General features: G+C 51.3%; 3 protein-coding genes and 1 non-coding gene across 4 annotated transcripts in view; 1 reads left to right on the top strand and 3 right to left on the bottom strand.

The window, feature by feature from the left end:
• PDGFB (platelet derived growth factor subunit B) overlaps window positions 1-4,508 on the bottom strand; it is a 13,373-nt gene extending 8,865 nt beyond the window's left edge. The window contains exon 1 of the mRNA XM_054386980.1: window positions 4,353-4,508. Coding sequence (XP_054242955.1) covers window positions 4,353-4,508 — 156 coding nt within the window. The remainder of the gene's footprint in view (window positions 1-4,352) is intronic.
• Window positions 4,509-41,537: 37,029 nt separating this feature from the next.
• On the bottom strand, window positions 41,538-49,011 carry RPL3 (ribosomal protein L3). The gene is made up of 10 exons (XM_054386455.1): window positions 48,977-49,011; window positions 47,217-47,409; window positions 46,543-46,711; window positions 45,523-45,658; window positions 44,163-44,349; window positions 43,613-43,773; window positions 43,253-43,354; window positions 42,715-42,810; window positions 42,246-42,365; window positions 41,538-41,637 (listed from the first exon to the last, which is right to left on the bottom strand). The coding sequence occupies exons 1-10, from the start codon at window positions 48,977-48,979 to the stop codon at window positions 41,593-41,595; spliced, it is 1,212 nt and encodes a 403-aa protein (XP_054242430.1). The 5' UTR covers window positions 48,980-49,011; the 3' UTR covers window positions 41,538-41,592.
• Window positions 43,953-44,045, bottom strand: LOC128971557 (small nucleolar RNA U83B). The gene has a single exon (XR_008489238.1). It is a non-coding gene; the product is annotated as a small nucleolar RNA U83B (small nucleolar RNA).
• A 4,505-nt stretch (window positions 49,012-53,516) lies between the features above and the next one.
• On the top strand, window positions 53,517-69,295 carry SYNGR1 (synaptogyrin 1). The gene is made up of 4 exons (XM_054386419.1): window positions 53,517-53,615; window positions 64,774-65,011; window positions 66,402-66,547; window positions 68,925-69,295. Exons 1-4 carry the CDS (start codon window positions 53,517-53,519, stop codon window positions 69,141-69,143), a joined length of 702 nt encoding a protein of 233 aa, XP_054242394.1. The 3' UTR covers window positions 69,144-69,295.
• The last annotated feature ends 486 nt before the right edge of the window (window positions 69,296-69,781 follow it).

Genomic DNA, 69,781 nt, shown 5'->3' with positions numbered 1-69,781 from the left:
GCAGTAGTTTTTAGGTGCCAAATTTTCCTTGTTGCAGATACTACCAGCATGGCTACGGCGTATCACCAGCCCACATGGCTCATAATCTTGTCCTCCTCCCCGAGGTTTTTGAGGCAGCTCTGCCAATGACAATCAAAAGCCTGTGAAGCTCCTTACTTTCCTCTAGCAGTGCAGAACTGTGCCCAAGGCTGCACTAAGAGCAATTATACAGACCTGATCTGCACAGTTTGTCCTTGCTCCCTTTGTGCTCTGTGATTTGGAACAGCCATGCCTCTGGCCCTCCATGCCAGCCCCATGCACGGAGGGCTCTGATATTGGGGCAACACACACCCAGGTTCTGGGCATTGGTGGTGATGGAACACAGAGAAGCAGAGGTCCATCAGTCACCTTATTCCAAGCCCATGGGGTCAGAAGGTGGAGGAGCATTGCAGGAGGTGAGATGCCCAACAGACCAGCTCAAGCAGCTGGTGCTTTTCCTGCCTACCAGCTCCTCTGGAGTTATTTGTCTAATACAGGTTAACAATCTCCTTTTTAACTGTGCAGCAGATCAAAGAAGACTTTTGTCTCAATGGACTCCTGGCTGGCTGTCAAGTGCCCCAAGGCCTGGCCTCATATTCCTGTGAGGCCCTGAATTCCTAGAAGAAAGTAAGTTTGCTCTTCCCTCCCTTCCTCTGCCCGCAGTGTCTGGCTCTCCCCCGAACCTCAGGGGCATCCCCCACTCTGCCAGGAGACTGTCAGGGACATCTCCTCCCCTTCTCTCATCTGGTGGTGCTTGGGGAACAAGAGGCAGGGCACACCTGAAACAAGGCAGTAGATCACCTGGGCAGAGGCCTCACCTGCCCAGCAGCTGCTCTGCGCTGCAGCTGTGACGCCAGCTTTGCCTCCCTCCTCCCAGACGTCAGCAGAGTTGTTTGGCCACTGCAAACCAATTCAGGGCCTTGCTGCACACGCAAACAGGACATTCCCTGCTCCTAGCGCCCCACGTACACTGTTTCCCACGAGCAGCCTCCTCCCTAACCCCTCCAAACTCTGCTTCTGGAACTTTCTGACAACGTCTGCTTCTGAGCATCAGGGATGCTGAAAAGTCTCCTTGCTATCAGCCACTGCTGAGGTGGTGCAGGGAATATGCAGGGCTGTGCTCCAGTCCTCCCTCCAGCTATTCACAATCAAGGGTTTCAGAGTCTTGCCCAAAGGTGTCTCTCTCTTGGTAGCACAGCAGATACAGAGGAGGAAAGAGGAGGAAAGAGAAAAGACTGTGCAGCTGGCAGGGAAGATAGACCCTCAGGGCTCAAAGAAACCAGCCAAGGATATTTCCAAGGTGATGACTCCTCCAGTCCTCTTTCTTGAGGTAGTGTATCTACATATCCATGTGTGACTGCACACAGGACAGCAGCAGCACAAGTCCGGGGCAAAGAACCACTCAGCTACTCATTCTGCACAAGAGAGGAGGACTTTCCAGACCACCTCCACACTGACCATGGCAGAGGATTTTCCCATCAGGGTCTCAAGTGATCAGCCAGGCAAAAAATCCCAAACAAATAGCATTTTTTAATTCCCTTTGAAGCTGACATGAGGACCCTGAGGGGAGACTCCACCACATTCCCTGTCAGAGACCAAGACCAGCAGCACCTGCCAGCAGCCCACTGAACCCCAGAGGCTCTTGTTCCCCTGGCACAGGGCTTCCATCCTTTCAGCACCACTCCTGGCATTGCCTGTCCTCCGTGCCTCTCCCTGCAGCAGGCACAACCCTCCTCACACATGCCCCTTCCACAGAGGACAACAGTTTATATATTTTCCTCCCTTAAAAGAATCAAACGTAACGTTTGATCTATCCCACGTTCCTAAAATACAGCCACACCTACCCACCCTTTTCCCATTTCAAGGGGGACTCCACTGCTCTACCCAGCTCCCCCACGCTCCCCTGACACCTCTCCTTCTAGGGCTGAAGGCATTTCCATCCCTCAGGCCAGCTGTGTGCCAGCAGCACTGGAAGCGGCATAGGAACCACTGTCATTCTCTCCTGCTGCAGCACATCAGCTGATGGTGAGAGGGAGGCAGGGACAACTCGCCTGGTTCCTTGCACAAGCTCACCCCAGACATGTCATCCATCCCAGCTTCCACTGCTTTGTCCTTGTCACAGCCTCACACTGGGAAGACTTAGGAAGAACCCCAGAGCCCTGCACCAGCAAAAAGCGACAGGGAGCTGGGCTGAGGTTATAAGCAAGCGCCCAGCCGCGCCCCATTCCTCAGGAATTCCAGAAAGCCCTGCCAGTGGGGCTTCACCCCAGCACAACCACACTGGGCTCAGCCCAGCTCTGTAAATGTTGCAAGGCAACTTATTACAGCCCGTTGGGCAAATGCAAATTGGTTTACCATCCTCACTTCCCAACTGGCAAATACCTTCCCGCTGAGGCTCCTGCTCCCTCTGGGTGGAAGAACTCCAGGGCTTTCCAGCTTCAGATGGGTGTGATCGAAGAGGGAAAGGAACTCAGGAGGCTCCATCTCCCAACTTGGACCTCCACTGATCAGGGACAGCTACTGTTCCCCATGCACTTTCTCTGGGCAGGGCTGGAAAGGCGGTGCCAGCCCCATTCAGAGGATGGCTATGGTTCAGCAGTCTGGTAGCACATGTATTGAATGCGCCTGGTGCAGAGGGTGCAACACAACTGCCCTCAAAGTAGATGCGAGCATTGGATGCCAGCAGAAGCACCTACCAAAGCAGAACCCTTCTTGGTTCTCTGGTCATAAAATGGTAACATCACGGTTCCTCCCAAAAAACCCTGAGCCAGAATTGCCAAACTCTACTAAGCTGTCATACAGTCTTTTAATGCAATTACAGGTGAAGAATAACAGCCCCCTGGGACCACATACTTCTGTCTTCATCCTTCCCCACCGCCAACCAAAGCTGATGGTTCACATTGCATGGGAGAAAGAGATCTGTGCCACCCACAGAGGAAATACCATCCTCTGCCCAAAACAAACACTGGGCAGCCCACAGCTCTAACTGCTTCCCTTTGTGGCTTCGGCAAGGTCAAAACAGGCCCTCAAAGGCGGTGATGTGATGCTTTGTACCCAACCCCTTCCTTGCCACCCACAAAGAGAGGCTGCCCAAAAATGAAGGAAGAGAAAGAAATGATGCAACAGAAGGGAAGTTTTGGTGGAAGGATATTTCCTGCCCTTGACAACCCCTAAACTGCAGCTCCAACCTGTGGTTTTGCCACCTTGGGTAGAGCTAAAGTAGAAACTGACTGCCATGTGTAAATGTTTTAGAGGCTTTCTGACCCCCTCAATCTGCATGCCATCAGACCAGCAAATGTGACAGTAGATGCCAAAGGATTTGGGGTCTTGGGGCTGCTTTTCCTCAACCACCACTTGGGATCGGGCTTTGATTTCTACACACAGAGACACCGAAGAAGCATTAGGGTAAATGTTCATCAGCCAAATCCACCACCTGGCTACTGCCGTGAGCCTGGCTTCCTCCTGAGCAGAGCAGAGCATGCAGGAGGGCTGCAGGACAAGATGCTTGCGTGACTGTGCAAGTGCACTAGAGACACCTATCTCCTGCCTCTTCACATGGCCCCAGACAGTCACACACCTTACTGAGTGGCCATGCCACCCCAGTGTCACTGTCTCTAGCTGCACTTCCCCTCTCCTCACCCTTTTCAAAGCCCCCTGCCCTTTCTCCATCATCCCCTTGGTGATGCCAGGATGGGTTTCACACTGTGCATTATTCTGGAGGTAGGAACCGGGCCTTGGTCCCTGTCTCATAAATGCTGCTGCCGCGGTGCCAAAATAGCCAGAGGGAGTGAGAGACTCGGCAGAGCCAGTGGCTGGATGACAGCCGCTGGGTGAAGCTGCCAGCCGGGCTGGGAGCTGCAAGCCCCAGCTGCACCCCGGCCCCCTCATCGACCAGCGACCGCTTACAAACCCAGTCTCCCGTTCTCCACCAGCCTGCCGCTGACTCCAGCCGGGGACATACACGGGAATGGGTTTATTTCCACGCGAAACCTCCCCGGCGGGGCCAGTCCTGAAGGGAGGCGCCCCGTCCTGACAGGGGGCGAGGCGGGAAACCGGCCCCAACGGTCGCTACCCCACAGGGCCGGGGGCGGCCGGCTCTACCCGCCATTAGCACGCCCGCGCCACTGCTCGGCCCTTCCCTCAGAAAGAGGAAGGGACGCCGCCGCCCGCCGGGGCTCCTGGCACTCGCCGTGCAGCTCCGCTGCTTTTCGCGGCCACCCGGGGCTTCACCCCGCCGCACCTGCGGGGCGGCTGGCGTCGCCGCCGGTCTCCCGCCCCACACTCCGAAGCTCGCTGCTCGGCAGCACCGCCCGCTGCCGGCGACGGAAACTCACCTCCAGGCGGGCCAGGGGCAGGGAGAGGATGAACGCGAAGACTACGCCGAAATTCATCCCGACTTCAGGCCCCGCCGGCTGCGGGCACATGGACGGCGAGCCCCGAGAGGGAAACGCTTCCCGCAAACAGCTCCGCGGCCCCCCGACCTCAGGCATCGAAGGCGCCCCGCGTTCCCATTTCCCCTCCGAGCCGGGCTGGTGGTGGGAGAGTTGCAGGAGCCCTTGGAAGAGGAGGTGGTGATGGTGGTGAAGGGAGACAGAAGCAATTCTCGGTGACTCGCCTGCCTCTGCGCTATCTCATAAGTCCGGTGGAAAGAAAATGCAGTCCCTCGAAATTATACGCATCCAGAGTCTGTGTCCCCCTCACCACAAGGGATGCTTCAGGATTCCTTTCTGCTAGGTGGTCCACATGCTATTTTTTCCTCTTGATTGTCTTCCTTTTCAATATATATGTATTAAAAAGATTTTACATACAGGCAACAGTGACTCAATGTTCTTAGAAAAAGATGCACAAAGTAATAATTAAAAAGCCCACAACTTTTCCCAAGTTTGGTACAAAAAAAGAAAATCTTCTTTAAGGTGTCCTTTTCTTAAAATGCTCCTTTCGTTCCTTACACCCTCTTGCTTTATAGCAAGAAGTTGCTAAGTGTACATTTAAATTCTTCCCCTTACATTCTGGCTTGGGTGCCTTCTCGTTCGGAGTGTTGGCAGTTTGCTTGGATATGAGGCTTGCTTTGGGTTTGGAGACAGGTGAGAGCAAATGTTTTCACTCCGGGTTGCGTGTGTGTGTGTGTGTGTGCGTGCTGAGCCTTGACAAGCCTCGGAGCAGAGCTGCTGCTGCTACTGCCGCCTCCTGTGCTCTGTTGCAACAAGAAGGAAAAAAAAATGGAGAGAAAAGAAAAAAAGGTAAAAAAGGTGAAAATTGAAGGGGAGGCAAGCGAGCCGATGGGTCTTTATTTCAGGCTGCGAGCTGCAAGAGAGACTAAACTGGCACTCGGGGCTGCTCCTTTTATACAGGAGAGGAGATGGGTGGAGCATAACTTGCCATTCTCCTCTTGGCTGGGTATCAAGGCGAAAAAAATCTAGTGAAGGAGTAGCAGTCCATTGCTGACAAAATAAAAAGTGTGTTAATTTAAATGATAAATTAATTTAAAATGACTAATGCTGTAATAACCTGTGTAATGTGGCTTTAATATCGCGTGAGGAACAGGGACAGAAATTCCTTCCTCCTCGGCAAGAGATAAGAAAAGAGGAGTTCTCGGCACAGTAGTTTGTTATTTTTTTGGCCCCAGGTTCTCGCTGTTGCAGTCTGGAGCCCGTTTCTTTAAGCTTCACTCATCTTCTTCCCTGCCCTGCTACACCACTAGCTCCGGGGAGAGAGACAGAGACGGCTTTAATATCTTACATCTCTTTGTGTGCAGGGGAAAAAAAATAAAAAAGCCAGTGGAATTTAAACGTTGCTACAAGACAATCTGGTGTTGCTCGTGGCACCAGGAGGTATTTTGCTGCATGATTATCTCCGCAATGTAATAAACATCTGAAGGGAAATTAAGCAAGCAGATATTTGTTGAGGGGAGGAGGGGGTAAGAAAGGAGGGGGGGAAGGAGAGGGATGGGGAGGGGAAGGCTGCTAACAGGTGAGTTCAAGAAAGAGTCATATCCTATTGAAAAACCAGCCGCATGCACGCCCTCTCATGTGCGTACGAGCGATCTCCCGCTGCGGGCTTGCACACTCGTGGAGCGCACTCCAGGCACGACCAGGAGGGGTTTCTGCACCATCTTTGTGCAGGCTCATATCCACCGATACATTCCTGCACCGTCATGCACCGCAGGCGCTCAGCAGCCGTTTGCTCTGAATCCCAAGCATCTTCCTTGCTTTTTCTATGCTGCGCACACACTTCTTGTTGAGCTGCTCGCATGCACAGCTACGTGCAAATTTTGTCTCATTCACACGTCCTTGGGCATCCATGTGTTCTCCTTCACTCTCCCTCTCTCTTCCTTTCTCACATACATACACCCACCAGCATACCAGTGGCCTCATCTCACAGCCTCACACATGCTTCCATAGACTATCTAGGTGCCTGTGAGTGTCACGCAGCCAACCCGCTCCAAAACACAGGGTTTCGTGCCAGCACTCATGTATGCACTGTCCAAAATGTCCATGTATGAGGAGCAGCTACCAGAACTCAGCAACAGGCAGCCCACCAGATGCTCTTCTGTAGTAGGCATCTGACAACAACTCCCAGCTTGGCTCTGAACCTGACTTTGGTCTCATGGATGTGGATGTCAGTCAGGAAGCACAGGGACACAGGACTCTATAGCTTTCTTTAAATAGCATAGGTCCTCTGCACCTCCCATCACAGAGACAGGTAACTCGAACACAATGTGAAAGGTTCTATGGTAGGGCATCATGACACGATGCTCTTAGGTCCCAAGGGACCATTGCACTTGACCCTGACCCTGGAATAAGAGTGACCAGATTTCCACACAGGTGGGCAGTTTATCAGAGTCCTGCCAGCTCCAAAGCTGGGGTCATATGAGGTACGTGAGTTCAGAGATAAGGAGTGTCCTGGGAGTCCCTCAAACCAAGTCTGAAGTGGCTTAGTACCAAATTTTGGAGCTCAAGTGGGAAGAAGTGGGAATGCAACACATACCTTTTCTCATTTGCACCGCCAGAGACCTTAACAGGACTTTACCTTAGATGTTCCAGCCATGCTAGCTCTGTCCCACCCCAGATTCCTCAGGACACTCTTAGAATTCCCCTCATTCTCCATCTTGGCCTGACAGCAGTGTACTAGCCATTTCACGTGATGACAATTTGGCTCTGACCCCCCAGCCAGCTGGAGCTACTACCCTACCATCTACCTGAGTGCTAAAACTCCTGAAATCTGTAGGAAGCTCTAAAAAAAAAGGTTTTAAAAGGGCCTAGGTCCCATCTCATGTCCTTCAAGATGGCACTAACCAGTGATGTGCCATAGCAGAGCTACTTGGCAATCAGCAGGAGGAAAGCCAAGGGTAGATTCAGATTGAACGTTAGGAAAATGTTCTTTACCATGATGGTGGTGAGACACTGGAACAGGTTGCCCAGGGAGGTGGTGGAAGACCCATCCCTGAAAATTTTTAAGGCCAGGCTGGATGGGACTCTGAGTAACCTGATATAGTGTGAGGTATCCCTGCCCATGGCAGGGGCGTTGGAACTGGATGATCCTTGAGGTCCCTTCCAACCCTGACAATTATGTGATTTGGGAAGGTCAAACCAGCTTCTGGAAGTCATTCTGTGTAGAAGGAGCTGAGGGCCTCTAGGTCCTAAATGTCCATGACCGCTTATGTGTTTAAAGGGATAAATGGAGGCTTAGATACCCTTCGAGGATCTCTGCCCTCAAATAACCTGATGTGGCTCCATCACCTTAACACCACCTTATGCAAGCTGTGTAGGGGGTCCCCCATGCCATAGTAGCTGCCTGGCCAGGACAGAACAGCCTGCATGTGGGAGGGTTGATTAAACTCCTCAGCAGGGAGAGATATCACTGCCGGAGAGGAGAAGGGCTCACCGTAAGCTAGCAAGCACTGCTGCAAATTTCTTGCTTGGTAGCAACAAGAGCTGCTGCAGGGTCTGGTTTTGTGGGGGGGCTCTGTATGGTGTGCCTTTCCTTTTTTTTTTTTTTTTTTTTTTAATATCCGGCTACATTACATGTGAGCTGGGATAGAAATAGAGTTATTTATTTTCATGTGGATGATGCCAGGCAGTTTTCAGACACTCGACATCAGAAACGAAAAAGCTAATCCCTGTTGAACCTCCAGACAGCAAGGAAGAGGATGTTTGGAATTTGTCTAATCATCTACCTATGACCCTGCCTGGAAATAGAGCAAAATGATATTCAAGCCTCTCAGGCTTCAGTCGCTTTTCCTTACTCTTTCTGCTTTTAAGACAGAGATAAATTTTTCTCTATTGAGGTCTTCAGACTCACTAAAGACTGGGCAAGTTTCACTGGTGTGGGGTAAAACAGGAGTTGTGTGCACTTAAAACCACCTGTGAGCCAGGTGGAAGCTCATTTGATTCTCCTGCTTTTGCAAAATTGCTTATAATTTATCCCACAAACCCCTAAATCTAATGAGGATGACTTTGTCTTCCCCTCACCTGGCCTGTGGGTGTGGAGGCCTGTGGTGCTATCCATGTCCCAGATGTCCCAGAAGAAGAGTTTGAAACCACCATTGCATATGGTGGGAAGATATTTTGAGACTACACGAAGCAGCTGGATCATAAAAATATTCTGTTAGAGCATGGTGACTTGACAAGGTCTGGTCACAACTGTGCTAGCAGGCAATAGCCCTGCAAAGAAACCACAACAAACCCATAGGTTTCATAAGAACCTATAGCAGGGTTCCTTACTCAAACCCTTGCACCACCAGCTCTCCAACCTGCCAACAGCTGAACTCATCTCCATTTTTTTATCACTAGGGAGGAGGGCAATACGTGTCTGAGGACAATAGGCAGTTCCTTGCTGCAAGGCTGCTCTCCCCTCATTTCATACTGCTGGAAAAAATGACCTACTAGCCACCATCCACAGAGGCACGATGTGAAGGGTGATATCTTCTTCTTTTTTATTTTCTTTTTTTAAACTTTTTTTTTTTTTTTTTTTTTTTTTTTTTTTTTTTTTTTTTTTAAGAAGGGGAAGAGAATTGTGAAAGAGCAGGAAGAAAAACAGGGCTTACAATGGAAAGCAAGACTCAATCGGAACAGCTGAGATGTCTCAGCCTCTCCATGATGAATCCCATTTTGAAAAACAATCAATGGAAAGAAATTAGGAGGTGTTGACAGCCAACGTGTAGTCAGCCCGCCCACTCAAGGTATCTAACTTAGGTGTTGCTCCCGCTCCGGTCTCTAAGTTCAGGAGAAGGATGAGCAATCCCTACGCCCCCCCTGCCGGGCTGCCACTGCCGTCAATGGAGGGGAGCAGCCGTGACACTGATGAAGCACCTAGAGTAAGTTTTTACACCTAGTTTTTACACCTGGAGGCTCATTCCGTGGGTACATCTGTTCGTTGCGTGGTTGTATGAGGTTTGCCCTAACCCGAGTGATAAGAACAGAGTCACCGCACGTAGTTTATGCCGCAGTTTACACCCTTTGCCCCAGAGGTTACTGCGGTGGGAGCTGCCTCAACTTCCTAGCGACCGAGCTCAGTCTAAACAGAGGAAGAAAAGAGGAAAGGAGAAAAGAGACAAAAGGAAGGAGACAGAGACAGGCAGGGAGCCTGGTGTTTACAGCTGGTGCTGGAGAAAGGCAGAACCTCGGGATGCCCAAGGCTTGCATAATTCGCCTTCTTGCCCCAGGCATCGGCAGGGAAAATGCTTTCCAAAGATGAGTAAAGCCCTCACAGAACAGCTAGCTCCAGGGGAAAGGGAAGGTGTCACCTAACAAGCAGGCGTTGGATGGGACCTGCCAGGCTTCCTCCGGGAACCTCCCTCTGCCTGTCTCTCCTCAGTGGAGGGATTCCCCCAGCCCCTCACCACCTCCTTCATCTCACCCGTTCCTGGCAGAAACTTGGCAGAGAGGAGAGGATGGGGAAGGGAGATGAGCACACAGCTGCGTGCAGAGGGCAGATCATGGCTCCTGACAACGACAGAGATGGAGAGGGCTTGTGCCAGCCACAGCTCGCTGCCCTGTGCTTTGGGGTGAAGGAGAAGGCAAATGCATTTCACATCTCTGAGGATGTGCAGCTCAAGCAGGATTCAAAGAGCAAAGGCTAAGCTGGAGGGACTGATTTCCCAGCACTTTCCCATGTGCATGCATGTTCCTACGCCAGGTGGGGAGGAGGGTTTGCAGCCTTCCCTGCTCACACTACCATATATTCCTTTCCCCCCACCCAACCCCCAAGTTTAGGGTAGAAGGGAACAATTTCCTTACTCTGGCAACCATCCATTATGTCTATGGATCTGCTCCCCACCCCATTCCCCCTCTCTTTCCTGTTTTGATGAAAGGAAAAAATGTTCTGCTTTCCTTCTTTATTTTTCCAGACTGGTGAATAGCACTCGAAAGGAATTTCTCTCCCTCCCCCCTTCCCCTCTCCCAGTATAATAAATACATACGTATGTGAGTGTGAATACACCACACATCGCAGGTCATCTGTTGTTTTTCAAGGGCCATGTGCTATTTTTGTTTCCAAATTGATTAGGCGGGCAGTGGTCCCCCTTTCCACTGACACCACCCCAAACACCGCTTCCCCTGCCCTCAGCCTCTGCCACTCACCATCTCCCCATCCTTTGCCCCTGGGTCCACAGTGAGCGGTGGTGGTGGTGGCAGCAACGAGAAGGAAGCTTGCTGAGCAGGATTAAAAATAGCCTCAGCAGTTACTCAGCTCAGAACGTAACATGACTCATGATGTGAAATGGAGATGAGGGTCGAAAACCAAAAGCAAGCAGCTCTCCCTCCCCCCACCCCCCACTTGCTGTCAATGCTCATGTCACAGAGCAAAAACCACTCAAAATATTATTCGCCAAAGATCAGGGCACCAGCTGAGGCAAAATGTCCCATGTGCACTACCCAGGACAGCTGGTCCTCCCGTCCGTGCTGGTTCGGTTGCACTGACACCACCAGTGGGCAGATTAGGTGATGCTCTGCTCAACCCTCAGCTCTTTTACCTCCCATAAGCCATGGGCCCTGAGTAAAGTTGGCATCCCATTGATGCATGGGATGAAACACCCTGTGGCACCCTTGCGCCAGCTTAGTCGACCGCTGGTTTGCCACAGCAGAAGTGCAGCTGGCGCTTCTGAACCCAGCACAGCTTTAGCCTGTGACAGGGCAGCTGAGTGGCTTCATGCCCAAAGCCCATCCTTTCCCCCATCCCTGTCTCTGGACAGGGTGTCCTTTGCATGGTGTGGAAAAGACGCTGCTCCCCAGGTGCTGCAGGGGAAAGCAGCACCTGTGGCATGGCAGGAGGCAGGCCATCGCTATCTGCTGCTCTGTGTAATAAAGGAGGGAGTTTAAAAATAGACTTTGAGCTGCAGTGCCGGAAAAGCAGCGAGATGTATGGAGCGGGTGTGTATTTATCCTACACGCCCTGCGTCTGATACCCCACTGGCATGGGGACCTGCCCCAGGCAAAAGCACCCCTTGCTGCTCACAGGTGCTTGCCAAGGGGCCCTTGTGCCACTTCTCACTGCCGCAATGACCATGAGTAGCAGTGAGTGTGCAGGGCTGAGGGGAGCCCCAGGCTCAGGGCTGCTCAGAGATGCTCACCCACTACTCTGTCCCAAGGCCATTGGGAGCACTGGGACACACACCTCTCCCCTCTGCCAGAACCGACCTGATCTGTGACTCCTCCACCCCTGTATATCCAGACAAAGTGGCATCTCTTAGGACAAAGCCTCTCAATAGATTCCCTGCCCTCTGCCCTCTCCTGAACAATGAGAAATCAAGGAATATTGTCTGAGCTGAATAAAAAAGATCTAAATTTAGAGTGTCTGATGTATTCTTGGTTTCCTGCCATGATGCCCCTCCTCCTCCCTAGCCTCCCTCTTCATTGCTTGCTAACCTTGTGCACAGAATGGTTTCTGATGGAGTGAGATCACCAGCAAGACCCTGTCTCCCGAGTGATGAGACAGAGGGGAATTCCAAGTTTGACTCTAGTCTCTATTTTTGTAGGGCAGGGAGGGGAGCACACCATTTTTTGCTTTACTGGCTTAGATGTGCAGAGAGGAGAGGGAAGCTTAAGGTCAGCACACATGGAGCTTTCTCACCCACTTCAGCCTCCTCATCTCCTGGCCCTGATGTGCCCCAAACACTTTGCACTACATTGCCACCTGCTTGCAGCATCCTTTCCTCCAGCCTTGCCACGGCAACTCCTTGGAGCAGCGCTGCCCCTGTACTGTTCCAGCTTAGAAGCTCTGCCTTGTAGGACCCTCTCTGTCCTCCCATTTTCCCCAAGAAACACTGAGAAGAAGCAAGAATCCCAGAAAGAGCAAATAGAGGCAGAAAACAGCCTGAGCCAACCAAGAGAAAGCCAAGAAGGGAGGGAGAGGAGGGGTGTTATCCAGCAATGTACTCCTGATGTTTAAACAAGGGACTCCCTTGGGTCTGTGCCTGATAAAGCTGGGTGTCAGGGGAATCTATTCATTTGCTTTCCTCTTTAAACAAAAAGGCCTTCCCACAACCACAGCGAGGAGGGAGCCAACACCTCTTGATGAACAGACTTGTCTCGAGTGCACATGTGGAGAGCCTTTCTGTCTTGCTCCTAGAAAGGAAAAAAAAAAAAAATCCTGGAATGAGTATTGACCACACTGCTCAGTGTCAGTGAAAAGGGGAGCTTGGGCCAGCAGTATTTTCTACATCAGGATGGACACCAGGAGCTAATTCAACCTTGCCAGCATGTCTCTGTGGTGTCTGGAGGTGCAGGGGTCCTTTCCAGTAGTGGGATCCAGGCAGATGGTCTTGGGGATTGCCTCAAAAGCAAGGAAAACTCCTCCCACACTCCTTTGGCTTTGAACAGTGTCTCCCAAGAGCCTCCTCCGACCTTTCCCAGCTTAGTGGCTGAGTCGGTGAGCAGGCGGAGCAGGGCTTTGAGGCCAGCCAGGCTCTCCCACGCTTTGCTCTCTTTCTCTGGCTAAGTAATTGGGGGTGGTGAAATTATCAGCCTTTTTTAAATGGTTATTTTTAGTTTCCCTTTTGCTAGAGTTTGGGGACAGGCTTTTTGGAATGGCACTTGAGTGTGCAAAGGACATGCCAAGTGTGACAGAGCCTCCAGCAGGACAGGAGTAGGAAAGGAGCAGCTTTAGGTGTTGAAAGGGAGACAGAGAAGCACCCCAGCTGCAGCTGACATTGTGTGAGCAGGTAGAGAAACCAAGTGGGGCTGGATTCACCAGGGCAGAGTGGAATGCTCCCCTTCCTTCCTTCTCAGCCAGGGTGAACTGGCATGTGGGGCTCAAGAAAAAAAAGAGAGAGACAGGAGCCATTTGTTAGTGGAGAGCAAGTTTAATGCCCATTCCCATCTCAAAGGGATTTGCAGTGCCAGAGGCTGGGGAATGGAAAAGTTCAGGCCTCCTGTTCCACGTGCAGCTGCTGCCAGAAAGCATCAGGCTAATGGATGCAGCAGGGTGGGAAGGGAAAAAACAGCATGAAGGCCACTGGAGATGAAGCCTCCTACCATGGTATGGTTTGTCAGCAGTGTGAGTGAGAAGCAAGAACAGGGCTACTCTATAAGAGAGGACAAGGCAGAAGTTAGGAGTGATCCCAGCTGTGCTAACCCAGGTACAGTCCCTCAGTACCTGAGCAGAGACAGAGATGGAACCAGAGATGAAGCAACTTAAGAAGTGGGTGTAGAGTCCATCTAGGAAAACCAGTCAGAAAGCCAAGACAGCTGGAGACAGGAACAGGCATGAGCACACCTACAGCATGGTTCCAGCTAAATGGAGCTCCTGGTTCATGAGGATGTCTGGGTGCAGGTTCCAGGTGCAGCTGGCCAGGACACATAAGGCCAAATAGTGCCTTCTGGATTCTGACAACCATGGAAGTCTGAGCTGAATGGATGGCTCCTTGTGAAATGCCTTGGTTGCTGTTTGTTGGGTGACATGTAGCTAGAGCAGGGACATGGAGCTGGGTCAGGATAGTGGCAGAGTCAGGGCAAGGTCACACTGTGGGGAGGTTTGGGGCTGGGTCCTGTACAGTCCAAGGACTACCCTCTGTCATGCATAAAGACTGGAGAGACCTCAGCTCATGGCCAAGGGGCAGAAGTGGAACTGCCCCACACAGAGAACTGGCCCAGGGCCAAGCATGAGCCCAGTACAGTCCCACAGGCAATCAGTGTTGCCAGGGTGGTGATGGGGACAGATTCCAGCCACAGCCCTAGACGAGGCAAGGTCTGGTCAGGAGCAGCAGGAGACAGGACTGGAGACAAGGCTAAATCACAGGTCCAAGGTGCATCCTGGAGACAAAGCTACCACCAGCTAAGGTGGCTAAGTCCATCTGGAGCAACTAGTCAGGAAACTAGGACGGTTGAGTTCAAAGCCAGGCACAGTTATACCTACAAGGTAGCTCATCCCAGAAGCAGGTACCCAGACCTGAGAGTAAATGGAGACCCTGGGCAAAGGGGAGGTGGTCCCAGGTGAGCCTGGTTGGGGCTATTAAGCCCCATCAATGTGCTCAGGGCATTGCCAAGCATTAGCCATCCCCATGGCAGGACATTTCCAGTTCTTCAGGGTGTAGATCCCAAAAAATCTGTCCCTGGTGAGGCTCACCATTGGGGCAGGATGTTGATTAACTAAATTAGCCAGAGGGAAAAGAGGCTTGAAAGCCAAGACACACCTGAGTAACACGTAGCCAAGCTGAACTATCCTTGCATGGCCTCATCCTTCTTTCACTTGCTCTCCCTTTCCAGCTGCTGGAATGACAACACTAGATATTGCCTCCATCTCTGAAATCTATGCCAAGAAACTTTTATTTTTAAATTCACAAACAATGACCTAGCAGCTGCTCCAATGCTTTTTTTTTTCTTTTCTTTTTTTTCCCCCTTGCTAACAGAGTGGAAATTATATATATATTTAATTAGCTCATCGGAGCTAAATTTCCCTTCCCACTATTCTTCATTAAAGGCAGATGTAAAATGACCCCCGACTCCAATCTCTATTGAAGGGGGTGTGACCCCTCTCCATCTAATAGAAGTTTCCAGAAAGCCAGTTTCTCCCATCCTGCCTCTTTGCTTTGTCCAATTGTTGGTAGAGGGAGCCAAGAGTTTAAAATGCCATTTTGGCTGCCTCTCCATTATCTTGGGCAGAGGGAGGGTTGAGATACCTCAGAGAATGGAAAAACTCTGATAAAGGAGGGGAGTGTGGTATAGATATACCCTTACCTCTTGCAGGCACCAGGATCCAGCTGGGATCCAAGGATGCTTTATTGTTGTGAAAAAAAAAACCAAACAACCCACACCACCAAACACTATTTTTTAAAATATCAGCAATCTCGAATTCTTGCTGGACTTAAAGTCAAGCCCAGCCTGCACCCAAAGACAAGCCCTTCCCCATTCATTGGCCGTGTGCCACTCCAGGACAACTCTCCTGACCTCATACAGGGCCAGTGGGGCCCAGGAGCTCCCCACAGCCTTGCTCTGCCTGGCTGGGTCTGCCTGCAGCACTCATGCACGCTGCATGCTCATTGTCCTGGGCCAGGACACTGGGGATGCACTCATTGTGCTGAGGCTTGACCAGGGGATACAGTCTCCTGTTCACACCTCTGAGGAAAAGTTGATTAAAATACACAAACCCTGCTGTTTTATCTGCATTTCCCCAGAAGGGATTCCCTGAAGGCATTACTTTTCTTCTTCTCTCCCATTTTTTTTTTTTTTAGGAAAGGTGCTGCTCTGCCTGTTCTGGTCCCTAAGGTCCAGAAGTGATCAAGGAGGACACATCCCCCTTTTCTTCCCCCTTCTTTTCCCCCCCTCTGTCAACCTGCCAAGAGGTTTGTGTGGGCAGCAGGAGACAGAGCTCATCACACACATGTTCTGTACAACCACCACTACCCAGTTTGAGAAGGACCAGGTCCTCCAAGGTGCAACACCACCTCATTCTTTCCACAGAAACAGCAAACCAGGAATAGTTGAAACATGGGCTTTGGTATCTTTCCCACATCTCAATCTTTCTTCAAGCCTTCTCATTCTCCTATCCTCTCCAGTTTTATTTATGGCCTGAATCTGGATTTGTCTTAACTAAGCAGAAAATAATAGCATGCTAGATGCTTCTGGCATGCTGTCTGCCATGGTGACTTGAACTTGACACTGACATTGATCTAGGTGGCTGGTTCTTGCTTTGAGAAGTCTCCTGCAGGATGGCTGAGATTATCAGTCACTGAATGCATGTGCTGTGAATTAGACCCCTCTGAACAACCCAGCCTCCCAGGTCAATCTGCCTGGCACAGGTCCAAGGCAGGACATGCCAGCATGGCTTTTTTGGACCTGGCAGTTGTTGGCAAGACTGGGTTTCTCAACATCACCCCAGTCCCATGCCACATATGCCCCTAAATTTGGGAGTTGTGTGATTACTGCCTTAATCTCCTCCAGTGTCTAAGCCACAATAGAAGGTCAAGTCATACGTAAAAGCCAGCCCCTGCCACTGCTCCAGAGTGACTGCGAATAGGTCAGACTTATCTCAAGAAAACACAGCTCCAGAAATGGTGCAGCCCCTCTTGTCAACCTGTCTGATTGTCTTTCTTTTTCTTCCTCACTTGCTCCCAGCAGAAACTCTCTGCAGGGCAGCTAGGACCACTGGAATCTCAGCAATGCTGGTTGCACAAAGCCCTGTCCAATGACAATAGCTCCTTCCTTCCTTCTCCCATTCCTCCTTCCACCTCTGCAGCTCTCACAGGTTCCCAGAGCTGCTCCCAGTGTCTTTCAGAAGGTCACAGTATCACAATACATTACAAGTTGGAAGGGACCTCAAGAGATCATTGAGTTCAACCCCCTACCAAAGCAGGATCACTTAGGATAGTCTGCACAGGAATGAATCCAGGTGGGTTTTGAATGTCTTCACAGAAGGAGACTCCACAGCCTGTCTGGGCAGCCTGTGGCAGTGCTCCATCACCCTTGCTGTAAAGAAGTTCCTCCTCATGTTGAGGTGAAATCTTCTATGCTCAAGTTTGAACCCATTGTTCCTTGTCTTATCACTGTGAACCACTGAAAAGAGCCTGGCCCCCTCCACTTGACACCCACCCCTCAGATATTTATACACATTGATGAGATCCCCTCTCAGTCTTCTCTTCTCAAGACTAAATAGCCCCAGGGATCTCAGTTTCTCTTCACAGGGGAGATGCTCAAGTCCCCTAATCATCCTCATGGCTCTCTGTTGGATTCTCTCCAGGTCCTGAGCAAAACCCCTCTTCCACCCTGCTCCTCCAGCCTGGCTGGCTGGGTCCCTGCAGGACAGCCAAGCTGGTGCTTGAGGAGAGGTGTCCCCACAATGCTGCTCTGCTTGGGAGCAGACATACTGACCTCTCTCTGTCTGTGACTCAGGGTGTGGTTCAAAACTGGCACAACTTGCTTGGAAAAAAGCTTCTGGAGAAAGCAGCTGTCCTGCCTTCTCCCCTCTCCCTCCAGCTGTGCATTCTCTCTCTTTTCTTTTCCCTGGTTTGCTAATTTTCCTGGGATCATTCTCATCCTGATCATCTCCAGCTTGCCACCTGCTCTCTTGTGCTGACAGAGGACACTGGAGTAGGCACAGCCAGGATGGAGGCATCAGCCCTTTTGCTGGCAGCAGAAGCTCCACACATCTCCAGAAGGCCACATACCATGAGCATGGTTGAACACTGGAACAGGTTTCCTGGGGAGGTGGTTGGGGTCCTGGAGGTGTTCAAGGTGAGGCTCGACATGGCTCTGGACAACCTGATCTAATGAAGAATGTCCCTGCTTACTGCAGAGGGTGTTGGACTAGATGACCCTTAGAGGTCCCTTCCAACCCAAACCATTCTATGATTCTGTGATTCTAAGATCAGGGAATGCCAGGAGGTTTGTGCTGTGGAATTTCTTGCATGGGAATGGATGCAATGCAAATTGCCTGGAGGTTCTCTATGCATGCATGAGTGTCCTGGTATCTATGCCTGTGGGATAGTTTCTTATGTGAGGTGGCCATGTGCCAAGGCACAGCTTTGCCTTTTCCTTGCCCACATGGAGTTTGACAAGCCTCGAGCTGGGAGCCAAGCCCACATGACCCACTCTGTTCTTCTGGATCTCAGCTGAGGGAAGTGAGGCTGGAAGAAGCAGCAAGGTTGCTGTAGCCACTGTCTTCTCCCCCTCCTCCTCCGCCTATTTCCTGACACAATTCATATATAGGACAAGTTTCTGTTGCAATCAACTGTTAGGTTAATGAAACCCTGAATTAACCCCCCTTTTCTCCCCCTTCTCCAGGGAAACCATCCCAAGAGGCAAAGCAAGTCCCAGGTATCCGTTCTCCACTCTGAGGGAGGCACATTCCCAAGGACATGTTTGGGAACTTGGGCTGCAGTGGCCTGTGTGGAGAGAAAGGGTTGGTTGATACAGACCTTTAAATGTCCCTGCACTCATGTGTGCAAGGACAACCACCATGCTCACTGAGAATGCTAGGAAGAGGGGGAGGGAAAAGTAGAATTGTGCAATTGGGATTTCTCTTACCCAACAGACAGCAACCTCCCCAGGGCACCAACAGATAAGGGAGCAGTGGATGGTACAGGCGTGAGAACTTTCAGGCATTGCCTGGCAAGGTGTTTGCTGGCCCCAGACAGGCTGGTTTGCTGGTGGTCTGGAGGGTGACCTGGATTTTTGGCTCAGAAGAAGTCATTGTATTTGGGTAGAAGCTGCTCCCTTTGGGAACTTTTCTACCCAGGAACAGAGCTAGTGCAGGGCCACTCTAACTGCTGGCTTAGCCAGGGGTGGGGAGCACTTTTTAAAGCCTGCTGATGCTGCTGCTGGACTAATCAGTGTGTTTTTTTCTAATGCGGTGCCTTTTCTCATCCAAAGTTTGCCCTGAGGCTCCTGCCTGACTCTATATGTTTTAAGAGATGTTTTTTTGCCTTTAGCACTGATGGAAATTCTCAGTCTAAAGACTTCAGTAATACTGTGTACTTCTTTTCCTGCCCCTTCCAGACTGAGGGCTTGCACCTTAGGTCACAGTGGGGCTAGAAGAGTCTTTCTCTCTGCCTTTTATGTTCAAGCTGGCATGCAAAAGGAGCAGCCCTCCACTTCATTTGCACCTTTACTGCATCCCAGATCTGGAGTGGCAGTGACCTCCTTCTGCTGAAGGACTGGGCTCAATCAAGGCCACAGGCAGCAGGTTATTCTCTGGTCCTGCTCTAACTCTGGGCAGGGATGCAGCAATGGACTCAAAAGCATGTACACCTGTGGTTTTTGCTGAGAAGTGATGCTGGCTAGAAATGCCAAACTCAGCATTTCTGTAAAAATGCAGGCAAGCTGGAGGGGGCTGGGTGGAGGGAGCATGAGTTATACAGAACAGATCCTTTAGTCCTGTCTGGCACTAGCAATGACAGCAACAATAGTAATATTCATTATCATCACAGCATTCAGATATCAATTTCCATCTTGCAGTTTCTGTGTGTGCACTGACTCATTTATTTTCCCTAGTGAGACAGGGAGGAATTGTTATCCCATAGCAGATGTGGGGAAGCAGACATCCCAGGCCCTGCAGAGAGGACCACTAGTGGAATCCAGTCAATAAATTGGTCTCTTCCTTCTAGATCCACATCCACAATACTCTGTGCAATCAGTGCCTACTAAAAGATGACTACCTTGCCGTGGTACCCCACCCCTGAAGGACTCAGAGAATCAAAGCAACCATCTCTCCAAAGCTCTTTGAGATTATTTTTCCCTAGCAAAGCCGTTACAGTGTGTGGGCACATGGGAAGGTATTTACCCCCACTGCAAGCTTCTGAAGTCGGGTAACGGCCTTTAATTTTCAGTGCTGAGGCTCTGGCACCTCGCAGTGGGACTAAAGGAGCTAAGAAGCGTATCTAACCATGGAGCCATCCCTGTGACGCATGAGCCACCGACTGCATGAAACACAGGCTCATTGCTGAAGCCCTGTTCCCAGGCCAGCCTCCCCCGCTCCCAGCTGTGCTGGGCAGGACCCTCCTTGCAGCCACAGGACCGCTGCGTCTGCAGCTCCATGTCACTGCTGGTTGTGCCTGCCCAGATTCAATAGCAGCCATTGTCCTGGGGAAAGGTCACCCAAGCCAGGCGCGCAGACGGCAGCGAGCAAGGAGGCTGCTGCTGGAAAGACTGAGCACAGGGAAGGGAAACAGGGGCAAAGGGCAGAGGGGACCGAGGGGATCACAGTATCACAGTGTCACAGTATATTAGAGGGTGGAAGGGACCTCAAGAGATCATCGAGTCCAACACCCCTGCCAAAGACTTAGCGTAGTCCACACAGGAATGCATCCAGGTGGGTTTTGAAAGTCTCCAGAGAAGGAGACTCCACAACCTCTCTGGGCAGCCTGCTCCAGTGCTTCATCACCCTCACTGGAAAGAAGTTTCTCCTCATGTTGAGGTGAAATTTTCTATGTTCAACCTTGAACCTGTTGTTTCTTGTCTTATTAGTGCACACCACCAAAAAGAGCCTGGCCTCCTCCACTTGACACCCATCCCTCAGATATTTATGCACATTGATCAGATCCCCTCTCAGTCTTCTCTTCTCAAGACTAAACAGCCCCAGGGCTCTCAGTCTCTCTTCACAGGGGAGATGCTCAAGTCCCCTAATCATCCCTGTGGGACGTTGGAGGAGTTCTGGGTTGCCTCCTGCTTCGGGGCGGTTTTGGGTCCTCATATGTCAAGGAATCTGCCTATTTCCACAAGGTAAAGCTTGTGTTTGTGTGAGCAGCACTTGGGCCCTGGTTGGGAAATGTCTAACACCAGAAAGCTCAAGGCTTTTGTGGGCAATCTGCTTTTCCCATAACTGGCTGTGCTTTCCCTTTCTTCCTTCTTGAATGCAGTCCTTGTAGGGTTTTAATGGCTTTAGCACCACACCTACAACCGGCATCACCCTTACACGTCTCAGACCCCAGACAAGTGCTGTGATTTAGTATGTCTGACCTTGTGCTGTGTGACATAATGAAGGAATGTCTTCTGCACGGGATCCCCTTGCCTTTGTTGTCCAAACAAGGTGCTGCCTTCACAGAGCTGGAGATTTTTGTTCCTGTTCAGTGAGACTTTCACCCCCCAGCCTGTTAGCGTTAGGTCATTTTGTGCTTCACAAAGAAGCGGGGCTGGAGTCCTTCTGGCAGTCATTTCCTTTCCCCTCATCCCCTCTCTCTGGAAAATACACTGGAATTTCAGTATCAAATATTCCTCCAATTTCACAATCAGATGTCTGGGTTGTGAGTCCCACCCTGGTTTCTGCAGCACAGCTTCTACCAGCCCAGGGTGGCTGTCTGCCTCCATCAATTCCTGCCTGTGAGGATATCCATGAAACCGCTCACAAGGTTAAAGCAATTGCCAGCATTTTTTCCTAACCTATTCATAGTTCTGTAGGGCTTTAGTCAATGCTCCCAAAGCATGGTGATCGTCTTGCATTTGAACAGCTGCTAATCTCTGCAAATTCACATTCACTTGGGTTCTTAGCCCCCTTGTTAATCTCAGGGCATTTGGTTTTGAGGTTTGTGTAACAAGGATTTTTTCAATTTTCAAAAGCAGTTCTCATTATTGGAGGGATCACCCTGGGACAATCATTCTCCAGGGAGAATAGAATGGAGATAAATTAGAGATGCACTTAATTTTAATTCACTTAACATGCCCAGAATGAGCTGCAGGGTGGGCAGGGCAGCAGGGGAGAAAGAAAAGTGAGAGCAGTTTGCCCCTGGGTACCTATTGAGAGAGGCCTGGCTCATTACATTATGAACCATCCTCATTTAGGAAAGATCACAGACCTGGGTTTTGCCTCAGAGCCTCTGGAACCTCACTGTATCCCTGGATATGTCTGCAAACCTCCCTCCTCCATTTTGGGATCCTTCTTCCCAAACTATTGACTCCAAACCTTCTCCATGTCTTTTCTCTGCAAGTCAGGGGAAGGCAGGCAAAGCTACTTTTCCAAACTCTGCCTGCGAAAGAAGGTCCAGCAATGCATGCTGCCAGCAAGAGACCCCAGAAAGGCAAACTGTGCAGTGCTGCTTGTACTAAGCTGGTAAAGCCTACAGAGCTTGACTTCCCCTGGCTGAACCTGCTTGAACCTGCCCTTGCATTCTGCCAGGCTTCTTCACATTGGCACCGGCTCCTCTTCAACGAAAAAAATAAGGGGACTTTCCCAGGCGTCCTCCTTTAACAGTACCAAAAGGAGACAGATCTGAGAATGGACTGTTCTTAGCTATTAATATCCCTCCGGTTTTGCCAGACTTGACTCTGCAAGATTTGGTGGCTGTTGTTGTTTGGGCCGGAGTTCCTCTCTTTGGCCAGTTTCTTCTTCAGCCTGCAGTTATGATTTCTGGTCAGCATTACTTCAAGTCTTCTTCTACAGGCACTTCTAAATTCTCAAGACCTTCAGAGATGTGCTGCTGTGAGTGACCACAGTTACCACGAGAAGAGTCCTTGCACCTCCAGCATCAGAAAAGAGAATGGAAAAGTTTGTACTTTTTAAACTGTAGCTCTATAGAGCTAGAGTTTTGTCCCCCATGCCTATGCTGAGCAAACCCTTTTATTGTGATCACCTTATGACCACTTCTTCCAAGGTTTGCCAATGCTGTCTAGAATCCCCAAAGCACTATCAGAAAAGGGCCAAGCAGCAAAATTGTTTTCTTCATTATATCCATAATCCTGGAATCCAGTGGCCAAAATGGGGTGGTTTAGAGCAATTTGAGATGTTTTAGGGTATCAGAGACACACGAAGGGGGCTGGCAGATCTTTCACAGGACTTACTGGAGACCAACACCCGTCTGGAGTAGCAGCTGGAGGCCAGGCAGGATACGCTTCTGCATCTAAAATGACACTGGAGGCCAGTGTTTGGTAAAGTGAATCAAACCATGGCTGAGCAAGCTGTGAGTGCATCCTTGACTTGAGCGAGACCACCTGAGGATGAATAAAAATCCAAGAGCTGAATAAATGCAGCACCACCAAGCCTTGCAAGCACCCTGTCTTCCCTGCCAAATCAAATCCGGTTCTTGCACTAACACTGAATCGAGCTGCTTGTCAGTTCTGCAACAAAATAATTTCATCCCCACTCAGGCTGGCCATCTGTTCCCTCTTTGGATTCACATGGTTTTATGCTGGAGCTCTGTAACCTGATGATCAATAGCTTCACCATTTCTGGCAGCTGACATGTTCCGTAAAATCTTTCCCAAGTGCTCTTCTTACAGGGATGAGTGGAAGGAGGCTTGAGCTTTCACAAGGATGTTGACCACCAGTTTCTTCCTGCTGTTGCCTGAATGGAGAGTGGATCTCTACCATCTCTGTCTCTCCCACATATGGTGGCACAGACTATTTCAGCTCTTCTGCCGGCCCTCGAGGAACCTTGCTGCTTTAGGGTCATCCGATCACCTGCAGCTACCTTCTCCCAACCTCAGCCAGGGATTTAATTAACGTTGGTCACTGTGAAGCATGCTGCAACTCACTGGAGGGCTGATAAGAGCCCAAGTTTTATTTCTTGGCCTCAATTACATGATGCTGATCAAGGTTGTGGTCAGTTATGTCACCATCACATGGCTGGGGCCATCCTGCACTGCCTGTGTTGGCTACCCAGCTGAGTGTGTGAAACTGTAGTACCCCCCAAAGCAAAGGGCTCTCTGTTCCCTGGGGGCTCTCTGGTGTGTTTGATGAGGCATGTAAAACCCAAAGGCACTGTGGTGGATGCTCAGGGGAGGACAGAGATGCAGCCAGCGCCTGTAGGTCAGCATGGTGGGGAGCCTGGCATGCCGTGGGGCAGGGAGTACCATGGTGGGAGCCAACCATCACATCCCCATGCAGCCAGGGCTGGGGGAGGAGAGGCCCCCTGAGGAACAACAGAGCATTGAGCTGCCATATCTCTCTGGGGTGAGGGAAGCGGAAAGGTGATAAGAGCCCTCTTGGATGAGGAATTCCTTCTCACTTTCCCCTTTCTGTTTGCCTTTCATCAGAGATAACACAAGTCTCAGGCAGCATGCTGGGAAGCTGAGCTGCCAGCACAAGAAGGGACAGCCACAGTCACCCCTGCATCTGTCCCTCTGAGCACACGCCCATGCCTGCCACATGCTCTGGTGGGTTCCCACAGCAGCATCCTGGCCACAGCCCCCTCTCCTTCCTCACCTGACCCATGTCCACAGGTCCCCTTGCACAACATCCCAGAATTACTGATTAGTGTCAGGAGCTGTAACCTGAGGAGCGATTCGGAAAAGGGGAGTGAGATTAGGGGTGGTGAAGCCAAGGCTGATAAAGGTGGCAGATTATTTGGGTAGGGTTTCACTGTACCTACCGGGGAGGGAGAAGGGAGCAGGGAGCATCTGAATCCCTGCCTGTGCTGTCTTGAGCCTGGGCTGTGCACACCACCAGAAGAGTTGGTCTCTTCTGTCTCTGAAAATCTTTGAGCACTCCAGCTGCATTGCATGTTGGTCATCTTTCCAGCTACTCTTTGTTTGTTGGCCCCTCCAGACCTCCCAGCCTACTGCTGGGGCACTGCGAGGCCACCTGATACCTTCCCAAAATGGTGATGGGCCACTTTCACAGTCATGGTATCAACCATGGACCTGCAACAGAGCCAGGCTGCAGAATACCATGAACAACTCAGAGCACCCATGATAACCTAAACCTGGCAGTGCACGGAGGTGAAGGAGAGCAGGCACAGAGCAGTACCTCTGATGGTGCCAGCTAGAGGACTCCAGCACAGGATTATGCAGACTTTGCTTAGTGAGGTCACATTCTTAATTCTCAGAGGCCCCGAGTCCATCTCCTGCCTCCACAGAGGTGGTGGGTTTGAAATGAGCAGAATTCTGGGAAGAAAGTCCCAGAAGAGCAGTCCTACCAAACCATGAGTTCCTTTTGTAACTACCTGAATCACCTCCAGAAGAAGAAGAAGCTGGTTTCCAGTTGCCTTTTCTAATAAAAGGCAAACTCTAACTGCTTAGTCTGATCCCCCCTTTTCCCTGCCCTGCATGACACAGTCCAGAAAATCTTGCTTGCCAAGCCTCTTCCCCAGCCCATGTTAATGTGGTCAGTCCTAGCGATGTGCCAGTGAGGTACAGGCACATTATGGGCTCAGTGGAAGCTCTCTGGGAAACAGGAAGAAGAGAAGAGTTGCAAGTACTTAGACCCAGTGAGGCTGAGCCTGTTGCCAATTTTCTGAAGAGAGGCTCAGCTGCACTGCATTTGGGAATCCCTGAGCATGACTGGGCTTGCAGGTTGCCTCCTCAGCAGGAGTGACTGACAAACATTTCAGTTGGAGACTGGGTTGTGGTGGTGCCCCAGATCCACACCTTCCTGCCTACCCCCCCTTGCCAACAGTGGGGAGATTGGTCATTTGCTCTGGCATTTCAAGAGGAATAACGTGCCAGCTCTTCAAGGAGAACAGAGGCATTCAAGCCAGGATCTACCCACTGGTGTGAAGAAGGAAATGAGAGGAACAAACAAGTAGAAAAGGCTGGATGATGGAGTAAGGATGCCAAAGCATGGAGCTGGTGTTTTACCCTTCACCTAGGCTTAAACTGTTAGAATGGGAAAGGGACCCTTGCTATGGCCAGAGCAGGATCTTGGAACATTCTCTTGGTGCTGGAAATCCAGCTCTTTTAGGGAGGGATTCTTGAGCCCAGCTTCCAGTGAGATTACTCAGAGATTTCTCTGTTCCCTGGAGTCACCAGCCCATGTCACTCAGCAACAGCCAGTGCCCAGTCCTTTGTGGTGCTGTGGCTGGGACATGCATGCTGGGATGCCAGGGGGTGGGATGCTGGTCCCTCAGCCTTGGCCTCTGATTCATTCCTGCTGTTTGTTGCCAGTCCTTGCCAAAGGGAAGGTCGAGGAGAGCTCTGGAAGAGGGGATGATTCATCCTCGAAGCCCAGGTGGCTGCCCTAGCTAAGGGACACCTGAGGGGTCCCAGAGTGGCAGGAAAGCAGTAGGAAGGGCAAACATTCCCAGAGGGGCCATGAGGAATAACCACAGGAGAACAAGGGTTTCCCTGCTGCATTGTGTGCCTTTACATCTGAGAATCTCATCAAGCCCACACAGCAGAGTGAGCTCACAGCCAGGGTGGGAAGGCAAGCTCAGAGGCTTTGTCTACCCTGAGGTCCCCTCCAGTCTTTGCTTTGGCTCCCTGTTGTGCTGATGGTGCTGGTAGCTGAGTTACCTTGTGGCATCACCTTGACCCTTGAGGTTGATGGTCCTCAGCAAGCATGCCCTTGAAGGTACAGGCATCAAAGCCATCTCCCTGACACTGCACACCCCTGTGCCAATACCTCCTGAGACCAAATGGCGTGGGGAAAAGGGGAAGAGCAGCAAGAAGGGTAGCAGGAGAAGAAGGTATGGATGGGATCGGTGGAGATGGTGGTGTAGAGGAGGGAAGCTGGAACCAGCCAGGGAAAGCTCGGGGCTGGGGTTCTGGAGTAGTAGGTGAGATAGAGGTGGAATTGCTGGTAACGAATACTGTATGTGACCTGGCAATCGAGATAGATCGTACAGCAAGATTAGAGGTCACGGAAAGTGTATTACAAGCCCTGCGTTGCTTTTATTCACTGGAGACTGTTGGAAAAACAGGCAGGAAGGCAGCACAATGGGTCTCCCAGCTACGGACATCTCAGCACACATTTGAAAGACAATGGAGAAAACGATTAACTCCAAGAGTCCTCTATCCTGTCTCCAGTAAGATGCATGCCTTGTTTTGCCTGGCTAGGAACTAGGGCTCAAACCGGCAATGCCAATTAAAGAATAAAATCTCTTCGAAATTTCTTCAGGGGAAGATGGGGGTGGGGAGAGGGGAAGAGTGACGCAGCCGCAGGGATTGAGCCCAGTCTGAGTAAGCTGAGCCTTCATCAGAGGGTGACTTGCAAGGCAAAGCAGGTCTGCCACAGCCTGTCCTGTTGCTGTGGGTCCTAGGTAAGGGGTGCATGGTTTTGAGAATGTGGTCTGGCTACTGGTTCACACAATCCTCAGGTGCTGATGACCAGCCAGGCCTGCAGAGGTGTCCCACTCGGCCACTGACAGCTGCAATCCGCAACTTAGTCTGCAAACACATCTCCATCCCAGGAGAAGGGACACTAGAAATCCAAGTGCTGCAGAAGAGAAGGTACTTAGAGGAAGCAAGGGCTGCAGGAGCTGAGAAGTGCTCCTCTTCTGCAGGGCCACAGCCAGCTGCCCACACTGAGGGGCCATGCCTCACCTGGTGTCCCGCAGCCAGGCGAGTGGCTGGTGGGGTGAGGAACTGGGGTGCAGCGAGGAGGGTATTGGGGACCTGCAGCCCCTCTTCCTGCTCTAGCACTTGGCCTTGGCTGAAAGGACAAGGTCAGGAGCATCCTTGCTTGAGATCTATCCAAAGGTCTCTCCAGGAGGGAAATTTGCAGCCTGTCACCTGTCTTAATTAGATAGATTATCTAATTAAATCGTCTTCCATGGGTATTCTTCTTTCTGATAACAGATGGTGGCTTCCTTTCCCAGGAACCAGGAAAGCTGTGCATCTCTCCTCGTGTTCTGCCACATCCCTGCTCATCACCGCATCCCCCGCTCTCCCTGGATAACCGTCGGCAGTTCACAGGGCTCTGCTGAGGATTTTAAAGTTCACTCATATTTGTCTGACAGATGAGTGGATGGACCCTGAGGGACTGTACCACCTTCCCCTCACGAGGTGACCTGAGTCCTTCAGCAGTGATTTGCCTACAAGACAGAAGCAGGTCAAGATGTGTGGGCATAGCCCCTCAGGGCTTCTGACCCTTCTGCTAGCAGGGCTTCCCTGCACCTTACTGGGAAAACAGTGCTGGGGTTCACAGCTGACTTGAGCAAGGGCAAACTCCTGCTCAGATGGGCAGTGGAACTGGACAGGCTAATGTGCTTGTAAGGTCACTCAAATATCAGAAGGGCCTGGCATGATGCTCAGGCTGGCCTCTTGATTCTCCTGCTGCCACAATACCCACCTGTTTGCTCTTCCAAACCTCCCAAAGTCCATTGCAACCTCACCATGGCCTCTCCTGGGTCAGCAGTCTCGCTCCTTTGCCACTGTGCTGCTCCTCAAGTCACTCCTGACCCATGTGTATCCTGTTTGCTTGGGCTTGGAAAGTTTCTGTTGTCATTTCTCATGTCAAAAGGAAAAACAGAGGGCAGGGGGAAGCAAGCACTATAGACAGAGGCAGGCTAGGAGAAATGGCAGAGGTGGGAAGAGGTGCAGGGCAACCCCTCCTGGGAGCACCTGCTGCAAGTGACCCCCCCTTACCAGTGCTCTCTATAGAGCCCCAGGAAGGTAGTATCACATCTTGGATCTGGAGGAGAGGGGATATCCTTAACATAACTTCTTAAAGGTATTTTGGATGAGCATCCGGTCCCCTCTTCCTCTCCCTGAGTTCCTGCCCTCTGCAGTGAGCAGTGATCTCAGCTCGTTCAATGGGTTGTTGAATTCAGAGATTGAGACCTTACCATGGTCCCTTCTGGGCCAGCAGGCCACTTGGTTCATTTCCTAAGTCTAGAAATAACCTGTTATTTCAGAAGATCCTTCCCAGTCTTGAAATTACCCTCCTTGAGGATGCTGTTTGCTGCTTTGACTCACATAACCCCTTCCTCCTTCTGCCACAACCTGAAAGGGTCTTCAGCTGCTAATCTAACCATGAGTTGATGGGATGCTATGAGTCTGAAAAGAATTGAAGAATCTCCAGTTGAAAAGGTCTTCCCTAGAGGAAAACAAAGCTTTACGCAGGGTGGGGAGGTTTTGCCACTCCCAGTGTTCTCAGCTCTCTCTGGTGCACCTCAGCAATCCATTTCCACTGCTCTCTATCCTTCTAGCTTGCTTTTGAGGGCACCTCTGTCCCTGGAGGTACTCTAAGCATCCACTCCCTTCCCAGCACAGTCTCTGAAAGGAAAGCCTTCCCTGACTGAAAGACATCCCTGCTCTAACCCCATTCAGCACACATCATTGTCAATCTCCTCTTCCTCTGCATGCCCTTCCATGCTTCCTTTCCCAGCCCTGCTTCTGGACATGTGTGACAGCCTCCAGGTCTGCTCTGCAGCAGAATATGCCTCCGTCCCTGACTCCAAGATCCATCAGCCCCTGTCTGTATCCTGCTTCTCAGGAGCATCTTAATTATGTGATTTCCAGCCCTCCTATCCTCAGCAGGCTCTCCCCACTTAGTGCTAGATCCTGCTTCCCATTTGGAATTTATCTCATGCCAGGCTCCATCCTGCAGTACCCAACTTAATGCTTAAACCTTTTGTATTCCATATGAACACCTTTGCTTAGATCTTCTAAAGGAAGGGCCAGGCAAGAGAGGAAGTAATAACCTACAAAGAGCATGAAACTTTTGTATTTGGTCTCCTTCACTTGTCCTTCACAGATGCTAACAAGACCCTACATGGCACAGTATGAGGCAGGGAACAAATTGAGATATGTAGGATGTGAATATTCTATGACAGGCCAATGTGTGTCAGTGATAGACACTGAGCACTGATTTTCTTCCTGAGTCTCCCATCTCACGCTGAGTCCCATAGAGCATCCCACAAGCCACCTCGCACCTGCAGCACCCTCCCTGTAACTGGCAGCCCCAGAGCCATCCCATGAACCGTGGCTTTCCCTGCCAGGCAGAGCAGAGCTCCTGGATGGGGAGGGAACATGATCCATCCAGGAGGAAGAGCAGGTGCTGATAAATTTGGAGCACAGGGAGGTGGAAGAGGAGTCACAGCCTGGCGGAAACCAGCTGCTGGTGACAGGGTAGCTCAGAGGAGAGGCAGCAGCAGCAGTGCAGAGCAGTGCAGGAGCTGGGGGGAGGTTTGAACAAGGAAAGGGAGGTGAAGAGCCTCTGGAGATGTAAGTGAGGTCAGGTAATTCCTCATATAGCAGTTCCGGCGCCACTCTGGGAACGGACAAACAAGGCCTTCCTTCCTCCCCAGCTTCCTCCTCCTTGGCAGCTCTCCTTTTCAGGAGAGGTGGCCAGCTGGACTGCTCCTCCCACATCACTGGCTGTATCCCTCAGGGTGACTCACCTGGCCCTCACTGTGCTTCACACCTCCCTGTCCCACTGTGGACAACATGGCACCTACACAGTGGTACCCTGGGGTGGCTCAGAGTGGCTGGGTGGCAGCCAGCAGTGCTTTGGGCAAAGGCTGCAAAGCATCTGTGCACCTCCAGCACGGTGAGGTCATGGCTGCTATTTTAGTGTGGGAAAGTGCAGGAGAATAGACCTGAAATCTCCCTGCAAAGCCATGGTGGGCACTTGACCAGGTGTCAGCTCCAGCGCTGGCGAGCCTGGGTGGCACTGCTATTTTTGGGCTGTATTCTTTCCCTCTGCTGGGGCTATTTTTGGAGGCTGAGTGGGCACCAAAAGGACCCGGATATGCTGCAGATAAGGGACTGATGACATTTTGGCACTCGTGTTTCAGCCACAAACAGTGCTCGTGAAGGCAGGCCCTGGGAATAGCAGCACTCCTGGCAGCAGCAGCAGCCTGGCTGTGCTGCCCTTGCCACAGGCAGCAAGCTATGGGTGCTGGGAGCTTCCCTGCCAAGAGTGCCACCCCACACAGCTCCGCAGTCCCTGGTGCTCTCTCAGATATCAAAGGAGCCCCATGGCATCACTGAGCCTCATTGCATCGCTGATGGGAGATCCTGCTCCTTGGCTCTGGAGCAGCCATTAGGGAATGGGGTTACGGACCAAGGAAGTCTACATTGGATAGAGATGGAACAAGATCTTGCTCCTCAGCCACAGAAGGGAAGGACATGTGAGTGCTTCCACTTGTAATACAGAAAAGAGAAGTCTTTGTCACAAGCAGCTGCAGTGCATGTCCTTTACTTGGAGCTAGGAGTATGTGAATGGGAGGAGTTCCCTTGACACAAGTGTGTCAAGGAGGAATCACAGAATCATAAAATGTTAGGGGTTGGAAGGGACTTTTGGAGATCATTGAGTCCAACCCCCCTGCCAAAGCAGGATCACCCAGGGCAGATCACAGAGGAATACATCCAGGTGAGTCCTGAAAGTCTCCAGAGATGGAGACTCCACAGCCTCTCTGGACAGCCTGCTCCAGTGCTCCCTCACCCTTACAGTAAAGAAATTTTTCCTCATGTTGAGGTAGAACTTCCTGTGTTCCACTTTGTATCCATTGCCCCTTGTGCTATCACAGGACACCATTGAAATCAGCACCTTCTTGACATCTACCCTTCAGATTATATATAAACATGAATAAGATCTCTTTTCAGCCTTCTCTTTTTCAGGTTAAACAGCCCCAGGTCTCTCAGCCTTTCCTCATAGAGAGATGCTCCAGTCCCTTAATCATCCTCATAGCCCTCCATAGGAGGAGGCAATGTCCACTGTCATTGATCTCCACTGCTATGCACAAAGCAGTGCTTTGTGAACTCCCTAGCCTAGCCTGGCTACAACCTGCAGAGTCAGAATCTGGGAGACACAGAGCTTTGCCCTGTGTCAGGAGAGTGGGCTTCTTGCCCTAGAGCCAAGAAGAGGAGCCCTTGGCACTTGGATGTGGCATAGTTGAGCTTCACCTTCAGCAGAGGAAGTGCACAAGGGCTTCCTTGGGACCTGAAAGGTGCCAGGGATGGAGGCGTGGACAGGCATGGCTCATGATTCTGCAAAGGCAGAGCCATGCACACTCCTCCCAGCCCTGGATGAGACTGATGGCCAAGACCTCTGCCCTTTTTACTCAAAGTTTCCGTCTGTGGCTATAGGACAGAGAGCTCGTTGTGTGTGGGGGTGGGGGGGGGCGTGGGGATAGCCTTCACAGCTTTTCAGTGTGGCAGAGAGGAGAGCTTTGAGACAGTGCTGAGGCTGGCACCCACACTGTCACTGTGTGCCACTCTGTTCCCACAGCTGCCCTTGCTCCATCATGCCAGCCAAATCTCTCACAGCAGCTGAGGCCAGTACACAGAACATACTAGTACATAAAGGGTGACTACCAAGCGGATGGAGACTCCCTTTTTACAAGCAGTTCCTTGGAAAAGACAGGGGGTAATGGGTACAAGTTATTCCTGGGGAGTTTCTGATTGGACTGCAGAAGAAAATTTTTCACCATGAGAGCAGTTAGACACAGGGATAGTCTCCCAAGGGAAGTCTTGGTTTCCTCTACACTGGACAGTCTTAAGACTCAGCTTGACAGGGTGCTGGGCCATCTCATTTAAACAGTACTATTACCTAGAAAGGCTGGACCAGATGATCCTTGGAGTCCCTTCCAACCTGGCATTCTGTGACATCTCCCTGGCTCACCCTCCCCAGAGCTTCACCACCTGTGTTGGCTTACAGCTGCCTCCTCTCACCTCCCTGGTCCCCCAGAGATCTCCTTGCACCCTAGAACTTGGCTCGAGAGGCTCAGGCTGGGGGAGGCAAAGGTGCAGCGTGCCAAAGGGGCGGGAGGTGCGCCGCAAGCTGGGACTGAGACAACTTGTCCGGGCTCTGTGCACTGCAAGGCTGTGTGTAAGCCCTTCTGAATCTCTGTCTTTGTTCCTCTCAGTGGCGTCAGCAGCTCTTCGCTCCCTCCAGGAGATGATTCTGCTTCCGTTGCTGCCGTTTCCTGTGTTTCTCTCTCCCCCCTCGCCCCTGTAGAGCCAGGCAACACCGGCACAAAAACAGGATTCGAGCTGCTGAAGAATTACCCTGATAACAATGACCAAGGAGACAGTTCACTGGATGGGACCCTCCCTGGAGCCAGACCGAGCAGGGCCCTGGTTCAGCTCATGCCAACTTTTGGCACCCCCTCTTCCCTGTCCCCTCGGGCTGCTGGTACAGGAGGGATTTTAGGCAGGAGAGTGAGTAGCCAGAAGGCAGAAATCCTGGGTAACCTAGTGCTCACCAGCAGGTCCTTCCATCCCCACACCTTGGCCGTGGTGACTGGGTAAAGCAGCTATGATGCCACCCCTGTGACAGCTCCCATCCCCACCAGCAGAGCAGCAGGGTCCATGCTGTTCTCTTCCTTGCCAAGCCAGCTCCACGTCCCAGGGGACAGAGTGTTTCCAGAGAGCAGCCATGGGCTACTGCAATCCAGCTTCATCTGTGAGCAGAGCTGAAGGCAGCTGTGACTTGCAGGCAGAACCAAGGGATCCAATGCCTGCAGACTTACTCCCCTGCAGCATCAGGCTTCTGTGTCCACCCCTCTACCCTGGGCATGCCAGAAGGAGAGCTGGGCTTGTTTAAGCAAATCTCATCCCCGGCTGCTGTCCACCTCTCTCCCTGCCGAGGAGCTGCTGCCGAAGCCAGGGGGGGGAGGCATTGTCAACTTGTCTTCGTGCAAGGCTGGCTGGTGCAGCCGAGGCAAGGGAAGAAGGGGCCTGAGCGAGCCCAGCTGATGGTGCCTGAAGCAAGCTAGGAAGCACAAGCACAGACGGATCTGCTGGAAGGTCTGGAGGCAGCGACGAGTGCTGGGAAGAAGCTGCAGAGCAGGAGCACAGCTGGAGCCCCAAGAAGACATGTTTATAGCCTTGCTACAGCTTGTTCAACAAGCCAGGCCCATGCACAGGCTGTGTCTGCACCACCCTCCCCCTCACAGGTGCTTGCTCACCCCTAACCAAGTGCTCCCTTCACCTCACACAGCAGGGACATGCAGCTTGAGGGCCAGAAAAAAAATTACTCTGGATGACAAAAACCAGTCAACTGACATCCCCCTGGCTTTATGGCCTGGAAACCACACCACTGTGCTCCACTTCGACAGGGCACCTGCTTCCCACTTTTGCTGTGGGGGTTTTGGATGTGATACCATACAAGAGATGACCTGGAGGTGGAGGAACTTGAAGTCCTGTCTGCTGCAACACTCAGCAAATGCCAGCCTTGCAGGAAAAAGCTGGAGCAGGATGCTCTCTTCAGTCTTACTGATATCTGCAACCTTAGCCTTGACCTTGCTGCTCCAAGGGTAGGTGACCACTGCCCTACCCTACCCGACCAGCAGATGCATGGGACCTTGCAGCAACTGGTGGGACCAAGGCCAAGTGTAGGCATGAGTTCATCCTGCCAAGGCCATGAGGTTGTAATCCCCTGGTTACCAGTGGTGCTGCTGATCCATAAATTCCCATCAAGGGAGGAAAAGCTGACTTTTGGCCAACACAGGAGGTCTCTGACCAACAGAAGCAGGAAATAGCTACGGTGAGCGAATAAATAAATGGTGCAACTGCAACTCTGCCTTACATGGTCTTTGTGGGGAGTTTTCCTTTGTTTTTCAGGTTGGCTATTTATACCATGGGGTGTGAAAATGATGTCAGTGAAGCCTCTGCTCTTCACCACAAAGAAAAAGCAGCCCCAAGAATTTTTGCAGGGCCGAAAGACCTCGTTAAGCAGCAAGACTCAGAGGCTGTTCACATGGCTGGTGGAGCTGGCAGGAAACCCCAGCTGCTTTACAGCTCCTGAGGTGTCACCTCCATTTCCATGCACCCAGCTCAGGGGACCAGTTGTCCCAAAGTCATCTAGGATGTGGTTTTGCCCTTGTAAAAGCCCCTTTTGCCTAAGGTGGACACATAATACCCTCCCAGGACATCTCCAACCCCTTCCCAGCCTCCCCTTTCTCACTTTCTCTTTTGCCCATTTTTCTCTATCCTGTCCTCCATCACAGTCTTCAAGACTTTCAGTTCCAGCCTGCTCAGCCCCATGTTGTTGTCCCAGTTCTGACCTGGAGGACAGAGGAAGAGAGGGTGAGGCATCCTTCTCTATGTGGGGCTTTGCTGCTACCCCAGGAAAGCCCAGAAGGCATTCTGAAGAGCCAAGCTCCCATCCAGGCTTTGTCCATCCTCACATGAGGTGGGAGAGCACAGAGTCAGTGCAGAGGAAGGTGGTCTACCAAGTTCCAGCTGAGCCTGCTCAGCTAGTGATGGATGGTGGGCAGCAATAGCTACTCTTTGAGAAAGGAGAGAAGGAATACACCCTTCCACCCCATTGTCTTTGTCCCCTGCAATTAGGAGAGAACAAGAAGCCCACAGGAGCTTCTCAGCAGCCAGCAAAGCCTCAGCCATTGGTTCCAGTGCCCGCGGGCAGGGGCAGTCGGCGGTGGGGTGGGAAAGGAAAAGCCAGTGTGAGTTCAAGGGTTGCCGGTGTACTTGAGACGAGAAAAACTCTTGCTGGTGACACATGCATCAGGTGTTTCCAGACGATAACAAAACCTGCCTGAGGTCATCGATATTTAAGTAGCAATAGGCTGGGTTAAACATTATCCCGGGGGCAGGAGGGAGGGGAGAAGTGCTGAGCTGAAGAGAAAGATTTAACTCTTTGCAGAGAAGGGGGAGGAAGAGAGAAGGTTGTATGCAAGGAGAAAGGGTCTCCATGGGGGCACCCAATCAGACTCTGACATCATCCCTTTCTGGAGGGAAAGAAAACCTTTGGGGAGCTAAAATTGGAAACTCAGCACTCCTGCACCCTATAAACCTTGGGTTGGCCAAGTGTGGCTGCTGCAGCAAAATGCTGGTGGGCAGCAAGGACAGTGGCCTGTCTGGTTTCTCTGCCAGAGCCCTCCTGGCCATGGTCATACTGGTGGCTGAGGCACTGTGGTATGGCTGAGTCACGGCCCTGCTACCTGCACAGGTTTGCACCTGGGTCCCTGCCTCACCACTGTCTCTCCTGCTTCCTCTGGCGGCTGAGCCATTGGCACCCATCCCATGCCCCCACCCCTGAGAGACCTGGCTCAGCTTCCCAGGGCTAGGAGGAGAGAGGTATGAGAGGTCTTACCTAGGGTTTCCTTTTGGGAGGAAGGCTCACACTGAAGAAGAAGTGGCACTGAAGGCTTGAATTGGGGTGAATGTGTGCATTTTGGCCCTCCAAGTACACCCCAGCTTGCTCCAGGAGGAGATGCTGTGAAGGTCCATCCTACTCTGGGGTGTAAGAAGCAAAGCAGTATGTGATGGAGGGTGGAAAGAATTTTGTACTCTCATGTTCCCTCCCCAGTCCTGGTCAGTGCAGGGCAGTAGCTGTGTGTATGCAGAAAAGGAGTGAGCCAGGCTGCATGCAAGGGGCCAAGATCGACAGAGCTGGACAGTCGCAGTCTATGCAGGCACTGCAGGGGGAAGATGCAGACCCCAAAATGGGGAGGCAGCACTGAACTGCAAGGGGCAAAGGGCTGCTGCAGCACCTAGACATGGAGCAGGGCAGGATCCAGGTGAAATGGTGCTAAAGTCCCACTAGCACCTACCCCACTTTGCCCTTCCCCAGCCCTCACTGTCCCCCTGCTGCTTTCTGCCATCTCCCCCCCTCCAAATTTCCCTCTTGGCTGCCCCAAACCTGACATCCATAATTATCCTCGAGATCAGAGGGATCTGCTGAAAGAGCAAGTGTGAGCCAGGCTGGGGAGGGAGGACATGAAAAGCAGCTGCAGACCCTGCCTGCAGCCAGGCCTCCCCCCGCACCAGCAGCCCCCCGGCACCAGGGACACCTGGGGAAGGTGCTTGCTGGGAGGCAGGAGCTGGAACGTGCTAGGGAGACAGACAGGACAGCACAGCACAGCTTCAGACACAGCCAGCTGCAGGTTCTGCTGACCACTTGGCATGCCAGGGGTCTGTCCCCCAGGGAAGCCTCTCACTGGTCAGTGGCTGGGTGTTGGGAGAATGTTTCTGCTCTGCCCCAAGCAAACCTGGGGGACAGTCAGCCTTTGCCAGTGCTTGGGATCATCTACCTAGGGATGCTGCACACTGTTCCTCCAGCATCTCTGGCAGCAGTGGCTGTGGTCTCCCATTGATCCTGAGAGAGATCCTGAGAGCAAAATAGCTTTGTGGAAAGAGGGATCCCTGACATAGCAGTATGGCAAGGACCCTTGGCTGGGATGGGGTCAGAAGCAGCAGGTTTCCACAGCAGGGATGTCATCCTCCACTTTGCATCACTGGTGGTACAGACAACCTGGACAACATAGCCATACCTCACTCCTGGACCTCACCCTCCCCTTATCCCTACTCATCACCAGGGATAGGCACAGAGGAAGTGGATGCAAGTGTGGGACAGAGAAATAAACTTCTGGCAGCACCTTCCCCTCACCAGGAGCAGGCATATTCCTGGTTTCTTACCTCCAGTCACAGTGACATCCATGGGGACAGGAACTGTCAGATCTGTCATGGACCCTCACTGAGGTCCCTCAGAAATGGGACTGGGGATGAAGCCAAAGGGTGAAGGTGCCACAGTTCCAGTCCCCCTGCATCCCTCCCCCATGAGCTCTGAAAGTGGAGGGGAGAGGGGAAAAGAAAGAAATCCCCCATTTCAGGACAGTAGCAGCAACAGCCCAAAACTCTCAGGGAAGGAAGAGGCTGAAGCCCCAGGCAGGGCAGAGCAGGGCAGCAGATGCAGGGATTTCATCTGTGAGGAGTGAGGAAATGTCCCAGAGCTGTTTGATCTCATTGTATGGAGGGAAGCGGGAGTAGGCGTCCAGCCCTGCTGGAACCAAACAAAGATTATAAATACCTCCTGCCATCAACAGCTCCTCACCGCCTGGCCAGCCAGGGCCCCGGCTGCTGGCTGATTCCCAAGGGGAAAAATGAACTTTGGTTTCTATCCAGCCCTTGAACATGGAGGTGGATAGGAGCAGAGCACACAGCAGACAGCTCCAGCCATAAAGCTGGTGGGAGGGGGATTCAACTCTGTGGGAGGCTGCACCTGGGGGGAGCCTCTCTTACCGGCCACACACACAGCCACATGCAGCAGGCAGGGATGGCCCTTTCTGGCTGAATTCAGTCTCTGCCATCACTGGTGTCAATAAAGAAATGTAAAAATTCATATTTTAAAAACCCTGTGATGTGGTGGCTGAGCATGAAGTGATGTTTGAGCCAGGTGACAGCCTCAGGAGGTGCCCCCATGTCTCTTAGGGCACTGGACTGGATGCAGGCATATGCCTTCTCCCACTTCAATCCTTCATTTTGGATTCAGTGCTGCACATGCTACCAAGAGTGCTGCTGAGCACTGGGGCTAAACCCAGGCACTACCTCCTGAATAGCACCTGGGCCCCCCCAGCACAGCAGCTGTCCCCTCTGGGAAAGGAGAGCAGCCCTATGGCATGTTTTGAGGAAGCTGGGAGGTGGTAGGAGATAAATTTAGTCTTCCCTGCTGTGCCTGATGGCTGCTGCAGAAACAAGTGATTCCCCAGTGCCACACTGCAGGGGGATGAGGAGGCTTCCCAAAACTTGGTGGGCTCCCATAAGCTCTGTGCCTGGCTGGGGAGCAGCACTGCCCCATCGCCACTGACAGTGAGGCCACAGCAGCTATGGAGATGGTGAAGCTTTGACTTTGGCTTTGCCTTGGCATGAGGAGCTTGGGGTCCCCCCAGGGCTCTGGTCCTGGAGCAGGGATGCCTATCACTCCCTTGAGCCTCAACAGGGAGGACCTGACCTCTGTGGGAACCCATCTCCTCGCTGCATCCACCCCCCAGGTCCTGAAAGCACTTCTAAGGGTTGATGAGAAGCCAGAGAGTTGTCAGGTTGGGAAACAGTCCTCGGGCTGGGGAGGCTGCAAATCAAACACAGGCTGCACTTGAAGAAGCTCAGCAGAGCTCCTGCAGAAAAGCCACCAGGCGGTGCATGAACTCAGCCACAGCTCCCCCGGGGCAATTTCGTCAGCCCTTCTTTCCAGTCAAGCATGCTTGAAGCTCCCTGCCTGTCACTGGGATCAAAGGCAGGGGCTGGGGCGGGAGACAGGAGTGTCAGCTGGGCCACTTGTGAAGCTGATTGTGGGAGCCAAGACCTCCGACTTGAACCTGCTTTTTTTTCACCCCCCCGGGCGTCCTCACACGCTTCTAACGTCTCTGCTCCAGCGTCGCAGCTGCGTCTCGTTTCATCTCTGGCAAGGGAAAGAAGCAGTGCTGGAGCCAGATGCGACCCCGGGAACACTGGAAAAGTGGCCCTCCCACTGGGAGCACTGGGTCCCAGCCCCTGTGCTGCTGGCAGCTGGGGAGCACCGGGTGCTGGGGGGTGAAACCCAGCTCCTCTTCCCAGCCATGGCCCTCTCAGCACCAGCTGGGACAGGGCACATTCCCACGGTGCCTTGTGCTATTTCAGTGGGGTCGGGGCCGTGACTGTCCTCCCACAGGGTTAGTGTGAGCATCACCAAGGCACAGAATCTTTTCTGAGCACACAAGGTTGTTGTTGGTCATTTTGGAGCAGGGAAGATGCACTCAAGCAGTGCCACCAGGGGTCTGTGGCAGGGGAAGGCAGGGTGAGACGACCCTGCCAAAGAGAAAGAGCTCAATATGAAGAGAAGGAGGTTTAAACAAATAATAATTTAAAAGTCCACTCTAAAAATCAGTTTCTGCGCTCTTGGGATTCTTGAACCGATAGGTGACCTGCATTGATTGCTGTCTATCACACTGGGCACTGTGGCTGAAACAGAGGACAGATGCTCTGCAGGAGAAGGAAGGCTTGGAGGGGATGAGGGCTGCTGGGCAGATGCAGCCATCGGAAGCAGGAAGCTTTGCCAAAGCCAGCTTGGCATCCCCTGGCTTCCCCTCCCATCCACAGAGCTTGGTGGGGATATCCCAAACCTAGATCCTCGGAGCTCCCCAGCAAAGTGCCCGAGTGGCACCACAAGGCTACAGTGGAGCCCTCCAAGAGGCCAAGAGGGACCCCATAGCTCGAGTGACCTGGCTTCAGCGAAGCACAGCTTTTCTTCAGGTCAGTCCCACCAATAACCCTTGGGGACAAGTGTCCCACACACCATCTACAGAGGGAGGAGCGCCACCTCCTGACGTTGGGTGTCCTTTGGTCACCAGGATGGAAGAGTAAAAAACATTTTTTGTAGGTCTTTCCCCCCACAGCTAGTGTTCTATCTCTCGGCAACTACCGCTTCAAGAATAAACAAAGCCGGGGATGGCACTGGATCTGAAGTCAAAGCAGCTCCTGCTAGACGTGAGCTGAGCATCTTCCATGAGGATGGCATCTCTTCAGGACTACTTCCTTCTAATTCAGTGCTAATTTGACTAAGAACTGGCTTCACTACCATTGCTGCTTCAAAATACACTCAGAGCAGAACTCTCACCACAAGGCATGCCTTGGTAAAACGAAGCACTTGCTACAGAACTTCATCAAAGCAGCACATGGCTTGTCAGGGATGCTCATCCAACACAGCCCAGTTTATCCTGATAATCCCAGTTCCCTTGGATGCATCTGACTGGTTGGATCAGCAGTAGCAAATAGGGCTGGCTTAGAGCCATGCACTGACTAGCCAGCTAGCTCATACATGCTTTGAAAACAGCCAACTCACTGCCAAGTGAAAAGACCACCTAAGGCTTACTAACAGGCAGGAAAATCTCTCTCCAACAATGCTCATAAAAGTGCAGCCTCTACAGGCAGAGGTTGGGAATTCCACCTTCCTGCAGGAGGGGAATATTGATTTAAGGCTCTTCTCCATCTACCTGCTGGTTTAAGACTTGAGGAGAAAAAACAATAAATAGAATTCACGGGTGAGACCTCTCTTGTTACATTTGGCTGAAGTGAGCCAGCAGGTTCATGTATTAAATGAAGCTGACAGGGAGGCAGCCAGCTTGTGCAGTCATACAGTCTGGTTTCTAGGGAAACAAGGTAAATGTTTTTCCTCCTTCTTGCCACCTTTTAACTCTTAGAAGGCCCTCCTGTATCACCACAGGAAATATTCTCTACATCCACCTTTCCACACGAGACCAAACAGCATCAAAGTGGCTCCATCTCAGAGCAGTGCTGCACTCCTGTGTGTAGATCTAGACAGTTACAGCCTCAGTTGCTCCCACCTCTCCAATTATGGGCAGTGAAGGATCTGCCAGCAGTTATCTAAATTTACACCAACCTTTGGTCAGGCCACAGCCTGAAGCACAAGTGATCTCACTTTCACGGCTGCAGGCAGACAAGCACTCAGGGCCACTGCTGCCTTTCTTGGTATAAGACCCCACCAGCTCCTGGCACCAGGATGCCTGTCAGGACTGGTACAGTACAGAGCTAGACCCTACACAGGTGCTACTTCTCCCCTGCTCTTCTTCTGACCAGCTGGGACCTGCCAGTCTCTCCAAGAGCTGGCCAAGTATTTTGAGCCTATGGTAACAAGACAAGCAGCACTCACTGCCTCCTCAGGTGCAGAAGTCACCCTCCTCCCCTCCCAGCTGGGCCTGCTTTCTGTCACCAAGCAGAGCCATTCAGCAGGCATGGGAAATTGATTCAGCAATACCAAGCTCCTGTGAATTCAGGAGAATTTGTCACATCACCTATTACCTTCTGCTCTCAAGAACACCATCAACCTGCTTTTGCAGACAGCCTGCAGGTTACTTCTCCTCTGTCCTACAGGAACTGGGGGGTACCCAAGTCAGTGCGGATCATCAGCCACCTACCCCAGTACAATGGTTCAACTGTCTAGAGCAGTTTTGATTCAAAACCCATCTGACTCCAAGGAGCTCTCTCCCCACCCAGCAGAGGACAGATTGCAAACACATTCAGGGCCTGCTTTACTATTTCACACAACTAACCAGCAAAACCTTGCTCTACACCAAATCTTTGCTCTCCAAAACCAGCAACAGCAGCTTCTCATTACAGGAGCCCTACAGTCACAGTTGAGTACTCATGAATTCCACCTTTACTGGCTTCTTTGGTTTGGTTGGTCCTATGCACAGGGCCTGCAGTAAGAGTACCAGACATGACAGCAATGTACAAACCAAGAGGCAAAGAATTTTGTCAAAATGTTTATTTTTTGGTCTGAGAGCACACAGGCCACAGGACTGCTCCACACATTAAGCTGTCTCCTCTTTTGCAATACGATCTTTCTTGAGTGGTCCCTGAAAGAAAACAAACTCTGTAAGCAGCAGTCTGCACCAAAGACTTCATCATAGCCCTATTACAACACTGTAAATCTCTTCTTGCTGCAAATAAACTAAGGCAAAACCCCAACCCAAACACCCTCATTGTTGCAGCCTGTTGGAAATCCCAAGCCCCATCCCCACAGCTAGAGGTTCTAGGTCTAGAGAGCTGATACAGCTCCACACTGCACCAAATCAGTGCTTTCACGTGTACAAAACTGCTGGTGCCACCTTGTGGGGAACTTCCCATGCAGCCTGCAGGCTCTGACCTGGCAAGGGCTTTCTCCAGCAAGTGACAAATTGAGAATGCCACCACCCAGAGCCCACCATGAGCCACCACAGCCAAGAGTAGCCCACAGCAGGAACACAATTACAGAGCCATCTGCCACCGGTGACAAGATACTGTTCAGTGGTTGTCCCACACCTCATCTCTGCCCTCATCTGGGCAACTTGTGCCCCAACATAGCAACACCTCTCAGGTACCAATGCTACAGGGGAAGCAAGATCCCAAGCCCCTCAACAGTTTTAACCACTGGTTGGGGCAGGATGAGCCCCTTAAAGCTGCCACTTGGAGAAAGTGTCCTTACCATGAAAGCTTTCTTCTCCTCAGCTGTCTGGAAGCGGCCATGACCAAATTTGGAGGTTGTGTCAATGAACTTCAAGTCAATCTTCTCCAGGGCCCGACGCTTGGTCTGCACAAGCAGAGACTGCAAGAGATGCCAAGTGAGTATGCTGCAGCACCTTTCCGTCTAATTCTTATCACCTAAGCCACTGTGACCTGACACTTCAGTTGCTACTGCACAGAAGAATGAGCCCAGCAAGCCCAAGTCTACCTGCTCCTGTCCTTATGGTCTGTAGGAACACTGAACGCTAGAGCATGCCCTTCACTACAAACAGTCCTGGACCAAATTAACCATTGAGAGGACCTTAGGCTATACCCAGGGTCTTAGTATGAGGTGACTTCATGTGCATTTTTATTAGCTGGCAACATGAACGCCAAGACAGCACGGCTAACTTAGCTGTTCCACCCATTTGACAGCAAGTTGCACTACTCACCTTGCGCAGGGTTAGGACCCTCTTCTTGGTCCCAACAACACAGCCTTTCAGCATAATGAAGTCATTGGTCACTTCACCATAATGGACAAAGCCTCCCTGAGCAAGGAGACAACAGTTAGTGCTCTGTATAACCAGGACCAGTGGTAACATCTGCCTACAGCTTAACGTTCTCACGCTGCTTCTGGGCCTGTGGCGCCCAAGGTCACTGAAATTCCATTTCCAGCATGACCTTTCAGTGGTTAAATTTGATACAGCAATTTACTCACTGCTGTAAGGCTCTTTCTGAGAAACAGCAGCAAGAGCTGCTCCCCCTGCTCTTCCTTATTTAGAAATATCATTTTGAGGTTTGTTAACATCTCCATACTATCGGCACACATCAAACACAAGTCAATGCTGAGGAGTAAGCAACATCACCCAACAGCAGCCCGGTTTTTATCTTGAGAGCTCTTCACTCATGCTGCAATTTATACCAGGCCTTGTATTTGCCTCAGACTGCAGCTTACAAGAGTACTCTCCCCATAGAGCTGCAAAAACTCACCAGAGGGTTGATGCTCTTGTCAGACAAGTCATAATCAGTTGATGCATTGTTTTTGATCAGCTTTCCATCCTTGATTTGGTAACCCTGGCCAATCTTGTAGATCTAAAAACATATAAGGGTTTCTGGCTTAGCACAAGGTAGGAGAACAGGCCTGTCATCAGCCAAAATGCATAGGCTTGGAGAGAAACATCTGTTGCACTTCAAAAAACATACAAGAATTTTATGGTTATCCAACAGAGTATGGTTACTGTCCCCAAGACAACATTCAAACAAACAGAAATATCCAAAGCAAAAGTCTCCACTCTGTTCACTGTCACGCAGCAAGTGACCTCCTTTCCTCCCAGGTGTTTGGACACAAACCTTCTTGTTGATTTCAGTCCGATGGTGGTAGCCCTTCTGACCAGCACGGGCCACAGAGAAAGCCACCCGAGCAGGGTGCCAGGCTCCAATACAGGCCACTTTGCGCAGGCCCCTGTGAGTCTTGCGGGGCAGTTTCTTGGTGTGCCAGCGGCTGGTGACACCTGAAAGATACCAAAGCAGTCTTGCTAAGGACTGTCAAGCTGAGATGTCACCAAGTTGTTGAACTATAGAGTTCAAGCCACATTTCAAGCTGCTGTCCCCAGGTAACAGAAGGAAAGCCCAGAGCTGGCATCCCAGAATGACCGTTTCCTGGTGAAGCACCCTGCCCATGTCCAAGGGTTGTGTTCTCAGAAGGAAGGCAGCATGGAATGACTCCTCATGGGTGTCAGGCGCTGTGCCCAGCGCTCATTCCATGGTCTCATCATTGAACTGTGACAGCAGTGTGGATTTACCTCCCCAGCTCTTAGCCCACACACTTGTGAAAACTCCAGGCTAGCATTTCATTAAAAACTATTTCCAATCACAAAGAAGAGAACTTCCATGCACTTACCCTTATATCCCTTGCCCTTGGTGACTCCAATGACATCTATCATCTCATCCTGACCAAAGACAGATGACACAGGCACCTGCTGTTCCAGCTTCTCCCGGGCCCAATCCACTTTTTCAGCAACAGTGCCACCATTCACCTGGATTTCCATCAGGTGAGACTTCTTCTGTCTCAGGGGAAGCAAGCGCATCTGGAAAACAGAGAGGATGAAGTTTAGTTCCTGGGCTTCCAAGATGGACCTTACATTAACCAGTCCAGTACCCTTCTAGTCCTGGTCTCATCATCATTCTCCAACATATATAACTAAAACTTACTTTAGGTCCTACAGCAAGAAGAAAAGCTGTTTTGTGGCTGAAATGATGTATCACAGTATTTGGTAGTTCTATGCTACCTATAGAATTCTGACTCCACAGCCACCAGCCAAAGTCCATCCTGGAAGGGCAGGAGGTAACACAAGGCAATGGTTTTAAACTGAAGAGGGTAATTCACATGGAGCATAAGGTAGAATTTATTTTATGAGGGCAGTGAGACAGACTATAGCACAGGCTGCCTACAGAAGCTGTGGATGCTCTATCACTGGCTATCAGGTTTGATGGGGCTTTGAGCAACTTTATCTAGTGGAAGAATTCCCTGCCTGTGGCAAGAGGGTTGGAATAGATGATCTTTAAAGGTCCTCTCCAGCCAGAGGCATTCTGTGAGTCTTTGAAACAGCCTGCCACACTCAAGGACACTTTGGGTCACATTTACAGTTACTTCTACTATATTTAGCACAGAGGGCCTGACAGGAGTATCAACAGCAGCTGCAATATCACCTTTGCTGTCTGGAATGGCAAATGAGTTCTATTAAAATTAGAGATGTCATAACTAGACATCTTACCGCACTTAGAGCCAGCTCAGAGATTTAACTGCCTCCCCCAAGAAAGTCTGGCAGGGATACAAAGTATGTGCCACCATCTCCAGCTGAGCAACAGAAGCCACCGAAAGCCTCTGAGTGTTTGCAGACCCTATAAGAATGTGGCCTGCAATGATACTGACCATACAACCCCTCAAGTTCAGTGTTCAGCCCATTTTAATTTGTAGCTGGAATTAAGAGAGCCTAGGTCTACATGGCATCAGAAGAGGACTGAGTCCAAGAAATTCCTACTATGGGTCAGTCTCTTTTGGACACTGCTTCACAAGATTGCCAGCAGCTGCTTTCAATGATCCTCAAGCATTCTGTAAGCACCTGCTTTGTACAGAATGAAGTACCATGCTTAACAGGTAGCAGCAGGCTGCAGGAAAGGGCAGAAACCCCTTGCAGAGATGGATCCATTTTTATGCTTGCTCTCTTAGCTGTTTCCATGTGCATCCCACAGACACTTACCTGAGTGTGAGCCATGACTCTAATAACCTGGCAGTATTTCTTCATGCTATTGAAATCTTTCTCCAACTGCTTTTTGCCCTCTTCATCTTGCCATTTCTTGCAGTACTTGGTGAAGGCCTTCTTCTTGGACTTGTGCCTTCAGGAGCAGAGCAGAGACAAGGTTTGGCTAAGCCCTTCATCAATCCCCCAGGGAAGAGGGGATGAGCGGAAGGAGCTGCCACCTCAGCTGGTTTTGGCTCATTGCCAGCTTCTAAGGACTCTTTTCCACTGGCAAGCGGAGCCTGGAGCTCATCAGACAGTGGCCAAGTTGCCAAAGCTGAGCGGAGCTGCCATGAATTCCAAAGCACATTAATATTCACAGTACAGAAGACAAAAGACTGTAGAGAGATGTTGAATAACAGAAAAAAAACCAGATCTTTAAAGCCATTGTCAGGTGACTGCCGCTTCAGAGCACCATTTCCACCCTCCTAAGCCCGAGCTATGCCTGACAGTAAGGTCCTTACTGTAACACCCTTGAGAGATTATTGCTCTACTCTGTCTTTTCACCCTGCAGAGTTCACTAACAGGCTGTAAGCTCTAGACAAGCTGGAGCTGCAGTGGGCAAATGTGCACACTTTGAATCACAACAACAATGCCTGGAACAGCCATCAGAGGTGACACTTGTCCTCCCCCGTTCCTGAGAACGCTGGGCTACAGTCAGTACTCGACACTCAACAACAAGCGCCAGAGGCGATTTCCTTATGTCCGCCCGTCGAGGTATCATCACTTGTAGCCTGTTAAGGAGACCTCAGGCAAAGCCCTCTACTGTCACTTCTGTGCCAAGAAGGGTGCCAACTAACATTACATTGTCACCCTCCCAGAGCCATTCCTCCAACACATCCCATTACTAGACCACTTAAGGCCAAACACTAATAGCTGAAAAATCTCTTCAAAAAGCTGTTCTAGCACCATCTGCAACCCAGCAGAAGAAATAAACCACAGCATGAAATAAGGCAGGAAGCAGCAGCCCTGCCCTCTTACCAGTTCTTGTAGAAGCGACGCTTACACTCATCGCTGATGTGCTCAGCAAAGACAGTCTTGAAGCTACGGAGACCGCGAGGAGTCTGAACGTATCCCACGATGCCCACAATGACCATGGGAGGAGTCTCTATTATAGTGACTGCCTCAACCACCTCCTTCTTGTTGACCTCTGGATGAAGAGAGAAACACAGCACAACAATGAACACCAGCATCAGCCACTAAACAGACTATCTCACACAAAAAAGTTTAAATGACTCAAATTCTTTTCACAAAGATCCATAGTGAAGTGACCAAATAGCAAATGGCTCAGCAGGAAACAAAGTCCAAGAGGCAAAATGGAGGGTAGCAAGCAACAGCATCGCATTCAGGGCTGGGCAATCAGCAAAAACGTGCCAAAGGTTACACTACAGCTAACCCAGACCATCAGGCATCTCAGAAACAGGCCCATTAACAAGACAGACACTGCTAGATAAAAGGGATTGCTGCTGGGACATCACTCACATTGAAGTGGGAGGGGTTTGGCTTCCCTTATATTCCACCCACTTGAGAACTTTGCACACGCTTAAAAGTCAAGCTAGGACTAAAATCCAGAGCCACTAAAAACCAGATTATCTTTGGCCATTTGTAAAGAAAAGAAAGCCACGTCCTCTGTTAAAAGGAACACTGATACGTACTGGATCCAGGTCTGTCGACTTCACGGACAATGTGGGTCATGCCAGCTTTGTACCCCAAGAAGGCAGTAAGGTGGACAGGCTTGCTGGGGTCATCTTTGGGAAAGCTCTTCACCTTGCCCCTGTGCCTGCTGCTGCGTTTGCGGGGCAAGAAGCCCAGAGAGCCATGCCTCGGAGCAGAGAACTTGCGGTGAGACTGAAGAGAGAAAAATAAACATTTCACCCTTGCTTGAGAGATTCACTTAAACTGACTCAAGGGCCAAAGCCAATCCTCTTCTTGCCTAAAGCATGACTGTGGATAAATATACATGACATTTTGTGTTCTAGAAATGTTTTTATCAGCTTAGTGGCTTCTAAATTCCATTATAATAAGAATGTAATCCTCATGCCCCAACTACATCCTGTATTTCTCCAACATCCCCTCTATTTCAAATTGAAGATGTTGCCAAGTCCCCACTCTAGTTGGGGAACCACACAAGCTGCAGTCTGGCCACAGAAGCCACCAGAACTTCAATGCTTCCCAGAACAGCAGAAAAGTCTTAAAATGGTTTGGGTTGTAAGGAACCTTCAAGTGTCATCTCATCAAACCCCTCTGCAGTGAGCAGGGGTATTTTCAACTACAGCAGATTGCTCAGAGACCCATCCAACCTGCCCTGGCACGTTTCCAGAGATGGAGCTTCTGTCACCTCTCTGGGCAACCTATGCCAGTGCTTGAACACCCTCACTATAAACAATTTCTTCCTTATATCTAATTTAATCTACACTTGTATCTTAAAACCATCACCCCTTGTCCTTTTGCAATAGGCCCTGCTGAAGATTGTCCCCATCTTTCTTAGAGGCCCCCTCCAACAGAAAACATCTCAGCCACGAGAAAACGGCGAGGCACAGACAGCTGCACTGCAACGAGTCAGCAACGCTATGAAAAGCAGAGTTCGAAAAGCTGCAGAACAGTATTCCAACGTCCACCTTTGAAGTAGCCGCTTCAGGTAAAAGTGCAGGTTTTTTTCTGAAAACCTGCCCTGCAGCCTCGCCCTGCAACCCGAGGGCCAATCCAGGCTAGGTTCTGCCCCGAAAACTCTCAGCTCAACACCATCCAGCCTCGCACCCAAAGCCAAGAAAAACACTACACGGCGCTAGCGACCCACAAAAGTTTAACAGCCCCCAAAAGGACCCTTTTTTGGGTTCATGAATCATGTGGCAGCACCAAGTACTCAATTTTGAAGGCTGCCAGTGCAATACCTTCACCTACGAGACACACCATCAAACGCGAAATGTATTCCTGCAGATTAAAGGGGGAACCGCAGCAGATGGATCACCACCTGTCTACTTGCGTCCCCGCGCCGTAGCCTCGCTGCATTTGCAAAGGCGCACAAAGCAGCCTCACTTTGACCGTACTCCCGGCCCCCAAGCACGCCGTGACCCGAATGCCTGGCCAAGCAGACATTACTGCCGCGACCTCCCTAGAGATGATCCCTTTCCCTTCCTAAAGAAAAGGACAGCAAACCCCGTCTCACGCCAAGCGCCCTTCTCACGGTCGCCCACCACCGTGGGCACCAAGCAGGCCCGGCCAGCGTCCCCAAGGCAAGGCCTCGCCCGCCCACGGCGCCTGCCACAGCCGAGCCCTGAAATCAGCCCCCCGCCGCTTCCCGTTGGGACCCGGCGGGGTGGGCGCAGAGGCAGGCAGCCGCCGCGGTCGGGATGGCGCCGATGCAAGAGGGATGGTGCGGCTGGCCCCTGACGCCGCCATCTCCAGCAGCACCTACCATCTCGTCCCCGCGCTGGGCCGGAAGGGCCGACAGCAGCCGCGTGCGTAGATTTTATATATGCCCCGCCCCCAGTGACGCGTGCCGGATGTGCGTGTTGCGCACCGGTGTCGCGAGACGTGGCGGGGGGGGGGGGATGCGTGCGCAGCGCTATGGGTGGAAAGGGGACCTAGGAGGGTACGCGGGCGGCCACGAGCGGGGGCTGCTGCGCCACGGGAGAATAACCGCATCTCACGTTCCCGGCATTCATGTCCCATTGCTTGCCTACAGCTCACAATCCACCACTACTGCTAAGCCACTACCATTCAACGTGCAAGGTCCTGTACCTGGGTCCAGGCAATCCTGGATATCAATACAGGCTAAGGGATGAAGGGATCGAGAGAAGCCCTGCTGAGAAGGACTTGAGGATACTGGTGGATGAAAAGCTGGACATGAGCCAGCAGTGTGCACTCACAGCCGAAAAGGCCAACCATATCCTGGGCTGCATCAAAAGAAGTGTGGCCATCAGGTCAAGGGAGGTGATTCTCCCTCTCTATTCTGCTCTGATGAAACCCCCACTGAAGTACTGTATCCACCTCTGGTGTCCACAGCATAGCAAAGACATGAACCTGTTGGAGTGGCTCCAGAGAAGGGCCACAAAAATGGTCAGAGGGCTGGAATACCTCTCCTGTGTGGACAGACTGAGAGTTGGCGTTGTTTGTCCTGGAGAAGAGAAGGCTCTACGGAGACCTTTTTGCAGCATTTCAGTACTTGAAAGGGCCTGTAAGAAACATGGGGACAAACTTCTTAGCAGGGCCTGTGGCAAGAGCACAAGGGGTAATAGTTTTAAACTAAAAGAGGGTAGATTTAGACTTGATATGAAGAAATTGTTTACAATGAGGGTGGTAAAACACTCGTGTAGTCTGCCCAGAGAGGTGACAGAAAACCCATCCGTGGAAACCTGCCATGTCAGGTTGGATGAGGCTCTGAGCAACCTGGTGTAGTTAAAGGTGTCCCTGCTTGCTGCAGGAGGATTGGACTAGATGACATTTAAAGGTCCCTTCCAGCCCCAAATGTTCTATGATTATATGATTCACTGCTAACACTGGCACCCATTACTTTTGCATGCATTTCAAAATAGAAAAAGACATCAAATAATTTATCTTGTTTCATGCAGGGACGTGTTCTTGGGCTGGGTTCTCCAGGGGCTGTGTCCTGCTGTGTATTCCCACAGTGCTTGGTACAGTGCAGCTCCAAGCTCAATCAGGGCCTCTGTGTGCTACTGCTGAATTAATAATAAACAGTGAAACCAATGTAGACACTAATGTCGTGCTGTGAAAGAGGAAATGAAAGTAAGACTTCCTGTGAAACCTGTCTGGAGATGTTGTTATTCATAGTGTTACTTCTCTTGCTCCATTTACTGCACTTTTGGTACACAGATAAGCACTGCCAGGACCAGCCGTGTCTCTGGGAGATGATGACCGGCTTGGCCCCCATTGGAAACTCACCAACACAGGAGCTGGCACTGAAGTATCTCTTCAGGGCAGGGGAGAAGACAAAGCTGAGGTGAAACTTGAACAGGGAGGGAGTTAAGGGACAGGCAATTAATTATTCACTCTCCTACGTTGACACTGGGAAATCAGATAGGACCAGACTAAAGAAGTTTCCTCAGACTTCCCTGGATTGTGAACTGTGCAAGAACCCTTGCAAGACACATCAAAGCAAGGAAGCTGATGAAGCATCCGGGTGGTTCAGATGGTATTAGATACATCCATGAGGTTATCTGTGGAAAATACCCAAACTGCTGAATAATAAGTTCCACCCTCACTACATCCAGTGGCTGAATAAACTGGGAACAAGTAGACGGTTTTGTGTTGTTATAAGGGCCTTAATCCACCACTGCCTGTGGTATGAAAGGGATACAAACCCAAGGCCATGAAGATTACAGTACCCACCATGGTAAAGGTGGGTGGGCTGGAACTTCCCACACACAGTGCACCTGGAGTTTGTCTTCAGGATGTCCTTCAGGCTGTGTTTGACAAACACAGCTGCATGAGGAGATTGGTGCCTCCAGGCTGGCTCCTAGCCTGCTACCTCCCTCCCTGCCAGGGACCGTGGCACCGTGTGGAAGCCATCTGAATTCCCAGCAAGGGGATGCTGACCTGTAACGTGATGTAAGTGCTGCACGTTACAGTTACACCAAGTTACTGCAAACATTAATTAAACGTTCAAGCAAACCTATAGAGCCGAATCTGACCACCAGCTGTGCAGGTGTAACACAGCAAAGCCATTCAGTGTGGGGAGGCTGGTTACCCAGCTACCATGAAATCATTGAGGGCATATCCAAGTGTTAAACATGCTTAATCAACTCCCAGAGACCTTCTACCTCCCCTCCTCATCTCCAGTCCTGGCAGATTAAGTAAAACACAAGACTGGAGGCTTTGCTGGAGGGACTCTGAATACAAACATGCATGAAAAAGGTCCTACAGACTGAGAGGTGCTTCATTTGGAGGACATTTCATTGACTGTCCTAACCTGGCAGACAGTTGGAAGGAAACTATTACAAACCAGAGGTCTGAGGGTCCAGCTGTGCTGGTGCTGCAGCTCATCATCCCAAAACAGGGGTCAGACTGGATGAGGCTCTAAGCAACCTAATCTAGTTAAGCATGTCCCTGCCGGGGGTGTTAGATTAGATGACCTTTAAATGTCCCTTCCAGCTCAAACCATCCTATGGCTGTATGTGAGTGTCTGTCCATTGTTTTTGTTTACACTACATGGATGATATACTTGCCACAGCTTCTAATAAAAATTAATTACAACAAATAGCCCTGCAAATACAGGAGGCTTTGTAAACAAGAGGGCTTAAAATTGCCTTAGACAAAGTCCAAACAATGCCTCCCTGGAAACATTTAGGTTGGAAAATTTTAGATCAGACTAGCTGAGACCCAGAGATGACTTCAACAGCCTCTGTGCTGATGGTCTGGTGTAGCACCATCATTCCACCTGGGTTTGGAGTGGAAGCAGCTGTTTTTGCTGAGTACTTGGTTTGTTTGGCCAGGTCCAAACCTTGCTCATCCAGAATACTGGAGCATTTCAGACACCCATTTAGGAAAACCAACCGCCTCCCCTCTTCATTAACCTTCCCTCTTTCATCCATCTCCTCTAACTCATGAATATTTAGCTGTCAGTGTGGGGAATTTGTATTTCTGGGCCCTCTGAAATGTTCTGGCACTGTAAGACCTTATAGAGTGCTCAGAGCATTCTCACTTTGCCCTTCAGCTGACTGCTTCCAGCAAAGCTGCTGCCTGGTTTGAGTTGAGTATCTCAGTAATGAATGAACTTAGAGATGTCCCATGGTGGTATGAGCATCTCTGCTCAGCTAAAGCATTTGAACAGTTTGGCTTTAGCTGTGTTCAGGCTGAAGCAGACTCAGAATGGTTTTGGCTTTTGCTGCTGATCTTAGAGAGCCACATTACAGCCCAAGGGCTTGCTTTCAATTTCAGTCCCATTAATACAGATTTTTGGGGACTCTGCAGAATCCAGCGGACTGCTGGTATGCAGCTACTCTGTGCAAAGGCACAGGAACTTCAACCACCCTAAGGCTGGATGGCTTCTTCCCAAGCATCCCTTCCTGGCTGCGCTGGTGGCCGTGGTGCTGTAGACTTCCATGGAAGCCCAGGTGACTCCCAAGACTGCAGTCTCAATGGTGCAAGGTGCGTATCTAGCAGTCTGCCTCCCGGAGTCAGGGGCTCTCCCCAAAACCTGAACTCTCCTTGTTCACAAGGGGATTTTTTTCCTGCCCGTAGGGTGAGGGCTAATAGAAAGGAGAGCCAGAAGCACTGCTGCAGTGCCATTTTGAGGCTCACCAGGCACCTCTACATGGCAATAGGCACCTGGTGGGGGTGCAGGAGCTGCCTGCGCTCAGGGAGCACCATCAACTGCTCCCCTTGGGCACCTTCCCTTGGTTCTCACCCAAGGGATCAGCCTTACCCTTTTGTGCGTGCAATACTTGGGTTATGTGGCAGACGGTGATAGAGGTTGGTAGACTTGTGGTGACCTGGTGGTAGACTTGTGGTGACCTGGTGGTAGACCTGTGGTGACCTGGTGGTAGACCTCTGCCCCCTACGTGGCAGACAGATGGCAGGAGGGTATGAGCAGGCGGGGAGCTGGCCCCGCACTTTTGCCAGGCCCTGCCGAAGTGAAGCGGCAGAGCACCCCTGCTCCTCTCCCCGGGGGTGATGTTGTGGGGGCCTTTGTACCGGAGAGGTGCTCACCGCCTCCCAACGCCCCCATGCTGCACCTGCTGCTCCCTCACCCTCTCCTCACACTCCAGCCATCCGCCTCCCCCCTAACCATACCCACCCCCGCCCGGCCGCCATCGGACGTGCACGGCGGCGGCTGCGCGCTCCCAGCGCGTCGCGTGCCCGTCGGCGGGAGCGCGCGGCTCGTCGCCGCTGCCAGGCGCGGCGCGGCTCGGTACGGCGCAGCGCGGCACGGCTCGGCGCAGCCCGGCACCGCCCGCCGAGCCCCCCGCCCGCCTCCCGCCCACCCCCGCGCCGCCATGGACGGGGGAGCCTTCGGAGCGGGGAAAGCCGGCGGCGCCTTCGACCCGCAAGCCTTCATCCGGCAGCCGCACACCATCCTGCGCCTCGTCTCCTCGGTAAGGCCCCGCCGCCACCGCGGGCTGCCGCCGCCGCCGGCACCGGCGAGGGGGGCATCCCGCCGGGCTGCGGGGTGGGGGAGCAGGTGGCCGCCACCGGCCCCATACTCCGCCGCTCTACATATATGCATACATGTAATCATTACGTTCTGTTTTATACCATTATATGTTATTCCGTGATGTACATTCCTACCTGCTGTTCTATAGTGTGTGTTTTCTGTATGCCTGTGTACGCCTGTGTCCCCACGTATATAGATATGTCTGTGTCCACTGGTGTGTCCCCACAGTTCCAGATCCATAGAGACAAGTAGTCACAAATAGTGATGTGTGTGTGTGTCCATCAGCATTTATGGTTGCCTGTATGTGTGTGCTCAGATGTATGGATCTGTCTCTGGGTGTATATATTTCCATATGTGTCTGACTTCACAGATAACCCACATGTGTGTGTGTGCATGCACAGATGTACAGCTGTATGCACATAGATATATTCATGTGTATGGATATAGGGCCACAAGGGGTGAGAGCAGATTGGTTTGGGGGTTCTTCCCTGGGAAGGGAAGGGGTGAGCCATACTTGGCTGTGACCTCGTCGCCATATCTGCTGGTTTGGGCATAGTGGTGGGGTCTTCTCCCCCACCCCACACTTCTCCATACCAGTGGGTCTATGGTGGGCATAGGGAGGCAGTATGGTGTGGGGTGATGGGAGGGGGTCTGGGGGTGGCACTGCAGTCCTGGTCTGGCTCCTCAGCAGGTTGGAGCTTCAGGGGACACTGGACTCTGGCTGTTTTGCGGCAAGTTGTTTCGGGATGGCAGGGGCTGCACATCGCTTTATGTTTTAAACTCATTGTCTCACAACCCCCAGCCTCCTTTCCCTGTAATGTTTTTCTCTCCGTAATTTGTGGGAGAGGGGGCAGGGGGAATGGGAGGTCTAATGGGGGTGGTGGGGAGGATGTGGGCTGCCAGGGGTAAGGTCTTTCCCTCTTCTCGTGACGCCGATCCCATGGCTGCTGATCCCATGGCTGGCCGTGGGGCCAGCGCGTATGTACAAGAAGGTCATTTGGATTAAGGGAGGGAGAGCTGCAGCACCCAGCCGGCAGGGAAGAGATTGAGGTCTCGGCCAGGAGAGGAGAAGGGAGGGCAGGGACAGAGAGCGGAGGACACACATGCGCACCAGAGCGGCGGGGAGAGGTGTCAGGCTGGCTTTGGGAAATAACATAAAAATAAAATAAAATAAAAACAATGCCGGGTGGGGGAAACAAGACGGGAAAGGGAAGGTGGCTTGGCTTGCTGCTAACACTGGGGAGGCAGCCTTGTTCTCCCAGTCAGGTGGGTGGGTGATACCCCCTCTGGGTGACATGACTCAGAGGGTGGCCATAGGGCCCCAAGACAGATGAGGATGTGATTAATGCAGGCTATCTGTCCATCCATCTGCTGGAGCTTGTTTATAGTATAGCACATCACGCCAGGAGCGGGCTGGCTGTGCCGGGTGAGGGGATACTTGTGTGCCTTGCTCCTGGGTGGGCGGAGCAGAGCCAGCCTGCATGTCCAGGGATGATGGACGTGATGTGACCTACAAAGGCTCTCCCCCTTGCTAATCTCTGTGTCAGAATTTCCTCTGTCTCCTTCTCAGTGTGGTGAGGTTTTTTCCTCTTGATTCAAGCACTGTAGGATTTTGGCTTCCCAGAGGTGTCAAGTGAAGGAGAGAACAGGAAATATGTTTATTTTTTAATTAGGCACCTACTCTGCTTCAGAGTATCTCAGACACCATCAGCTAGCCCACTGAGCTCAGCTCTGTGCCCCACAAGGTTTCCCTAGGCAAGGAGCACTTCCCAGGGACTGGCATCTCCCTGGGACCCTGTGTTGTTTCCCCCTGCCCATCTGACCTTGACAGAGGGCAAGACAGGATTTACTCCAGGCATTTCACATGGCTGTGGAAATTAAAGTCCTTTTGCAGGAGCTGGAGGTGCTCCAGGTCAGCAGTCCAGCAAGAAAGGTTGGCCTGGCTATAGTGGTGCAAGGCTACTCATGCACCTCTTGTCTCCCAAAATACAAGTTCCTTCTTCTGCTTTTTCACCTGCTTAGTCGTCTCTGCCCTTCTAAGCATCTCTCCTTCTGCAAAGCTGAGGAGTCACAAGCTCACCCTAGATATTCAGTTGTGGTTTTGGTCTTTTTTTAAACTTCACATGAAGACTGGTCCTCATGGGCATTGAAGTCCTATATCAGGCTGTCACAAGCACTAGACCTTTTATACCCTCTTTCATAAATTGGTTGAGCTTTGCAGAAAAAAATACTAGTTCCTGGGGGTTTTGCCTTTTTCACTCTCTGGGAGAGGGTCTAGCAGCTCCAGCAGTCAGGGCCTTCCACTGTAAATCTGTTCATGGCTGAGTTTTTATGCAGTTGCTTTTGTGTCCTTCAGTTATTGGTGCTTTTCCCTCCTTGGTGTTTTCCCCTGGGTGTATTTGTAGACTGGGATCACATCTACACTCAGCCATTCTATTGCCAGGCTATATGAACCAAACTCTTCTGGTGGTGAAGGGCTCTCTCTCCTCATGGTCTGTGTGAGATTCCCTCCTTTTACCTGGAATCCTGGATCCTCTGGAATCCTTTCACCACACGCTGGAAGCACCTTGCCTGCCATTATCTGAGATCTTATTTGCCTTTATCCTGCTTGTGGTGTGGGTGGTCCATTGTCTCCCCAGGGCAAACTGGAGACTCCTTTAGGCACAGTTCATGTGAGCTTTCACTGAGGGGAGAAATTCTCGTGATTGCTTCCCCAGGCAGTGACCTTGTGCTCAGGTCATGCTGCCTTTTAAGCAGACTTTATGATGGCACAGAGGTGCATATGGCTTGTTACCAACAGGCAGCAAAACTGGCTCCTGACCAGGGAGTTTGCAGCCCAGTTGAGATGGTGGCAAATGTCCAGGGAGAGCTGCAGGATCAGAAGCAGATGGGGTGACCAAAGATTATTTATGTTGCTCCTTGCTGAGGAGGAGATGGGATAGGTTTGACAAGGGGGATGCTAAACTATAGAAAGAGGTTAGCAATTCTGGAACATCTGTCCATTGCAAAAGCGTTGTGAGCCAGATCAGGTTTCTTGGGTGCTTTGGAGGTCAAGCACAGCAGAATAAGCATACATCTCCCTACAGAAAGGGAGCAAGTGGGTGCTGGCAAGCGGTGGTGATCCTGCAGAGCACCCGTGTCAGGTTTGGATGCTCAGCCTCAATGTGAGCCATTTCTCTGCTGCTGCCTGCCCCAGATACACTTGCCTTCATGAAACAGCACCTTGTAGCTCAGAGAGGCAGCCCTATGGAGCAGTCCCTCCTGAGCATCTCTCCTGAGCATGCCTCCAAGGACACCAGGATTTTGCAGTGAGGGAACTTGTCCAGTCTGGCTGGACTGAGGCTTGCTCAACGAAAGCAATGTGCTGCTGGAAGATCTCAGGGGTTCCCTCACCTCTCTGTGGGGAAAGGCAGAACAAATTCCTATTCCCAGCAGTGGTGAAAAGAAGACAAGCAGCTTGCCCTATTGCAATGGGTGGCTGGCATTTATTCCCAGACTGGTCTTTCAAGGCAGTGCTCCACATCATGCCACTTTGTTTGCCAACAGCTGCAACACAGAGGCATGCTCTGCCCTGCATTAGATGGGGCGTGGGTGGCTTTTTTACCACCCTGCTTTTACCACCATGCTTAGATGATCCAACAGCTGGAGCTAGTGGTGCTAGATGACCCACACTGAGCTGGAGCTGTGCTGCAGCACACAGCTACAGGATCATTCCTGAAATAAAGCAGGTGAGCGTGGGCGCATCCCTGCGTAATCCCCAGTGCTCGCCACAGCCGGCGCATGGAAGCTGGGAGGCTCCTTTGTGACCCCCGGGTGTTGGATGTAGCACTGCCTCCATAAATAAGTAAAATGCTAATTGAAACAGGTTGTTCCAGGTGCTGCTGCCTGCCTGGAAACCTGCTTGCTGGAGAAACTGAAGTGCTACTCAATGTGAAAGCCTAACAAGAGCAAAGTAACTCAGTCTTCAGAAGCAGGCCTAGCAAGGTGACTTGAGTGAGACTTGATTTTCCAACCGTGGTTGCACAGGCAAAGCAGCCCATTGAAACTTGCCACACAAGACACCAAATCTCTCTCTGAGGCCAAGGCCCCTCTGGAGGGAGGTTTGATGAAGACAGGTGCTGCCTGCCCTCCATCACCTGTTGCTATTGCCACCCTGTCCCCTGGCTGGTGGGAGTGCACAGACATTTTGATCTGGGATGGAAGTGCTGTCCCCTGTCTGCAAGCATGGCATGCCCCAGGCAGCTCTGGCTGAGCAGGCAAGGCAGGTGAAGGACAGGAACCGCATTCCCGGCCTTGCCATAACAGGCTGGAGGACTGCAGCAACCCCAGGGTGGAAGGAGCCCTGGCTCCTGCCTTGCTGGCAGTTCCTGGCTTCTCACTCTGACACCCTGCTTATGATACCCTTTGCCTCTTACTCCATTCCACCCTTCACCATCACCCGTCATGGGCTTGCAGTGGCAGGTAAACTGAGCCTTAGAGCACAGGGGGCATGTTGGTCTGAAACCATCTGCAACCTGCACCTTCTTTCTGTCCTGGCTAAATTTAGTTGAGGTGTTCCCTGTGTTCATGGTCTATGGCTCATACTCTGCCTGTACAGCTCCTCCATGTGATTTTTGCCCTAGCCACCATGCTTACTGGCTGCATGCTTGCAAGATACATTGGTGCATGATGAAAGAAATGTGACAGTTCAAAGCACATGCTTTGAGTCAAGTCCTAGGTACAGTTCTTCATGGGATCTCCTTCCTTGGATCAGCTTCAAAAGGGTTTTCTGGGGATTGCTGTCACTAGGATTGGGTGAGAAGACAAGCAGTAGGTGTGTAGGTCCACAAGGTGATTCAGGCTTGGATACAGCAGGTCGCATTGTTTCCAGCATAGCATCTCCAGGAAATACCTTGGAACAGGAACAAGTTTCTTGTTAATGGCATTTGCAGACAGAAATCTGAGAAATACCACATGGGGACCAAAGACAGGCAGAAATAGGAGCAAAAAAAAATAAGAATCATATGTAACTCAAAAGTATTTCAAAACATGAGAGGCACACAAGTGAGTAGCAGAGAGACTACAGAGAGATGAGATATGGCTAAGGCAAACATTTGTGGTAAGAGAAGGCAGTGGAGAGGAGTGGTGTGGCCACGAGGGGAGAAGATGCAGGTGGAAGTGGTTGTGGTCCTCTACCAAGGTTGGCACAACCAAGCCCAGGAGGGAGAGATGTGTTCCTAGAAAGAACATCAAACTCTTCCTAATGGAAAAAGATGCAATGTTTGGGCAGTGATATTGCTGAGCAGCAACCTGGCAATGTAGGGACCATCTGGAAAGCACATAAGGACCTGGATACCACCATACAGGTGTGGGAAGTTGTCTCCAGTAGCAGTGGGACAGAAGATGCTGTTTGACCATGAGAAGAGGTAAGGCTTGTATGAGAGACAGGAGAAAGCTTCCTGAAGTTGCTCTCTGGAGCACAGTTCCCTCTTACACTAGTGAGCATCTTCGCTCTGCAAAGCAATTGTTCTCTCCCTGGGGAGGCATGCATGGCTGCTCAGCCCAGGCCTGGCTGTCATCAGAGGCTTCCTGGCTGCTGGCTCCCAGAGTGCCCCCGCATCACCTGGGGCTTGGTATGCTGTGAAAGGGGAGATTCACCCAGGCATGAGTCTGGTAGGAGGTGGAAGGGTTAATGGCTGGCCTGCCAGCTACCATCCATGTGAGGAGAAAAAGCCTGCTGTCTGGGAATGCCTGTCCCAGATCCCGTGGCAGGAATTAGGGATGTGGAACCTTTCTCCCCTCCATCATCTGCTCCGGCTCAGCCCTGGCTGGGCAGCTGGTACCATGTGGCTGCTGGCCAAGGGGCAGGAGATGGGAGGGAGATGCTGGCATACCCATGATCTTTCCCCATCCCATGCTCAGGGGGATCAAATACAGATGGGCATGGGGAGGCTGTGCCCCTCCAGCACCCGCACAGGGCTCAGACATGCCACAGAGACCGTGGGCAGGAGTCGTTTGCTTCCTGCCTTCTGCCAGCTGGAGGGAATAAATAGAGGCCGCCCATTTTCAAGCTGCCAGTCCCATGTGTATCAAAAGCTGCATATGTTTTCTTCAAAATTAACTAAATACAAGTAGATTTAATGACGATAGCAGTAATAATATTCTATATCTGTGCAGAGCTCTCCAAAGCTTTACAGAGACTCCATTTGCAAGTGGCTGAATGAAAACAAAAGCCTCTGCCAGTTTATTGTCTGCACCCCCCTCTGCTCTTGCTTTCTTTTTAAACAGATTTATTCCTGGTCATTACCACATCAGACACACAGAAGATTATTGCTTCATTCTGCCTGGGGTGGATTTGACCTGAAGTCCCATAAGGAATATTATGTCACCAAACTATCTTCTCTCTGTAACAGAATTAAAAGGGAGTTTATGAGAGGGAGAGGAAACATGTGGTGTGACAGAGCCTGTGACCAGAAGGCACAGCAGCAAGCCCAAGCAGGCAGCTCAACAGTAACCCTCTTCAGCGTCATCCCTGCTGTGACCACAGTGGGGTCTCTGGGATGAAATCAGGGGGCAGCATAACAAACTCCTGGGATGAGATGCAGGAAAATCCTAGTGCACTGCTGGAGGCTGTCTGTGCTGTGCCTTCATCACATGATGCTCAGGAGCGTCTGCTGCACGACTAGGGATGGGCAGCCTGGTGGAAAGCCTCATGTGATGCTCAGGAGGTTTTGCCTGACTTTCTCTGGAACTGAGCCTGCAGTGGGGAGGTGGGGAGGGACCAGAGAGGATCTCCTCTTGCCTTTCCCCCTGGAAAAATCGGGTCATCCAGTTCAGTGAGAGAGGAAAAAAAATAGTCTTTCATGGTGGGATGCAGCCTTTTGCTTGTTCTGCAGTTTTCTCAATGTAGTGAGCCCTTACATGCCTTGTAAAGGCCAGCAAAAGCCCCTTGGGAAACCAGGACAGGGAAAGTCTCAGCCTCTCCCCATCTCCTCCCCATTCATTGTGCCATGTCGTTCAGCAAGTTGCCCTGTTTCTGTCAGCCTTGCAAAGTGCCTGGCTCTGGGCTTTGCTTGGTGTCTCAGAGTTCTTTGATGAAAATAAAAGTCTAGAGAAACGACCTGTGTGGATGTGATGTTTAAGGAGCAGTGAAGTGGAGAAAAGCTGGGTCCCAGCAGCAATGCTGAGCTGGTCAGATCTTCTCCACGTGCTGTTTTCTGTCCCTTTTTCCGAGCAAAGCTGAATACATTACTGCTTATTAAATGCACCCCTCCAGGCAGGCCACACATCTGCTGAATTAACGTTGCTCTTGGAATCTTAACAAAATGCTCTCCACCTAAAAAATCTGGTTACTTCCAGTCCTGGTATCTGACTTGAGCAGCCTTGCTGAAGAAATGAGGCCACTCCAGAGAACAGAGCTGAGGTTGGCTGTTTTTTTTGTTGCATGGTGTAGGGAAGCAGCTCATGATCTCCTTCTGTGGAGTGGAAGGATGAGCTGCATTTGGGAGAGACAGGATGCAGTGCTTTGTGCCTGCCTCCTGTCAGCCTTTGGACAAGTCACTTCCCTGTGTCTTGGTGCTCAGTGAGGAGAAGATTCCCATCATCTTCTCCTTGCCTTCTCTTTGCAGCAGGACACGTATTTTGGAGCATTTTATTAGTGGCCATGGGTGAGGCCTTGTGCACTCAGGATTGGCTACGCCAAATGGGGGTAGAAGGAACAAGCAGCATTAACACAGAGGAGCAAGAGGCTTGTGCAGTGCTGCAGGTAGATGATCTTTCTCCAGAAGTGCAGCAGATGTGATGTGAGCCAGAACATAAGTGCTTTATCCTTGCAAAATTGGTGCTTTGTTTATAATCCAGGCAGACATTGATACTGCACCTGCTGCCTCGAGGAAATTTCCAAGGAAATACTTGCTCTTTCTAAGATGACCTGCTATGTCAGATAGCTTCCATACACCCACCCCTTTATCAACAAGAAGCAGCTCCCATGGATTAAGTGTGTGTGAGTTTCTCAGGAGGGCTGCTAGATCTGGGCTTTCAGGATTTTTTTCTAGAAAATTGTTTGTCTGTGTGCCAGCTTCTAGGTACTGACATCACAGGGATAAAACAGGCAGTGCTGCCTGTCAGATCCCTCTCCTGCTGTCCAGCTATGCCTGTTGGTGTGAAACCTTTGGTTTGATCCTGCCAATTCTTGCCCATTTGGTGTTATCCAGTCCAGTTCAAGGCTTTTGTGCACAGCAGATCCTCACGGCTTTTTGCCATGCCACGAGAGTGGTGGTAGGCTGGCAAAGGGAGCAAGCCCTTCTCACTGCCACTGAATTTGCCCCCTTTTGGGAGCAGAGCATGGACCAGAGCTGATACCAGCAGTGAGAAAAACATGGGGAGAAGGAGATACCCCTTAAGCTACTCTACTTCAGTCCACATAAAGCTTTCCTAAGGACAGAGTACTTTGGGGTGGCTGTTTCAGGACACAGAAGATAAGCATCTGCAGTGATTAATTCTCTTGAGTGAGAATAACTTAGTGAAATCTCCCCAGAAAACTAAGATCATCTTAAATCAGATGCTTGCCAGTAAATCATACCTTGGGCACCTCCAGGCTGCTGGTATCTTGGCTGATCAAAGATGGAGAAGGGAAGTTAGGAATGCTGCCTTTACTTGCAAATTAGGGAGTGGGAGATGTCCCTCTGGTCTGGTGACCCTGAGCTGTGCCTTTACAATGTACCAGCATAATAAGGTATTGAAAAGCAAATGCAGAAAGGAATTATTCTGCTTCTTTCACTCACCCTCTTCTGGGCCAACAGCAAACCCAGAAAAAAAGAGCAGAGGGAAGATGTGTATCAGGATATGAGCAGAGTAAACAGAGGTGTCTCTGGGGAGAGGCCATTACAGAAGTTCATTCATCCCAAATGAGTAAGCAGAGACTTGCAGTGGAGCTGGTTGCAAGGTTTGACCTGACTCAGGGAATTGACCTTTTAGCAGTTTCAAGCCCTAAACCAAAAGAGAACACCAGATTATGTCACTTCTGAGGCTGCTTCTCCTAGAGAGAAGACATGCTTTCTGTCTAATGCTGTGGGAAAAGGGGCACCCATTTTGTAATCCCAGTATCCAGAGGTTGGTACTTCAGGTGGCAGCATGGGTGCTGGTGACAGCCTCTCACTGGGACATCACTTCAGGAGTCTGTCAGCTTCCCCTGAGGTTAGAGGAGCAGGGTGTTGCTGCCAGTGGTGCTGGGCAGACCTGCCAGCCCAGCCTATGGTGAAGGTGTGCAAGACTTCCTGCTGAAAGAGCCTGGCTGTAACTGTGTGCAATTTTGCTGCTTTCCAAACCATTCAGGCTGAAATGTTGAAGACCAGAACCTTTGCTTCAGGCAGATGAGCTTTTTATTTGATTTTCACAGGCAATTTCTGCAAAGTATGATCAGTTTTGATTTTCAAGAAGAAGGAGGAGGAGGACAAATCAGTTATCATATTTCTAAGCTCTTACGAACTTTCAGAGAACCCATCCAGTCCTCATACTGGCTTCTGGCTTTTTCACACATCTGGTGTGTCAAAAACATGGCCAGTCTCAGCAACCCAAGTGTGACCTAATTATGAGCCTGAGGGTGAAAAAATATCAGGGTTAGTGGATACTTGTTAGAGTTTAGCAGCTGAAGAGTTGTCAGCGTTGAGTATCTGCTCAACGGCTCTTGGGGACTGTGGGTGAGGCTTTTCTTCTGGTTCTTGATGCCATAGGTCAAACAGTAGAGTTTTGTGGTGCTGTGGATCTCAGGCATCTGACCTGACCGGTGACAGATGGTGTATTGGGTTGGCAGTAATCAACAGTTAATTTCCCTGCACCTAGAGCTGCTTCTCAGCTTTCTGGGTTGTCTGCCATCTCCTTTTCTGGTGCTTGGTAGTTTTAAGTGATACTGAAGTCTGTCTGACCTAGCAATCCCTCAGACCTACCTTCACTCCCTGCAGGAGACTCCACCACCTCCTCTTCTTGTGTGCTGCTTCTCCTTGCGGATTGGGTGGTGCTTCCAAGGGCATCCGGCTGCTGCTGTGTGGTCAACTCCCAGCCTAGCAGAGTGCCCCAATGACACCCTAGTGCACATCATGTGTGTGTTCACCCCATGCTTGCAGTCCCATTTCTGGTCTGCCTGGGGCCCTTGCAGGCAGCCTGCAGATAGACTGTTCCTACTGAGGGTCTCAGGATGCTCTCCAAAGAAAAATCTGCACGTGCTGCCTTAATCTTCCCCCCTCTTTCTCCTGTGGCTATGAGGGAAAGCCATTTATTTGAGCTGCAGGTCTGAGGCCACTGTAAATAGCTCCCTGCTTTGGTGAACCTGCTGTGTCAAAGAGGGACAGCTTTATGGCAGGCTAAACTGAAGGCTAAACCTGTGAGTGAAGATTAGACTGGTGGCTGCGGATTATGGCCTTTCTACCTGGCCTCATCTGTAATTCTACTTGATTTAAAGTAACATGCCAAGTGGGATATTGGGCCTGTGAAATCTGTGGGGGAGATTGGAGGGTGTCAGTGTACAGGTGAGTAGGCAGGATAGGAGGTGTCATGGCTGGGCTGATGGAAAATTTGCGGAGAGAGGTGTGTGACGTGTGGGGAGATGGGGAGAGCAGGAGCTCTGTAGAATGCAGCTTCAGAACAAGCAGGGCCGTGGATCGTGGGAGGGTGGATAGATAAAATTAGTGAACAAATGCGTGGTAGAAAAAATGAATGCTTAGAAGGGAAAAGAGTGGGTGAGAGAATAAGTGCAGACTAAGAGGATTTCCACCACTTGGAGCCCTTGTGTGCAGGTACCAGCACCAAAACCATATCCCAATTTGCACTCCCATGTCACCTCCTTGTATGTCTGTGGGAAGCCACCCTTACTCCAGACTGCCACTGCTTTATATCGCTTTAGATCAGATGGATAAAAAGGCTCACTCTAATTTTGAGTTAATCCTCAGAAATAAAATGAAAGCATCTCCTCAGCTACAGCCCAGGCAAGGCAGCCAGGCCTTGAGCTCAGCAGAGCAGAGACATCCCTGGGAAGGGTGTCTGTTCCCCATGGAGCTCTGCTCCTCTGTGCTGGTCCAGAGAGATGGGGCTCTCCCTGACATGTCTGCTGCCTTCCTCCCCACCAGGTGTTCTCCATTGTGGTGTTTGGCTCCATTGTCAATGAAGGGTACGTGAACCGCCCGAACGAGACCCAGGAGCACTGCATTTTCAACCGCAATCGCAATGCCTGCAACTACGGCATCACCGTGGGGGTCCTCGCCTTCCTCAGCTGCCTTCTCTACCTGGCTCTGGATGCCTACTTCCCGCAGATCAGTAGCGTCAAGGACCGCAAGAAGGCAGTGCTCTCGGACATCGGCCTCTCGGGTGAGCTCCCTGGCCCTTGCCCACGGTGCCTCTCTCTTCCACCAGCAAGGCAGAGGGAGGGAGCTTCTGCCGCCTTGCTGCCTTTGTGTTCCTTACTTTCTCAGGCCTTCTCTGTCTCTGCTTTTATTTCCATTTCTCTTCTTCTCATTCAGTGTATCTGAGGCCTCTCCACTGTTCTCCATAGGCCTAGCTCAGGGACCCCTTTAGCATCAGCAGGTCTTGCCTCTCTGCATGCCTAGGCAAAGTGTTGGTGCCTCTGGAGGTGGTACTCCTTTTTCAGCTCCAGGTGATTGAACCTATATATTTTAACATAAAAAAAGTTGAGGCTTTCATGCAGGCTGCCTAAACTAGTCCTTCTAGGTTACCTGGCATTCCCCATGTGACTAGCTGTGCAGCACTTCATCCAGACCCAAGGTTTATTCTAACTTGTAGTGAGACCTCTTCATCCCCAGTAGTGTGTTGAAGTGACAGAAAGCGATGGTGCTTATGGACTTGCATGTTTAATGCCAGTCAGCAGCATCATGAGGTGCTTTGCTTTCGTGCTTTGATCCTGAGTCATTCACCTGGATCATTCTAGCCATACAGACAAACTTCTCCACATCAGGGTCCCTCCAGAGTTTGTCAAAGAGACCAGGAGCGGAGCAAGGGTAGGATCAGGTGCAGCATCTGAACTTCTTTGGTACTTCTGGCTTGCAAGTTAGTTCATGGTTAACCCCTTGCCTATCAGTCCTGCGTACAGCCAACTGGAGAAGGGGAAGGACAAGGACTTAACTCTGTTTTGCTGCCTAAGAATTCCCTTAATAATGCCTATTTCCCTTGCTGCTGAGTATCTGGCTGCACCTGGCAAAGAGAGTGAGTCCCACTCCTCCTCACTATCTGCCAGTCTGGACTTGGGGCTCTCCTCTATATTCACTCCTCTCTCAGGGGTGTAGCATGTTAATGATCATTGCCCACTGCAGGCCGACTGCCTCCCTCTCTTCTGCAGCTCCCTTAGAAGAAATTGCTCTTTGCTTGTCCTTGCAGGACAGGGATGTGAAGCAGTGGCTGTTTCAGAGAGCCCAGGTGATCTCTCCTGTACTGGAAGCCCTTCAGGCTCCCTCCCAAGGCCAAATGCAAGTCCTATGATCAATCCAAACACAAGTAAATGAACCCTCCTGAGGCGCTTTCTGCAGACACCTATTGTCACCTTGACAGTTTAGCTGTCAGCAAGCCTGCCAGCTCACTTGGGCTTAGACAGGCTGTGCAGATTTTGGCTCAGTCTGCAACACACTGGAGGGTCCCACAGGGTTGAAGCTTACAGAGAAATGTGATGTGTTTATGTTCTGTTCACATATACCTTCTTAATGTCTCTCCCCTCCCTCTTTGGCATGCTGGTGGTGGTCCATTCCAGCCTTTTGGGCATTCCTCTGGTTCGTTGGCTTCTGCTTTCTGACCAACCAGTGGCAAGCTACAAAAGAAGAGGACATCCCCATGAACGAGGGAGGGGATGCAGCCCGAGCAGCCATCACATTCTCGTTCTTCTCCATCTTCACTTGGGTAAGTACAGCAGCCATGATGTTGGGTCAAGTGTCCTCTGCACTGTATAAACTTCTGGGGAATGGAGAGAGACTGGCTAAGAGTCATTCCCTCTGAAATCTCAGTTCACATGGCTTTTGAGAAGGAAAAGCAGGATGTGGTTAGGGGGTAAACTTGGGAAACAAAGACTCAAGGACTTCCATGGAAGAAGGTGCCTGAGCACAACAAGAAAGTGCATCCCATATGCCAGTAAGGAGTGTCCTTGACAAACCTCTGATATGACCTTGGACAAGCCAGCTCCCCAAGCATCATTTTTCATGTGCATCAGAGGACTTTGACAGCATTCTCACCTCACAGATGCTAAGCAAAGAAGGGAGCTCCAGGCTGAGAGCTGCTCCCACCTCCCTCCCTGCTTTGCTTCTGTCATGTGAAATGTCACAAGAGCCTGTGACTGGTGTTCCACACCCAGGAATGCAGTGCTGCCTCACTGGGTCACCTCTTAGGAAGGTGATTGTGCTGTCTCTTAAGACTGCCCTTTCCCCAGCAGTTCCTTATTGCTAGTTTCCTGGAAAAAAAAACATGTGGTGTACAATATAAATATCCCCCACAATTTCCTCCTGTCTTTGAAAACACCAAGCCTGAGTGATGTTTGTCTGAAGTGACAGGGTAGTGCCAAGCAGAAAAGCATTTTAGCCCAGTCTCTAAACTAAGTCCTTGTGGCCTCCTCTCCCTACAGGCCTTAACATTGGGCAGGGGCCAGATAGGAAGAGTGCTGTAAGACCACAAAGTTGTCAGAGAGGAAGAGAGGCTGCAAAGGGTTGTGCAGTCAGCACCCTTGCCAAGGCGATACCAAGCAGGGACAGGAGCGTGTGCGTCCTTGCCATGAGCTGTTCTGCACTTGAGTGCTGCCAAAAGCCCTTTGCAGGCTCCAGCAGAAAGTGTGACAGGGAGTCAGGACCCTTTCTGAGCTGCTGCCACCTGGAGTGGTCCTCCCCAATGCACAGGTTTGCAAGTGGCTAAATAGACATCCTCTTCCCCTGTTTCCTTGTGGGTTTTATTTCAATTGAATGCTTTGGTTTGCTTCTCCTTACTGATTCTCCTCCCCACACCCCTCTCTCTCCTCACAGGGCTTCCTCACATTTCTGGCTTTCCGGAGACTCAGAGACATTACTTTTCAGGAAGAATACAACACCCTCTTCCCTAATTCCCCATCCTTGCTGCCTTAGTGCCCCTTTCTGATGGAGGAATTTGGAGAAAGGGGTGGAGGGATGCAGCTGGAGGAGGTTACTGAGCAGAGATGGTTCTAACTATCACCTATGACCATGGGTGTGTGGTCACTATAGGGCATGAGGTGGGAAGACATGGGCCGCTGAACTCGAGTGGAGTTGTCTGCTGAAAGAGAGACCTCCCTCCTGAGAGTTGGAACTGGCAATTACTTCTCCTCCTCCTCTGCTCCTTTCTCTCCCTCACCCATACTCTAACTAATGCTGCATAACACCACTGTGCCTGTCCTTTGATGACTGCTCAGATCTAATACTTCCGCCAGGAGATGCCCTCTGCCCCTCCATGTTATCTCCTCCATTCCCTCCCCACCCTCACTCCCCCAAAAAAACTCTCTCCCCATCACCTTCTAGACTGCAGGGGTGCTCTGTGACAACCAGTCATGCCTGTGGGGGTCCACGATGCTGAAACCTGTGCCTGGGCTCCTTCAGTCTGCCAAAGGGTATGCTGCCTGCAGTGCTTGCAGCAGGAGGCAGCAGTATGCTTGCTAACCATCTCCTAGTCTGGGAGGCAGCCACCTTGCCTCTTGCTGTTCCTTCCCAAGGTCTGTGCTATACCATGCAGAAGTTCACCAGTGAATGGGCTGCAGGGGGTGACCATTACCTCGCTACTCTGGGGTCAAGTCCTGCTCTCCTTCCTGGCCTCTGAAGGCAAAATGACTGCATACATCCAGCCTGGCAGATGAACTTCCTGCAGTGTTGCTGAGGCAGGTTGCCTGCCCAGGAGCAAGAGGGGCTGAATGGGATACCCATGTGCCAACTGAGCCTCTGCGACTTGTGCCACGTCAGTGAAACCCCTCTGCTGGGCAGGAGGTGCCCACCACATCCAAGAGACAGCAGGGAGCCCTGGCAGGCTGCAGCCAGCCAGCTGGTCTCACAGCCATGCCTTCCCAGCCCTCCTTTCTCCTGGCAGGCTCATGCTCTCTGTGGGACAGCCTGAACCTCTTGAGCCCTCCGCGGGTGTTTCCCGGGCGGTCTGCCCGGCAGGCTTCGCGCACTAATCCGTAACCACTACTAACCCCGCTTTTGTTTGTTTCTCTTTTCTTGGTATGTTGCCCCTCTCTTTCTCCCCTCCCCTCTCTGCTTCCTATCTCTTCCCTCCACCTCCTCCCTTCAAGGTGGGCCAGGCATTCCTGGCGTATCAGCGTTTCAAGCTGGGTGCCGATTCAGCCCTCTTCTCCCAGGACTACATGGACCCAAGCCAGGACTCCGGCATGCCTTATGCTCCCTACACGAACGAGGAGGATGCTACAGATGCGGTGGGGACATACCAGCAGCCCCCTCCAGCAGATGCTTTTGACACCGAGACACAGGGGTACCAAACACAGAACTACTGAGCCACCGATGCCCCTTTCCTTTCCCCTTTCCCTTCTGCCCCCTTTCCCACTGCCGGCAGAAAGCCAAGGCACAAACCAGACATGTGCATAGTGGCACAAGAGGTGGCTCTCAGCTATGCTCCAGCCTTCTGGGTCATCTGTTTTAATTTATTGTTTTTAAAAACGTTTAAAAAAAAAAAGTTTCTCCATCATCTCCTCCTTCTCCTCCTCTCCAGAACTGCCTGCCAGAACCAAATTCTTCCAATCTCTGTCACTGCTTTGTGACAGGAAGGTCCCCACTTCTCCCTTCTGCCTTGCTGCGGAGGGCAGAGTCTGGGCAGTGGGCAGGAGAGGGACTATGGCATCAGCAGGGCAGGAGAGAGGGTGTTGGAGGCAGAAGGGAAGGAGTGAAAGGGACCAGGGACCTTTTTAGAAGAGATGGTGTCACTAAAGGCTGGAATAGATGTGGAAGCATCCAAATTAGGCTGGAGAGTCTGGTGGCTCAGGGAGGCGGATGATGTTGGAGTGAGCATGCAGGAGCATGAGGGTAGAGCAGGGGTGGGAGGAGAGTGGGAGCGATGTCCCCCGTGGAACAATATGGGGGCTTTTCCCTGCTACATGCTAGAGAAGGAGGGGTGCTTTATTTTTATAGGGTCTGG

Source organism: Indicator indicator, chromosome 14 (assembly GCF_027791375.1).
Source record: "Indicator indicator isolate 239-I01 chromosome 14, UM_Iind_1.1, whole genome shotgun sequence".
NCBI lineage: Eukaryota > Metazoa > Chordata > Aves > Piciformes > Indicatoridae > Indicator > Indicator indicator.
This window is presented reverse-complemented; position numbering and strand designations above follow the sequence as displayed.

Bases quoted from the DNA above. Each gene is read 5' to 3' on its own strand.
- RPL3 (XM_054386455.1), bottom strand. The intron at 46,712-47,216 runs GTACGTATCAGT...CTCTTCATCCAG, and splicing joins AGTCGACAGACCTGGATCCA to AGGTCAACAAGAAGGAGGTG. The intron at 44,350-45,522 runs GTAAGTGTCTGT...TCTGTTTTCCAG, and splicing joins GAGTCATGGCTCACACTCAG to ATGCGCTTGCTTCCCCTGAG.
- SYNGR1 (XM_054386419.1), top strand. From the start codon at position 53,517: ATGGACGGGGGAGCCTTCGGAGCGGGGAAAGCCGGCGGCGCCTTCGAC. The intron at 65,012-66,401 runs GTGAGCTCCCTG...GGTCCATTCCAG, and splicing joins CTCGGACATCGGCCTCTCGG to CCTTTTGGGCATTCCTCTGG. The intron at 66,548-68,924 runs GTAAGTACAGCA...CCTCCCTTCAAG, and splicing joins TCTTCTCCATCTTCACTTGG to GTGGGCCAGGCATTCCTGGC.